Source organism: Eptesicus fuscus, chromosome 2 (genome assembly GCF_027574615.1).
Source record: "Eptesicus fuscus isolate TK198812 chromosome 2, DD_ASM_mEF_20220401, whole genome shotgun sequence".
Classification (NCBI taxonomy): Eukaryota; Metazoa; Chordata; class Mammalia; order Chiroptera; family Vespertilionidae; genus Eptesicus; species Eptesicus fuscus.
In genome coordinates, this window is record NC_072474.1 from 109935347 (window position 1) to 110002150 (window position 66804).

Below are 66804 nucleotides of genomic sequence, written 5' to 3' on the forward strand. Positions count from 1 at the left end.
AACATGAAAAACAAGCTAGAGACTACCATAACAATTTATATCCTAGGTAATGGTTTTCTAATCTTCCCTAATAATGACTGTTTATTGCCTTCTCACCCCACACCAGTCCCTGCACTGAACACAGTAAGTACACCAGGCCATTTAGTACGCCAACATCTCTAGGAAGTAGCTGTCATTACCAACCCCATTTTACACGTGTGTTCTCTGAGCACTAGACAGGAAATGACTTGCCTACAGTCCCTGAGAACTTCAGCAAATGCCAGAGCTGTGATTTGAACCTAGTTCTAGAGTCCACACCATTTTCTCCCCTCTACTTCCACACAGCTTTCTCTTTCTGCCTGGACACGTGAGCCTACATCCACCATGACCTCTACAGAGCATGACTCAGCACTTCTCTCTCTTTCTTCCCTTCAGCAGGGTGTTACACGATCTCCTTCTATAAGTAAGTCTTCAACTTTTAGAACTTCAAATCCAGGTGAACATGACCTTTGGAAGCTTGCATTGACCCATAGGACTTTAGTTTTAGTGCCTACACTGTGCTCTGGCATGGAAGTGTTATAGTTGTCAGGGTGGCAGGTATGTGGGTAGGTACTGTCTTCTCTTTATAGGCGAGGACTCTGAAACTCACATAACTTCTGGGTGGGAAATTTCCTTTGCCTGAGCATCAGAAGACGCATGCCTCCTTAAATTTTATGTCCTCCTCAAAGACTCTTAAAGCACACAAGTTCCTAAGCTGCTGAATATAAAATACATGGACAAACACATTTTACCTGGTTCTGAAGTTTCATATTCAAGTTCAAGTTTCTGATTCAAAATATACAGATGTGTACACAATATAATGACATCTCATGAACTTAATGTCTTACTTGAGTTAAATTAAGAGGAGAATGTCATGTTAACCTACATTTCAAACACTTCATAATCATCTATGCAATTCTCCACCTAATTCTGCCAACTCATTTTCTTTCCATACATAATTTATTCAGATATAATATATTTCCATCACATGTTGTTAAAACTACACATTGACCTTTCTCTTCAATTCAAAGACCAGACTCTATCCAGGAAAAGGATCAACTAATATTGGTGATTGAATGAACAATCAGTAAGTCATTTTATAGTGAGGCTGAAGTAGCCAACAAAGCCAAGTCCGGAGGAGGGAGCTGAGATGCAGAGGCATGAATGAAACAGGGTGTCATGGAAACAGGTGCCTGGGGTGAAGGATAAAGCAATGAAGAAAACAGGTCAAGTCTACCAGCATGGAACTGAGATTCTGGGTGACCGTGACTCAGGATGGGGAAGGGACAAAAAAAGTCTTCTCTATGACCAGTCATATTTGCCATCCACAAGCCCTGGCTTCATCTCCAGGTCTCAGGCTGCTACTGGAGTTGCATTATTGTTCAGCAAAGAGAAGGGAAAGGGGAAAATCGGGGCAGTGTCTCTGTTTTTAAAAATAACCAGGCAATTGTATGAATCATGCATACTCACATCCCATTGGCCAGACCCTACTATAGAGCTGAGAAGGTATTCTATGGGCCTAAAACCAGGTTTCTCGTTTACAATGGGGAGTTGATTATTACTGTTTATTTAACAAGAAGAACAAGAAATAATAAATACTAAGCTAGAGCCAGTCATTTCCACCACTCCTGTTTGTGGGGTCTTAAGCTTTGTGATGTGAAAGAGAGACATCAAGTGAGGAAAATCTTGACTCTTAAGCAACTGCTAACCACTCAGCACCCACCCTCTAGGACTTCCAAGAGAGAGATTCCGCTTCTTCACTTGCCAAGAGAAGAAGTTGAGTTACTGCTCTGTAGCAATAACGTTCTATAATTCTTTCATGATTCGGTAATAAATTATTACAGAAATGTCTATTTTGTTAATTTAGCAGGAAAGTATTTGGCATGTTAATGGTCATGAATGACACTTAAAAAACAACACATTTTAAAAACAATCCAGTCTGACAGCTCTGACCCAATGACTCCTCCAATGATCTAGAAGCTGAAAGCAGGAAGGACACCCATGGCCACTTCCTCCTACCTCACCAGTCCAAGCAATCTGTGCCTGGAGAAGCTCTGAGTTCTATGGGCCAAAGTCATTAATGCTGAGCAACCAAGAGTGATCTGAGACTTAGTGACTCCCAAAGGGGCCTCTCTTCCTCCAGCAGTCAACTTGGATCTGATTATTCTGCCACTTCAGGGAAATTCTCTGGAATGCAACTCTGTGGAAACTGAACTGAGTGATTATTAAGTAGTATTCTCAAAGGGAGATTTGTTCTTGTATCGAAGGCTTGGGTTAGCTACCCCGTTCCTTCTCAGTCTCACCCTTCCCCAATGTTCTTTCAGTGCACTGATTACACTGGGAGTGAAGTGGTACTTCCAACACATTGTGTCTTCTGATTTCATTCTACTAAGGAGATATACACCCCTTTACTGTCACCAGAGTGGTGGGCCCTGCTCACCAAGCAGGGCTTGAATCGGCAATGCCAGGGAAAGTTGTTGAACTCATGGTGGGCTACAGAATGACAATTACAAATATTAAATCCTTAGATTTGGTGGCAAGGGAGGGTATGGGGGGCATTATCTGTTAATACCATTGTCAATGTTGATCTTGGGATGGGAGCCAGATCTTAGTTAAAGATTTCAGGAGGATACCCGGTGCAGTCCCCTCAGGTGGATAAGTTCTAACCATCCAAGCCATTCAAGCCTTGTGTGAGAGTGTGTCTGACCCTGCTGATTGTCAAGAGGGCCAAACCTTACCTTCTCCATTACTCCCAGGGCCTCAGCTTCTAAACAAGTAGGCCAGTCAAGGAGTTTCCTCAGGAATAAAAACAGGTTCCAACATTTTTTAAATTAAAAAACTAACTTTAATAGAGCTCTTCCTAAGTATCAATTCTGAGATTTATACTCCTAGCATCTTGCTCAAATGCTCAAAACAATCCAGAAGTCACCACTGTCATCACCCCCATTTCACAGGTAGAAAAACTGAGCTCTGGGAGAAACCAAGATGGCGGCATAGGTAAACACCTAAACTGCTGCCTCGCACAACAATTTAAAAGTTACAACTAAAAGACAAAACAGACATCATCCAGAACCACAGGAAGGCTGGCTGAGTGGAAATTCTACAACTAGAAGGAAAGAGAAAAGCACACTGAGACTCAGAGGAGCTGCAGGAGGCAGAGGTACTGAGTCGCGCACGCGCAGAGAGGACTGGCAACTGAATGTGCAGCTGGCTTTCTCAAGTGGGAGGGAGACAAAAGCTCCCAACTGCACTGAACTCCAGTTCTGGGCAAGACTCTGGGGACCCAGACTCATTCGGGGAGAAACTGGACTGTCTGGCAGCAGGCAGAACTCGAGGGCAGCTTTCTCTCAGAGGTTCTTGTAGCAATTACCACGGGATACTGAGACACAGGGGCCTATTAGGGCAGGGCTGATGGGAAGCCAATGCTGTCTGCTCTGCCCTGAGACTCTGCCCCATCCAAGCTGAGCACAGAGGCTTTTGCAAGTCTTGTCTCATAAGGGTGTCTCCAGCACAGAAGTTCTCCCAGTATAGACACAGCTGATCCTCACAGCCAATTGGCCTGGAGGTCAATTCCTCCCAGTGATACCAACAACAATCAAGGCTTAACTACAACAAGACTGTGCACACAGCCCACAAAGGGGTGCACCAAGAGTGTCCATCTCAGGTAACTGGGGAGGCTGAGCCACTGGGCCCTATAGGACACCTAGCACACAAAGCCACTCTATCAATTCAGGGAAGCAGCCATAATGCGGAGACAAAGAAACAGATCACAAATGAAAGAAATGGAGGAAAGCAAACGACTGGATATAGAATTCAAAACCACAGTTATAAGGTGTTTCAAGAATTTCCTAGAAAAGGCCGATAAATTTAGCGAGATCCTTGAGGATATGAAAAAGGACCAACTAGAAATTAAGCATACACTGACTGAAATTAAAAATATTATACAGAGATCTAACAGCAAACTAGAGGATCACAAGAATCAAGTCAAAGATTTAAAATACAAAGAAGCCAAAAAACAACAACACTCAACTAGAAAAGCAAAAAGAAAAAAGAATCCAAAAATATGAAGATAGTGTAAGGAGTTTCTGGGACAACTTCAAGCATACAAATATCAGAATTTGGGGGTGCCAGAAGAAGAGAGAGAGCAAGATACTGAAAACCTATTTGAAGAAATAATGACTGAAAACTTCCCCCACCTGGTGAAAGAAATAGACTTATAAGTCCAGGAAGCGCAGAGAACTCCAAACAAAGGAAATCCAAAGAGGACCACACCAAGACACATCATAATTAAAATGCCAAGAGCAAAAGACAAAGAGAGAATATTAAAAGCAGCAAGAGAAAAACAGTTAGTTACCTACAAGGGAGCACCCATACGACTGTCAGCTGATTTCTCAACAGAAACTATGCAGGCCAGATGGGTGTGGCAAGAAATATTCAAAGTGATGAATAGCAAGAACCTACAACCAAGATTACTCTACCCAGCAAAGCTATCATTCAGAATTAAAGGGCAGATAAAGAGCTTCACAGATAGGAAAAAGCTAAAGGAGTTCATCACCACCAAACCAGTATTATATGAAATGCTGAAAGGTATTCTTTAAGAAGAAGAAGAAAAAAGGTAAAGATAAAAATTATGAACAACAAATACATATCTATCAACAAGTGAATCTAAAAATCAAGTGAATAAAAATAATCTGATGAACAGAACAAACTGGTGAATATAATAGAATCAGGGGCAAGAAAGGGAGTGGACTGACAATCCTCCGGGGGAAAGGGATGTGAGGGATGCGGGAAGAGACTGGACAAAAATTGTACACCCATGGATGAGGACAGTGGGAGGGGGGCAGTAAGGGCAGAGGGTGGGGTGGGAACTGGGTGGAGGGGAGCTATGGGGGAAAAACGAGGAACAATTGTAATAATCTGAACAATAAAGATTTATTAAATTAAAAAACAAACAAAAAAACTGAGCTCTGAACTCTGTTCTAAGCACTTTCCATATTTCAGGTCCTGTGAGGCAGGTGGATCTGTGCAGCCATGAACCTGAGGCTGGTGAGCCTGAGGTAGGTACCATACTTCATGTCCCATCACCATGAACCATCTACTCTGGTTACTTCTTTTCCCAGAAGCTGCAGTGGTCACATCTCGCAATGGCAAAGTGACAGCCAAGTGTCCTCAGGACAAGAACGACTTCTGTGCCTAACCAGTCTGTGGGGTAAATTTGGGTGTTCTTCTTGACCAAGAGGCTTCCAAACTTTTATTGTCCTCCTGGAGAACCTGGAAGCTTCTGATAGTCTCTGGAAAATGTATTTCCAGAGAGAGTCATATTCTGTTCAACATATAAACAACATAAAAACATCATATGAAAATTAAAGCAACATAAAATTTTCATTCTAATTTTATATAATAATTAATCTTTTCTTGAATGTTAAGAGATCAAAATAAAAACTATGCCAATAACAAGCTATTTTAAGACTTTTGGAGGAAAAGCTTTCATCTTTTGGGTTGGCTTGATGACAGAAGATCCCCCAAATCCTCAGCTTTCCATCAGCATGTCTCCTGAGTCACACACAACCGTGTACACCACAAGGGCTCAAAGATCAGAAAGCACCGTCCTGATGGCCCATATTACTGCAAGATGAATGGTCAGGACTTTTCACACACTGAAGAAACTTGATAGGCCTGTGACAAGAAAGCAGAAAAGGAGATCTAGAGGCAGAGCAATACATCTACCATTCAATTCAAGAAAAGAAGCCCCTTTGTTAGCAACAAAGGTATGTGTTGATCACTTAGCATCCACACAAGTTCCTCTCCTGCAGTGACAACATGGAGAAAGCTCACGTTCAGGAGTGAGTGACTTCAAGTGGGGCCCAGTTTAGTTTCATTTCAGTTGTTAAGCTATAACAATAAATACTGAGAAGGGATGTTTGATGATGATATATGGAGATGAAAACGAATATTTGGCTCTGGCACGGCACAGACATGGGCTATGAATGTCAGCTGATGATCAAGAAACAGTAAAAGCAGCAACCCATTTTCTTCAGAAGGTCACTAGCTGGGGACACCTAAGGACTAGGCTGGGGATGGGGAGGGGAAGGTAGAGAGATCACCATCAGTCACCATCCCAGATCACCATCAAGGCCCAAGGGAAGATGCCTATAGATGGCAAGATGGCCATTTCTACTTCAAGAACAAATCAATTACCTGTAGTCATCCTGGCAGGTAAATGAAATATTCCTCTTGCTTAAAATAAATTTCAAATCATCTATGATGGGACTCGAGCATGAGTGGTGCCTGGGAAAGAAAGAAGAAAGTGTTAAAATGACATGATCTTGCAAATGTCTCCTGAGTCATTTTCTTCTAGGTAGCAGGCCTTGCACAAAGCCCTGGGATAAAGAGGTGAAGCAGAGGTCAATTCTGAGAGTTCACAGGTCAGCAGGGGAGCCTAAGGTGCAAAGTAGGTAGATACCTATTATGGAGATAAAATTGAGAGGTTGTTGGGATGGGCTGAATGTAGAATAAGGCCCCATTCATTTCCTGAGCCAGTCTTTCCTCAATACATTCTTGAGACTGTGGATTCTTTTGCTGATCAATTCCTAAAGTAAACCTGAGACTCTATGGGTACAAAGTAGTAACATATACCTGTGAACTCCTCCAATGTCATGCATCACCCAGGCTTTTAGCATAGAAACTTTCCCTGGATGCAAATTATGGATTTCCACACGTCCAAAAGTGCTAAGACAGAAGAGAAAAAAGAACACTGTTAACCCCAAACTGAATACTTCAGGAACCCTTAGCCCCTGTGAAAAGCCAGCAGGTAGGGTGCCATTGGTTAAAACCCACCCTCTGGGACTGATGCCACCTTTACTCTTTCAGCATGACCCCCAGTGAATAAGATTGTCAAAATGAGATTTCTTATCTGGACATTGATGTTGATTCTTTAAGTACTAGCTTTCCCAAGACTGGGCCATAAACCAACACCATGACATCACCTGGGAGCTAGTTAAAAATGGCAGAATCTCAGTCCACCACCCCCTGCTGGACCAGAATCTGCAATTGGGCAATCCCCAGGCAATCCACATGCTCAGGTAAGTTGTAGCACAGCTTTGAAAGACCCTGGCACCCTATATGATTTGGCTCAGTGGATAGAGAGTTGGCCTGTAGACTGAAGGGTCCTGGATTTGATTCCAGTCAAGGGCACATGCCCCGGTTGCATGCAAAAGACAGCTGATCAATGATTCTGTCTCATCACTGATGTTTCTATCTCTCTCTCCCTCTCCCTTCCTCTCCGAAATCAATAAAAATACATTTTTTTTAAAAAAGAAATAAAGACCCTGGTGTCCTGCTCTAACCCCACTCCTAAACCTTGCCCCATTAGTCTCTGACACCTGCCACTACCATTGCAAGTACTTAGGTTCCTCATACCAGATTGTAAAATTCTGGAATGTTAGCACTTTCATCCAAAAGCCCACAAGGTTAAGGTCAAAAGCAGAAGACAAAGGACAAATGCTTCTTCATAGAACTAAATATTAAAACAGGAGAGAAGGGAACTTAATTTGGAGCCCCTAGAGTGGTCCCTCCTCTCAATCCAGCCTTATCCCAGGACAGATTGGAGAACGAAGACTGAAAAGGTAATCCAAGTGGTGAAAACTGTAAGTATAGAAGGCAGTAGAGGAGGAAGGCATTGAAGTGTCAATGGTGTGGATTAAATGAGAGAATAATGGCTGATACTCATTGTGTATCTTCTCTCTGTCAGCACAGAGCTCATCATTTTTCACACACTGTCTCCGTTCATCTTCATAGCACCACCACCTCTGCAGGTACACACTACAGGGGCTCAAAGATTGAAGTGCCCTGCATAAAGTCCCATATGTAGTACGTGATGGCCTCTGGAGTCCTGCTTTTAACTGAAGCGTTGACGACCAGGAGATAGTGAAGAGCAAGAGCACATAATTCTCTTGGGATGTTCCCAATAATTGTGGTGCTGGACTGGGACTCACATGTTCATGGAGGAAACAGGGTTAAGGACAGATCTTCGTGGCTGGTGAGGATTCAGATAGGCAGAAGGACTAAGGGGGCAGGTCAGATGGGGGAACAGCGTGAACAAAGGCAGGAAATGGGCAGCATGGAGTGTAATGGAGGAGAGAGCTGACAACAATCCATCAGACTTCAAACAGCCAAGAGGGGATGATGGACACAGCACAAGGACAAAAAACTTTTACTTAGGAAGGAAAATCTCTCCATAAAATACAAAATTTTTACCTTTTTGGGCCCAAAACTTTAGGAGTAACCTTAAACATGAAAAGTATATTTGTCTATAGATAAACTATCTAATAGGAGGCTGTGCTAACCTTTGCATCACCATTTATCTCCCCTATACCCTCCCCCAGCTCCCATCACCCTCCTCCCCCAGTACCTGTTTTGATCAAAGGTGTTAGTGATGGACCCATTGAGCACCACCTGCACCACACCACAGGCATTTTCTGCAAACTGAAAGAGAAAAAGAAAGCCCACAATTCCTCAGCATCCTATCTAATAAAAGAGTAATATGCAAATTAACCATCACTCTGCTACACCCACAAACCACGCCCACCACCCACGCCCACCAGCCAATCAGAGTGAATATGCAAATTAACCCCAACCAAGATGGCTGTGGCCACAGAGAGCAGGAGGGAGGCTTGGGATTCCTTGGCAATGGAGGAAGCCAAGCTTTCCACACACCCTGGCGGGCCCAGGCCTCCACTCAAGGGTACAAAGTTTCAATTATAGAAGGTAAATAAATTCCAACAGAAATGGCGGCAGCCACAGAGCTGGAAGAGCAGGAGGCTAGGGTTGCCCCGGGCGATGGAGGAAGCCAAGCTTCTGCAGCCTTGGCCAGCTCAGGCCTTCACTCCAGGCTACAAAGTTTCAATTATAGAAGATACATAAATTCCAACAGAAATGGCTGCTGCCATGGAGAGAGCAGGAGGCTTGGCTCCGCTCCAGGCTATGAAGTTTCAATTGTAGAAGATAAATAAATTCCAGATATCAGGGCCTCCGCTTGGGTTGCTGGGGGGCGTGGCTGGCCTGCAAATCACCACAGGCCCCTCACCCAGGTTGCCCCACACCCCAAGGGAACACCCACCCTGATCCAGGACACCCTTCAGGACAAACCAGCTGGCCCCCACCCATGCACCAGGCCTCTATCCTATCTAATAAAAGAGTAATATGCAGATTGACCATCACTCCAACACACAAGATGGCTGCCCCCATGTGGTCAAAGATCCTGCCCCCATGTGGACACAAGATGGCCACCACAAGATGGCCAGCAGGGGAGGGCAGTTGGGAGGCACCAGGTCTGCAAGGGAAGGCAGTTGAGAGGGACCAGGCTGGCAAGGGAGGGCAGTTGGGGGGCGATCAACCCTGCAGGGGAGGGCAGTTAGGGGTGACCAGGCCTGCAGAGGAGGGAAGTTGGGGGCAAACAGGCTGGCAGGGGAGCAGTTAGACATCAATCAGCCTGGAATGGGAGTGGTTAGGGGGTGATCAGGCTGTCAGGCAGAAGCAGTTAGGGACAATCAGGAAAGCAGGCAGGCAAGCAGTTGGGAGCCAGCAGTCCTGGATTGTGAGAGGGATGTCCGACTACCTGTTTAGGCCCGATCCCACCGGGATTGGGTCTAAACTGGCAGTCGGACATCCCTCGAGGGGTCCCAGATTGGAGAGGGTGCAGGCTGGGCTGAGGGACACCCCCCCACCCCCATGCACGAATTTCGTGCACCGGGCCTCTAGTGTAAACATAATCAGCAAGCCCCAGCAGTTGCACCCAAAACAGCTCTCAGTGCTAGTGGTTAAGGTGGGGTAACCTGGATGGCTCCAGCTCAGCATTCCCAGGTCTATGTACTTTCAGCCCAACCACTGGAGGCTTATGCTTCACAGGAGAGTTCTGGAAGCAGTTGCTCTCATCTGTGTTTGCACAATGAAGTTCAGCACCATTGTTACTAAATACGTGGCTCCGAGGTTCAGCTGAGTAAGAGGAACATAGCTGGAGGAGGAAGAGAAAAGTGCTTTCTTGGTGCCATAAACTGTAGACACTGCACTTCACTTAGGGAGCAGGGTAGCCGATCCAGGGGTAAGGGGGATGGGGACACCAAGAAAGGCGACACTGAGGCCCACACAGGCACAAAGAGAAATGCGGAATGTATGAATGAATGAATAAATGAATCAATGAATGAATATTATTAAGCAAAAAGTGTTGTTTCCTCATGAAACATTCAGCCGGACTCCTTGCTAGGAACTGGAAGAAACAAAATGAATAAAATAAAGCAATCTATGCATTCCCTCCGGGAAGCCCACCCCCAGGGACTGGCTCATGGTGAGGATGAGCTTCCTTATGGGCTTGGCCACAGCTACTGAGAGCTCTTGGAGAGCTGTGAGCCTGGCTGTCTGCTTGCCGCTCAGCCCAGGAGCCTTGGAGATCCATGGAAACCTGTAGGGAGGAAAAGAGGAAGGGAGAAGTCCAAACCTACAGGAGTGGGGTGGAGGGAGTCAATGGGGGAGGGAGGAGGGAGGAGACATCTGTAATACTTTCAACAATAAAGAAAAAATTTTTAAAAAGTCCAAACACTCTGTGATGGAGATTAGGAAAGAAATAGAAAAAAACAAAAAACATAACAGAGGGCAACAAAAGCTGAAGGAATAATAGGGTTTCCCCTGGCAAAGGCTGAGGCAGCTGCGAACAGAAAGGCCGGGGGACTTGGGAGAAGAGTGGTGTTTTGGGGGCAACGTCAGTGGATTTTGAAGTTGGTAGATAAGTTCATTTATGGAAGGCTTTGCCAAGAAACCTGGCCTTTAATCTACAGGTAATAAAACACCACTGAGCTATTTGAAATGGAACTGTGAAAACCCACTGTGGCTTTCTGTTGGGGGTGATGAGCAGAGGACAGAGGCCCAATTAATGTCACTCACAGGTGCTAACTCAACTGAGTGCTCACAGGGTTGATGCCAAACACTGACCTGCAATGCCATGCAATCCTCAGAGCCCTGGGGAGGCAGGGTTGAGTCCATTTACCCTAAGGTTACTTGGAAGCGAGAAAGTGGGATGGGGATCCAAGCCCAAGAGGCACTGCCTCTATTGTCAGAAAAAGAAAGGACCGACTCTGATAAAAGAAGGCTATGTACCTGCATCTATGAGCAAGCATTTGGCCAAGATAAAGGCGCAGTCCCACAGTAGCTCACAAAGGTAGGGTGCACCTTCCATCCCCTTCACCGCTGTGCTCCTAGCTCCAAGGACACTATGGGGAACACATGCAGGTGCTTGCCACATACAACATGTGATTGACTTTAAAAGTTTTTGGCAGCAGCACTGCCCCCAAACATGTCATAGAATGATAAAATAGACACTTTTCTCAGAAAAAGAAAGAAACCACCTCCCCCCCCCCAAGTAAAACAACAAAACCTATACAGTGCCTCTGATTTTTCACAGCACACAGTAGGTACTCAGCAAATATGCATTAAAGGAATGCATTCTTAGTGAAAAGGATAGAAGTAACCCTATGGGGTTATATCAGTTTTATCTCCATTTCACAAATGAGGAATCTGAAGGTCAAACAGATGGTTAAAGGATCTGTGTACATTGAAATGGCCTCCTGACTTCAAATCCCAGGTTATTTCCTTGTCTCTACCAGGGTTTACCTCTTACTAGCCCATTGACCTTGGATGAGATCCTTAACATCTGAGTCTCCGTTTCCTCACCTGTAACTTTCCCTCAGCACCTACTGTGAGGACTAAATGGGATGACATTGGTAAGGCACCTGGCTCAGGACTTGTCATAAATATGCAATTAACAAGTGTGAGTTTCCACTGCCCCAGCTCCTCGGTGTCTGAATTTAATTTTGGAGAATTATAGGTAACGTAGTTGTACTTTCTCCCTCTTTTTCTTTCCCTCACTTCTTTCTTCTTTTCTTTCCCATTTGTTCCTAGTTCACTTTCATGCAAAGGAGTGACTTATAAGAAAAAGAAATAGCCACAAAGGTAGCTTAGGGTAAAGTCAGAAATAGGGAGAAAGTGGCAGGGAAGATGGTGAATATTTCCCAGCCAGATTCTGGGACTGGAGTCAGACAATTTGGGATTCACTCACAGACCTGCCACTCGCTGTGGACATTCGGCAGATTGCTTTCTTGCCCGCAGCACTATTTGCTCATCTGTAAGATGGTGTGATACTCATGGTACCTACTTCAGAGGGTGCTTGTGAGGATGAAAGGTTGTAATCCATGTGAAACCTAGGACTGTGCCTGGCACACAGGAAGTTCTGAAAGTGCCAATTGCTAAGACTGGCCCAGGAATCTAGGATTGGCCAAGACCTGGGCCAGAGGATTAAACCACGCAGGAGATTCCTGGCAGCCAAAGCCAAAGCCAAAAAAAAAAAAAAATGTGTAAGAGCAGGGATTCTCCCACTGCAGCCCATGTGCCCCCCATGCATATCCTAAAATTGTATGTGAAAATCTTCTAGAATGTAAGTCAGGAACATTTTCATCAGGAAAGAATCCCAAACTTCTGTTCCTAAAAGGATGTGTGATCCAAAGAGAATCCAAACCAACCATTGGCTAGATGGCCTCTTCACTCCGTGGTCTCCCAATGGTCTCCCAAATTCTCCAAGTTCACGCCTGGTACTCACCCTTTTGGATACCGTGTCCCAGAACACAGACATGGGGTTGTTTATGCAGTCTTTTCTCCAGTTTGGGCAGGACTGATAGTTCACTTCTAAAAGACATGGTTTGTAGACAATAATTAAAGTGGAAAGTCACAGGTGTAATTAAGCCCCGTTCTTCCCTGGCTGTTCAGTCAAAGCAGAACCATTATCCAATGGCATTGCTGCCAAGAAGGAGGATGGAGAATGGACACATCTCGACCCAATTTAACTAAGTGCCCCTGACTCCCATCCAAGTCCTTACCTTACCCTCCAAACCCCAGACAGGAACACGGTGACCAGCTTTGAGTCATCGTTCTGGGAAATTGAGAAAGCTCATCTGACAGAGATAAGCCCCCAACATTGTCCCAGAGTGCAGGAGGAATCGGACATAAAGCTGGGTCTCAGCCGTTCCCCCCAACCACTCCTCTGCTTCCTGCCAACACTCTCCTGTCCACAGCTTTCCTCTCCTCCTCCCTAGACCCACACCCTTAGGCTCAGATGGCCTCGGAGTCTTTCTACACTCTCACCATCAAGACAGGCTCAGGTTACCCAGACAGTGTGGCTCATTGGTTGAGTGTCGACCCATGAACCAAAAGGTCACTGGTTCAATTCCTTGTCAGGGCACATGCCTGGGTTGTGGGCTCAATACCCAGTAGGGGGTGTGCTGAAGGCAGCCAATTGATGATTCTCTCTCAACAATGTTTCTATCTCTTTCTCTAAAAATCAATAAAAACATATTTTTTTAAAAAAACAAAGACAGGCTCAAGCCTCCATGAGATACAATAGACTCAGAGCATGGACACAGTTTCTATGTCACTTCTCCCGAGAATATCTGCCTTCATTCACTAACATTTTCTAGTTATTTTTGTATAATTGACAAGTGTGATAGTAAGATTTTAAAGTGTACAATGCAACCATTTGATATGCATATGTACATTGTGAAAAGATTTCCCCACCTGGAGTCAATTAACACATCCATCAGGTCACACATTTATCTGTGCAAGTGTCTCTGTGAGAGAACAGGTAGGTTCTACTCTCAGAAAATTTCAGTTAATGCTTCTACATTATTATCCATGATCATCACCATGCTGTACACTAGATCTCAAATCTTCCTCATCTCATAAGTGGAAGATTTTACCCCTTTACCAGCCTGTTCATATTCCCCACCCCTTGCTCCTGGCAACCACTTTTCTATTCTATTTTTAGGAATTCAATTTTTTTTAATTCCACATATAAATGACACCATGCAGTATTTTATTTTCTCTGACTGGCTTATTTCACATAGCAGAATGCCCTCCAGACTCACCCATGATGTTGAAAATGATTTTATTCTAAGATTGAATAAAGTTTTGCTTTATATATATATATATATACACACACACACACACACACACACACACACACACACATACTAGAGGCCTGGTGCACAAAATTCGTGCACTGGGGGGGGGGTGTCCCTCAGCCCAGCCTGCACCCTCTCTAATCTGGGACCCCTTGGGTGCAAAGGCCCGGGGGTGTGAAACCACCTTGTGGGTTAGGCTAGCACCACCAGAGCAGGAGGGATGGGGACGGGAACCTGGAAGATGAGACATCTGAAAGACAGACGCAGGCCATGCTGAGGAATTTGGGCCTTACCCCGGAGGCGAAAAATTGCTATTTAGGCTTTAGAATAGAGACAAAAACAATCCTTGGTAGCCATGTAGGCTGAATGAAAGGGGCGAGGAGTGGGCAGTGAGGCTGTTAGAACAGTCCCAGCAAAAACTATGTTAGTGCATTGGACTCAAGGAGTGTGATGGGGGTAGAAAAGAAAGAATGACCACATGAGTTGGTCTAAAGAACACTATCTCAGCCGAGCCTTAGTGACACAGTGGTTGAGCATCATCGATCTAAGAACCAGGAGGTCACAGTTCAATTCCCAGTCACGGCACATTTCCAGGTTGCAGGCTTGGTCCCCAGTTGCGAGTGTGCAGGAGGCAGGCAATCAGTGATTCTATCTCATTATTGATGTTTCTCTCTCTCTCTCTCTCTCTCTCTCTCTCTCTCTCTCTCTTCCCCTTCCTCTCTGAAATCAATTAAAAGTTTTTTTTAAAAGACACTATTTTGCATCAGGCTAGGTTGTCGTTGGGAGCATAGATGGCGTCAGGGTGGGTACCAGGGACCTATCCTCCACACTGACCTTTCAGGGCCCCCAGCAGAGCTCAGGGCTCCTTCACCCTGCCGTCCCTGGACGATCCCAATGGCCCCCATCCTCACCAGAGGAGCCTGCATCTCCGCACCAGTAGAGACCGTCGGCAATGTAGCCCATCAGTGTGTCCTCCAGCGTGAACATATCCTGCCGCACCCTGGTGTACAGGTGAGCTAGCTGATTTGATTTGCTCCAAAAGACACTCTAAGAAAGAGAAAACACACACTATTTTTAAAATATGTTTTTTGTTGATTTTTTTAAGAGAGAGAGAGAGAGGGAGAGAGATAGATAGAAACATCAATGGGAGAGAACCATCCATCAGTGCCTCCTGCCTGCCCCTACTGGGGTTAGAGCCCACAAACCAGGGTGTCAAACTGGGGACCTCTTGGTTCAGGGGGTTGATACTCAACCACTGAGCAACACCAGCCAGGCATCACAAACTACTCCTGAGATCAATTTAGTAAGCAAAACGAAAACCTGCTTTCCAGGTGCGTGCGTGCGTGTGTGTGTGTTTGTGTGTGTGTGTGTGTGTGTGTGTGTTCTAGGCCACAGTGTAAAATGAGCTTATATTTCTGGGTTGCAGTAAAAAAAAAAAAAGTCTTAAAGCCATTGATCAAAATCTTATATTGAACATAGGCTCGGACCACATCTGGAGGAGAGGAGACATTAGGAAGTTACAAAATTCCTAAATTTATCTGCAAAACAATTTTGTCTATGCATTGTTTTGGGAGAGAAGCGTTGGTTGTTTCTCAAAGAGCTCAGTATTCCCCTATATCCTTTCCCAATTCTCTCTTATCCCCACAGAAGAAGAAGAAGAAGAAGAAGAAGAAGAAGAAGAAGAAGAAGAAGAAGGAGGAGGAGGAGGAGGAGGAGGAGGAGGAGGAGGAGGAGGAGGAGGAGGAGGAGGAGGAGGAGGAGGAGGAGAGGAGGAGGAGGAGGGAGGAGGAGGGGAGAAGAAGGGAGCAAACATAGGTAGTGCTTTTTCAGGATCTCTTATAAGGTACAAACAATCAAATTTCAGAATGCTCTTAGGCTCCATGAATCTATTCACTCAGACTCGGAGGCTGTGGAGGGTGTGGTTTGAAGCCCAGCGTCACTGCTGATGCACTGTCTGACCTGGGACACCGAAAGCCTTACTTTCCCCATCTGTACAATGGTAACAAGAATAGTTGTAAGAAGCTCTTGGATGCTGAAGACAATGCAAATAAAGTGCTCAATCCCATGCCTGGGGCACAGCCTCTCATTCAACAGTGTCACACAGGTGCTATTCACCTGGCAGCTCTTTTGGGTGAGGTCTCCTGCTCCCGGAACTCCAGCTCTACCCCTGGGGCCAGGAGAGGCTGTCATCCAGCTGACGGGCTTCACAAAGATGACTGGGGGCAGGCTGAATTTCACCGCCAGTGCTGACTTCAGAAAAGATCTACTCAAAGTACTAAAACCTAGGCTCCAAATCTCGTGCCATTTCAACTGGTCACCTCCCCCCTAGGATTCACTTTCTCACTGGTGAAGTGGAGGGGGCGGGGAGGGGTAGCACCAGATCTGCTTGTTTCACAGGATGGCAAGTGCAAATCGGCATGGCTGTTGTTGTTTTGTTGTTGCTGTTTTGTTTTTGTTGTTGTCGTTATCACCAGAGGTCAGGGAGCGTTTTGTAATTGGCTAAAGTTGGGTTCTTTTTGTTTGGTTTGGATTGGGTTTCCTGTTGGGTTTTTATTCTATGTTATTTATTTATTGCCTGGTTTTTAACCAAGTGTCCTTTCCTCTTTGGGTGATCCCATTTCTCTCTCCAATGTCCTAAATCCTAATCACATCCTATTCTCCCATGAGCCCCACTAACTCCATATACGCCAACCACACCTACATTCTTATGTCCAGATTTTCCTCCTCCCTCATCCGGGTCAAACTTTGGTCCTGTGACCTCTTCCCTCTGGCTTTCAGCCTCAGTTCTAAAACCAAGAACTTGATCCAGTTACCGTGTGGCAGGGTATGGTTTGATTGGTCAGCTTCAGCAGCAGCTGGTAGTCTTGCTCTGAACTGTGACAAGGATCCTTGGAAAGAAATGCATTCATGAATGCCTTCCCTATCTGTCCGCAGTCTGTATGTCTGTGAGATAAAACATGGAAAATAGAGTGAAGCATGAATAATTAGATTCCGAACATACTTTTGGAGCATAATTACCCTACCCCCCAAAATCTCATGTAGGAGGCATCTACTGGATGCCACGTAGTTCCTATACAGGGTCTCGTCTAATCTGTACAACATTTTTATGGGTGAGCATGACCGTTCCTGCCCCACAAAGCCCCTGCCTTTATGAAGCTCACTCTCTGGTTAGAGAGGCAGACAGCACACAAACAAGTAAGCTAACAAAATAAGTACAGATGATGATTAATATGCAGAAGATCAGTGGGGATGGACGACAGCAGAATACAGAAGCGATGACCTCTCTAGGGAGGCTGGTCAGGAACAGTCTTCCTAAGAGATCATATAAGCTGAGACTACACGATGAGAAAAAGTGCATTCCAGCCCAAGGGTCTTGCATGAGCAAAGGTCCTGAGGCAGAAAAACCTTGCTGATTTTGAAGAACTGAGAGATCAACAGCATCACTGCAGAGTAAAGAAACAAGGGAAGGTGTGGTATGGTGAGAAATCAAGTCAAACAGATGATTGAGAGGCAGATGACTTAGGCTTTTGGGACCAATGAAAAGATTTCAAATTGTACTTTAATTACAGTGGGAAGCCCTTGGATGGTTTTACGCATGGGAGTGGCCTCATTTGATTTTTGTTTTGAAAAACTACTCTGGAAAACTGAGTGGGCCCCACAGAAGGAGAAAATGGTCTGAAATAGAAATGTTCACTCCAGGTCCCCTTCAAACAGCCCGTAGTGATGGGAAAGCATCGCCTTACAAGACAGGCTATTCAACTGCTCCAGCCTCAGTTTCTTCATCTATAAAAGGGGATAATAACACGTTTACTTTCTGCCTCATGAATTTGACTATTGTAGGTACCTTAGATAAGCAGAACCATACGGTATTTTTCTTTTTGTGTCTGTCTTATTTCACTGGGCATACTGTCCTCACGGTTCTTCCATATTGTGGATGTGCTAGGATTTCCTGCCTTTTTAAGGTCGAATAACATTCCATTGTAGGTGCATACTGCATTGGTTTGCCCGTTCCTCTGTCATGACACTTGGGTTGCTTTCTCCACTCGCTCTTTTATTCCACAAATACTCACCAAGGGCCCACTATGAGCCTCACAATGGGCACAGGGCTGTAAAGATCAGTAAGTACTACTTCTACCCTTTAACCACTCATATCAAGGTGCAGGAGAAAGAACAGAATTCATTACAGTTACAGCACTGGTGACTTGCCTGAGGCACTAAAATCTGAGAACACAATACACAGCAGAAAGCTGTTCTAATTTTCTACCACAGAGGACAGACACACGGGGTGCAACAAAAGGCCTTGGCTGAGTGACTCAGTATCTTCACTTTGCAAAGGATTTGCCTCTGTTTGCTCCTCCAGTGCTGTGACATAAAAAAATCCATCTGTATTTGTAACCACTGTGCGTTTCTATGTGACCACTCTCTGGCTTTGCTTCCTTCGACGGGGTCCAGAATAATTAGAGATGTGCAGCCAAGGAGGACGGGAGTTTTCCTAGGGTGCCTCTGCCCAGTGGACCATAAAGCAGCCTTTGAACGGTGTGCTTCTACACAGCTTGGGGAGCGGTTATTTCCCACTGAGTGAGGAAAGTAGACTTCAACTTACAGAAAACAGAAGACAGGCTGAGTAGCACCCTGGTAACTGGCGGTGTCTCTGGGAAGAGGACTAAAGGGGAACTTACACATTTGCCTGATATTTTTCTTTATTGTTGGTTTAAAACAAAAATGGATGCATGAATTATCCAAAAAAAAAAAGGGTTAAATTTTTTTTTAATGAAAATATGGTATGATCACCACCAATTTTTAAAAACTGAAGGGAAAAAAACCATAGTAATTAAACCATGTTATAAAAATAGCTATATTTAGTTACAAGGTATATAAGAATTGCTTCCTAACCTCACGTTTCATACTTTCTATAATAAGCATATATTACAATTGTGGGTCAAAACAACACTTTCATGTTCTTATTAAGTTGCTTGAGCAATTAAACTAAACATTTGAGAACCATGGAATGTCTTAGAGCAGTGGTTCTCAACCTTTTTAATACCGTGACCCTTTAATACAGTTCCTCATGTTGTGGTGACTCCCAACCATAAAATTATTTTCGTTGCTACTTCATAACTCTAATTTTGCTACAATGGTCTTAGGCTTTAGAGCAGCTGTTCTCAACCTGTGGGTCGCGACCCACAGATTGAGAACCGCTAGCAGGATTACCTAAGACCATCAGAAAACACAGATATTTACATTACGATTCATAACAGTAGCAAAATTACAGTTATGAAGTAGCAACAAAAATAATTTTATGGTTGGGGGTCACCACAACATGCGGAAATGTATTAAAGGGTCGCGGCATTAAAAAGGTTGAGAACCACTGTCTTAGAGCATAGGAACATCAGGCCCAAACCCCCTTGGTCGCCCTCCCCAAGTCTCTTGTCTATGTGGTGTCTTTTCTCATCCCTCAACCAGTTAAAGACAATAACCAAGCAAGACTTAGCATTGGTGCCCAATCCACTTCTTAAAGCCTTTAAAAACTTCCTTTAGCAAGACTCATTGTCAAATCGCACTCTCACGAATCACAGATCATACCCAGACTCAAACTTTAAAATGTCAAGGAGACAAGTAACTAAGAAGCTCAGACAGAGAAAGAAAAAGGAACCACATTCTACATCCCTCCTGGATCCTGCCTGCCTTTCTGCATGGGATATACCTGCCTGGCCCAGAAAAATAGACAAGTCACCCAGTGAGGTGGTGTTGGGCTCCTCACATGACCAAAGGGACTGAAGTGATGGAACTTCTCCGTTGTATTCCCCAGAGAGCTCTGCAGCAAACATGGCTTCCCAGGAGCTCATGTCTACAGATTCTGGATTTGTTTTCAATGAGTAATCCTTAACCAAGAACCTCTTGCGAAGGGTACTCAAGACACAGAGACAGGTCTCTTTGTTCTAGCAAATGTCATTAGTGGATCTCCCTGGAAGTCCAGTTGACAAGGAGACTAGACCAGCTCACTTGCCTTCCTTCTTTTCCCAGGACTCTCCCCCTTCCCAAATTAAGTAACGACATCACTAGCCAGCTGCCTCTCCTTCCTCCCTGGGACCTAGAGTGTGCAAGGGAGTATGTGGAGATGCTGGAGATGAAGAAGAGAAACACAGCCCCTGGCACTCGCCAGGTGGCCTTGATATTCTTCTACTGAACATAATTTAAGGACGATAACATCAGATATGGTCACTGTGTGGCCACAATAGACGGCAATGTCAACAGGTAAAAACAATGTCCAAACCACACAAAAAATGACCAAACATCCGTTTACTGTAGCAAATATAGTGCCTGCTGCTTCTTTGCCAATGACAGCTTCAGCTCTGTTCCGTTTCTCCAGCCTGGCTGATTTGATTAGTTCCAACACCGATTACAGAATTCTCCCCATCCCTTCTGCTTCCTGGCAGCATCCATGCAAAGCCAACCTCCTTGAAACTTCCTCAAACATTTCATAAAACAAGCCCAAATCCTGTAAGTCCTTTCTAACATTTTTGAGCTGAACCATCCCTGATCCCATGGATCCCCACAGTGAATGCTCGTTCTTCCTGCAAAGAAACAGAGAGCCCACTCTCATTCATTTGCAGTGTGTCCCTGGTGGTCTTGGGTCAGGACACTGATGATAATTGGCAGTCTTGGATGGGATGTAAAGAATCAAAGGTCCGGAGAAATCAACATGCCTTAGTCAGGGCCTATGTTTGGCAGAAACTCCAGGAACAGCTTCTGAAAGTCTCCATTTGTTAATAAGTTTTCTTGCTGAGCTGGAGTCTTAGACTGATAGCAGTGTTCTGCTTGCGGTGTGGGCTGAGCACAAATGTCAGGATTCAAGGTCAATGGTCCATCCTCCCCTTCCTACTACTCTGCTCCTTCCAAAAGACCCCAGACGATTCCTTGCTTACCCTATCCCCCAGGAGTCATGCTCTCTCTCTTTTTTTCTATTTTGTTCATCAGTTTTTGTTCCTTAGATTCCACATATAAGTGGGATCATGTGATATTCGCCTTTCTCTGACTGGCTTATTTCACTTAGCATGATACTCTCTGGGTCCATCCATGCTGTCTCAGAGGGTAAGAGATCCTTCTTTTTTTACAGCTGCATAATATTCCATAGTGTAAATGTGCTACAGCTTTTTTATCCACTCATCTACTGATGGGCACTTGGGCTGTTTCCAGATCTTAGCTATTATAAATAATGCTTCTATGAACACAGGGGTGCATATTGGTGTTTTGGGCTTCTTAGGATATATTCCAGAAGTGGGATCACTGGGTGAAATGGTAGCTTCATTTTTAATTTTTTGACGAACCTCCATACTATTTTCCATAGTGGTTGCACCAGTCTGCATTCCCAGTGTACTAGGGTTCCCCCTTCTCCTTATCCTCGCCAGCACTTGTCGTTTGTTGATTTGTGCATGGTAGCCATTCTGGCAGGAGTGAGGCAATACCTCATTGTGGTTTTAATTTGCATCTCTCTGATGATTAGCAGTCAAGCCCTCTTGTTCATGTCTCACCCCTCCTCCCTACCTCTGGCCTGCCCAGTTAGGTTGTCTCCAGGTGCCAAAGGCAGGAGGTAGTAGCAGAAGGAAGAAGGGAGCATGCTCACTAGGTGCCAGAAACTAGGTTTAACTTATACTCATCCTGTTTACATCTCACACTAGTCCTCTGGGGAGGATGCTATCATGAACCCTGATGTAGAGCTACTGAAGCTCAGAGAGTTTTGCAACTGGTCCAAAGCCAAAGAGTGGGCACAGAGCTGCCTTACATTCTAAGCTTTGCTCTTTCTTCCAAACAATGCTGCCTCCCACAGGAAATTTAAACTCAATGCCCTAGTCTCATAACGAGGTTATTCCTAACAGAAGTGAGGCCCTCAGACCCCAGAGGGGTTGTCATTTCCCAACATGATAAGTTGAAGACCAGAATGGGGCACAGTTATTCCCAGGTGATGGATACAGTGAATGGGGCAAGAGGGATGGGGCAAAAGGGTTAAAGTCTTATGCTACGACATCCATGCTAAGGTGGAAAAGCAGATATATTTGGTGGTTAAATCCAGGTGGTATGTTGTCAGCTACTTCAGGGTTCATGACACTATGCTGTCCTCTCTCTCTAAACCTACACCCTTTCCACTAGCAATTATATTTCAAGTCCCTGTCAGTAAAGCAACATCACATTCAGAATGTGTTGTTCTCCAGGCAAAGTGCACACACCCTAAATCCTAAAAGCACTTAGATCTCGAGGGGCAATTGCACACATTCAATGAATTTTCCTGCTGACAAGTCCTGCAGGGCAGGCTATATTGGCCCAAAGAAAACAGTAAGGTTACCTCAAGTAGTTCTCAAATTTGAGGCTACTGGAGTCGGTATTGAAGGCAAAGACTGCCACCTTGTGGTAGAGGTGAGCGATTCATGAGATTCACTGAGGCACGATTTTCTCAGCAGAATTAAAATCAGAAGACTCTTCAGGCAAAAGGAAAGCTTAGAAGTCATTAATTCATTAATCTGGACAATATTTATTGAGAATCTAGTATGTGCTAGGCACATTTATGGGCAAGTAGGATACCAGTCCTTGTGGGAGATTACATTCTATCAGAGTGAGACTCTAAACAATAAACAAGTTATAGAGTACCCTAGACATGTTTGAGATCCATGGAAAAAACTAAAAGCAGAGTAGGATAAGGGGGTCAGGAGTGATACAGAAGGAGGTGGCAGCATTCATCATTAAACAGGGTGGACAGTAGATGACATTTGAGCAAAGAATTGAAGGAAGTGAGGGACTTAATCATACAGATATCCGAGGGAACAGCATTCTGTGCAGAAGAAACAGCCAGATCAAAGGCCCTGATGCCTGATATGTTCAAGAAATGCCAAAGAAGCCAGTGTGGCTGCAACAGAGTGAGCAAGGTGGGAAGTATATGGAAATGAAGTCAGAAGGATAACGATATCGGGCTGGGCAGCGTTTCATAAGTCATTGCAAGGCATTTGGCTTCTACTCATGGTGAACTGGAAAGCCATAGAGAATTCTGAGCACAGGAGATACATGATATTACTCACGTTTCAAAGGATTTCTCAGGTTGCTTTGTCGAGTATAGTCTGAAAGAAGGAAAGGGCAGAGGTAGGTAGACCAGTAATCTGGGCAGGTGCTAATGGTGATTAGATCAGTGTGGTAGCAGTGACAATGGTAAGAAGTAGTAGATTCTGGATTCATTGTAATTTCCTAATGAGCTGGATGTAGGGTGTTAGAGAAATGAAGAGTCAATGATAATTCCAAGGTTTGGGACCTGAGACAATGGAAGAATAGAGTTGCTGATAACTGGGATGAAGGAGGCTTTGGATGGAGGTGGCTTTGATCAGGAGTTCAATTTGGGTCACACCAAGTTTTTAATGTCTATTAAACATGCAAGTGAAGCTGTGGAATAAGCAGAGAGGTATATGAGCCTGAAGTTCAGGGGAAATAAAGCTGTGAGACTATCCAAAGCAGCTGAAAGACAAAGAAAAGAAGATGGCCAAGAACTGAGTGTTGGGACACTCCGACATAAGAGATTGGAAGGAGAAACCACTGGAAAAGTACAACCAGGGTTATAGGACAAAAAGCAGAAGATTGGGTTGCACTGGAAGCTGAGTGAAGAAAATATATTAAGCAGGAAGAAGTTATTAACTGTGTCATATGCTCTTGCCCAGGCCAGGAATATGAAGACAGAGAACTAAGCATCTGAATCATCATCAAGGAAGTCATGTCAAGAGCTGTTTTGATCTCCAAATGCAATGCCAATCTTTCTGTTATTGATTCCTAGATTATTGTCAGATAATGTACTTTGTGAATTTATTTCAGGAAAGATCTTGGGAAAAACATATTTTGAGTGTGTCATTAAAAAAACAATATCCTAAAATACCTTTTATCCCCATTCCAAGCCTGAGCATGTTTCTCCTACAATGTTAAGCCAGTTCTTTGATATTTATCTGTTGGAATGAAAATTATCCTAAAACTATAATGCAAAACAAATTATTTATTTATTTATTTTTATTTTTTATTGAATTTATTGGGGTGATATTGGATAATAAAATTACACAGGTTTCAGGTATTCAATTCTATAAAACATCATCTGGGTCTGATCATTCTGTGACAATTGCTTGTAACCCTTTACTTCAATTTCTTATGCTCATTAAAATATATTTATCATCATTATACTATCCAATTGTTATAAACATGAACTTATAAAGTTTATTTATATTAATAAAATACAACTTTATCCATTTTAGATTTCCATTCTCTTGTTCAATAAATGCAGCATGCTTCCTGAGAGCCAGGCAGAGTATTAGGTATTTAGCTGGCAAAAGCAAAGTTCATTCTACAGGGCAAAAACCCCAAATAAAGACAAATTAAAATAAAACTGCAGTAACATCTTCCTTTATAACATTAATAAAAATCAGAAAATAATAAAAAAGTTCAAAACAACCTGTGTAGTGAACTCATGGGGAAATAGAAACTCTCATTGCCTCAAGAAGAGAATTACCTCATAAGGAGAAAGCTGGCTATGTTTTCAAACTTAAAATGGCATTTTATTCTTTTTGTTCATTATTCCACTTCCAGAATTCTATATTATACACATGAGGATTTTGATGCAGCATTTTTGTAACATACTGCAAAGGTTTAAAACACCCCAAGTATCCATCAATACAAGTCAGGATGTGGTAACAAGAATAATCCATCAAATGGAATACTATGTAACTTAGAATGAGACTACACTGATCATCAAGATACTTTGGTAAGTGTGTGTGTAGGGGGTGAGACAGAAGAGAGAATATGTGGGGGGAAATGAATATAAACTTATATATTCAGAGAACATTTCTGGAAAGTCAAAGGAAAAACAAGTAGCACTATTTGCCTCTGAGGAAGAAGAAAAGGAAATTGGGGTGGGGGAGCAGGGGGAGGTAGAGGTACTTGACTGGTTTATCTAAGAAATCATTATCTAGCAGAATGAATATCTTTTTTAAAAATTTTTTGTGGGTTTATTTGAGCCAAACTGTTGACATATGCCAGGAAGCAGAACCTCAACCAATTGAGAGGGTATATTGCCATAGATGCAAAAAGACTGATAGGCTCAGTTAAGGTAAAGGTTGACCTTGTCAGTGAAGATACCAGCCTAGAATGTAACTGCCCACCATAACTGCTTTTAGTTAAAGTTTCATTTCAGACCATCTTTTGTGGTGACTTTAGGTCTCTGAGTTTGCGAGACCACCATGCAGGCCTCCCCTGAGCTTGTCAGGAAAGCATGTGGCCCCTCTTGTCCACACATCCCCCTTTTAGTCATAAATAAATCCAAAGGATGCATTGGTGACCAACCTTTTGGTTGGATAATGGAGTCCCACGGTGCTAGGAAGGCTCATTCCTAGGATGTCTCAGTGTCAGCGTGTCTTGCTGAACAGGTGGATCACTGGGGATTGGGCAAGACCATAACCTTAGATGGCATTTAAGATTGAATTATTATTATTCAAAAAGGGCAGGTAAATGGGAGGCAGTCAGAGCCTATATGTCCTTGTTAAAAAGTATTCTGGATCATTTCTAATTTTTGAGCCACAATGATCCAAGTCTTTTTGCTGTTTGTCAAGTTTTGTTTTTCTGCATCTAGTATAACATTTATATATCAGAAACAAAAGTAACAATACTAAACCAATAACATTGATTAGGAACAGAAAATGTCTAATACTGGACAAGGAAAAGTCTAAGGGGAACAAGCATCCCAGCCAACTGAAAAACCCTTAATACGTATTATCATAATTTTTTATTAAGTTAATTATATGTTTTCCTTCTTCATCCACTGTCATTTGTACCTTATTATATGTTTGGCCAGATGAATTAAGACTCTCTACTATTTCATTATCTAGAAGCTCTAATTTCTCTTCTAGTCAGTTAGTTTCCATAGAAATGACTTCATGGGGAGGATTGAGTTCAATTTCCCAATACATTGGTTTTTCAGTATCAATATTATCATAGGTCTTATGAACCTCAGGCAAAGTTATTCTGCCTACAATTTCAGTATTACACCATATTCCAGTATTATTTAATGTAAACTTGGTGTTATTACAGTAAAAATTGCTTAGTATAACAGACGAGTTTTTAACCCTTCCCAGCAAAAATGCCCCTTTCCCATATACCAGATATTGTTATTTGTTGGGGTAGATACCATAGGCCAAGACTGGGTGAGTTCAGTATTCCATATGGACTGGGGGCATAACCATCACCTTCCCAACTTCTACAATCAGACAGTGAGATGGGTTCCTATTGTTTATTATGTTTAAATATGGCCCATCTACTTCCCATTGGAAGTATTCTAGTATTACTGAGGCTAGTCCCTATGCCAGCCAGTTGAACTACTGGGAATTTAAGCTTAGGATTTAACTGAGGCACCTTGGGCTTTTAAAACACAACGTCATAGATCACATTTCCCATCCAATATTTTCCAAATTCCTGGGGAACCATATGAGTCTCATAAGTATCTGGCCTGGGCTTCTGCAGCCATTTTTAGTTGGCCATTGTTTCATAGCCACTTCAGATTCCATTTGCATTAGCATAGACCAGTGGTCAGCAAACTCATTAGTCAACAGAGCCAAATATCAACAGTACAACGATTGAAATTTCTTTCGAGAGCCAAATTTTTTAAACTTAAACTTCTTCTAATGCCACTTCTTCAAAATAGACTTGCCCAGGCCGTGGTATTTTGTGGAAGAAAAATACCACTCAAGGGGCCAAAGAGCTGCATGTGGCTCGCGAGCCGTGGTTTGCCAACCACGGGCATAGACAATAGGCTGAGTTAGGGTACAGGCATGTTCCCATTGTTGGGTTTGTGCATGAGTTTTTATAGTCTATCCAGTCTGTTCTATCCATGAAACTAAGGCTTTGTTGTCTTTCCATGCTGCTTCTCACCATTTTCCTTCTTCCTGAAACAGCATTCTTTCTATATGACCTGTTTGAGATAAAGAATCTTTTTCTAATGAATGATGTTCTTCATTAGCTGCAAGTTCAGCTTGTCCCAGGATACCAAGACCAGCCCCTACTCCTCCAAGTATTCCCCTTTTGCTTCTTTTAGGGGACCAATGTTGTTGGATCCCAGAATGAGTATCTTTGCTACTTACTATCAAACTTCCCGAAGTTTAATGGCAACTTAAAGATCTTGTCTGTTAGAGATGTGGATAATTTCTGTCCTAAAGAAAGATATCCCCAAAGCCTATAGCATTTTATTACGTTGTAGAACATTAACCAGCTTAATATCTAACCTATAAATCCTAATATATAAAAACCCTGGGTCGTAACAATCAGTAACAACCAAGGCTCGACTAACCAGAAGTCAGTCCTGCAGTCAGCCCTGTGTTGCCATGGCAACCCCAGCACTGACTGCTTCCACTGCAGGTGCAATGCCCCAGCACTGACTGCTGAGGGGGCTGCGAATCAGGGCTGGAGAGATGCCTGAAGAGAGAAACAGGGACTGATCCATTGCCTCTGAGGCAGCTTTTGATCAGGACTTGCCTCTCTCTTTCTCCCCAAGTCTGGCCAGCAGCCACACCTCCATTTCTCTCCAGGCCTCCACCTGTGCTGCTGATCAGCCACACCTTTCTGATCAGGCCCTGTTGATAGGCCCAGAGATGTTGACTAGCATAGGAACCGACAAATCAGAACCAAATCTGGGTGCTGTGGGGAGCCAATGGCTGCCTAGGAGGCGGAGCTTTTGACACTGACTGGCATAGAACCCAACCAATCAGAACTAAATCTGGGTCTGTGGGGAGCAAATGACTGCCTAGGAGGCAGAGCTTTTGATTCTGACTGGCATAGAAACCGACCAATCAGAACCAAATTGGCCAGCAGAGGAGGGCAGTTGGGGGCGAGATCAGGCCTGCAGGGGAGGGCAGTTGGGGGCAACCAGGCCAGCAGGGGAGGGCAGTTAGGGGTGATCAGGCTGGCAGGCAGAGGCAGTTAGGGGCAATCGGGCAGGCAGGCAGGTGAGCAGTTAGGAGCCAGCGGTTCCAGATTGCGAAAGGGATGTCCCCCAAGGGGTCCCCAATTGGAGAGGGTGCAGTCTGGGCTGAGGGAACCCCCCTCCATGCACAAATTTTGTGCGCTGGGCCTCTAGTATAATTATAATACTCCCTTTTAAATACTTATAAATACTCAGTGCCTCCACATGTTCTTTGAACTGACTTTATCATTTTCTGACTCATAAATCTTTGACATGTGTTGATTCTCCAAGTTATGAAGTCATGCTCTTAACCTTTTGAACCTTCTGTTTCAACAAATGAATTTGAATTGTGATGAGCTGTGCAAATGTGGCTGCTATTCTCAACTCTTTGCTATTTAGGGCTCTGATTCTGCCTTATACAGTTACACAGTACACATCTGACCCCCTTGCAACAAGACTGTTCTTGAACCTGCACACCCTGAATATCTCCCGTCAGATTTCTCCAAGCCAAGCAGCCCCAAGCCCTTGAACTTCTTTATACAGCTTCTCATCCTGCCACCCCTCACTCCTGTTAAGCACCAGGATTCTGAGGCAGCATTGGAAGTAGGTGTCATCGCTTGAAACAACTCCAACCAATTAGTAGCATCTATGTGTTATGCCATGTTGAGGATTGTGAGACTAGACCCCGGCTCACCCACGGTGCTGTGATTAATTAGAGCCTCTCAGGGACACAGGATTAAGGGTACAGAGTACTAGTAAGCACTATGTCCTTCCTGACTCAGCTCTAAGAGGTGATGGTTCAAGAGACAAAATTAAACCACAAAGAACATGACCAGGGCAGGACATGGCATTCTGCTGCCTTACCTGCAGAGACCAATTAAGTATGATATTGGTTGTGTGTTTGTCATATATGGCCTTTATTATGCTGAGGTATATTACCTCTATTCCTACTTTGCTGAGAGGTTGTTTTTTGGTTTTGGTTTTTTATCATAAATGGGTGCTGGATTTTATCAAGGTCTTTTTCTGCATCTAATGACATGATCATATTATTTTTATTCTTGATTTTGTTTATGTGATGTATCACGTATCTTGATTTGTGGATATTGTACCCACTTTGTATTCCAGGAATAAATCCCACTTGATGATGGTGTATGATCTTTTTAATGTATTGCTGACTCCAGTTTACTAATATTTTGTTGAAGATGTTAACATCTATGTTCTTCAGGGATATTAGCCTATAATTTTTTTCCTTGTAGTGTCCTTATCTGATTTTGGAATTAGGATATGCTGGCCTTGTAAAATGAGCTTGGTAGTCTTTCCTCCTCTTTAATTTTTTGGAATAGTTTGAAAAGGATAAATGCTAGTTTTTCTTTGACTGCTTGGTAAAATTCACCTGTGAAGCCATCCAGTCCAGGGCTTTTAGTTGTTGGGAGTTTTTTGCTTATTGCTTTAATTTTGTTAGTTGTAATAGGTCTATTCAGATTTTCTGATTTTTCTTGATTCAGTTTTGGAAGATTGTATGTTTCTAGGAATCTATCCATTTCATCCAGATTGTCCAATTGTTGGCATATAGTTGTTCATAATTTTTCTTACAATCATTGTATTTCTGTCGAGTCAGTTGTTACTTCCCCACTTTTGTTTTTAATTTTATTTATTTGGGTCCTCTCTCTTTTTTCTTACTGACTCTGGTTAAAGGTTTGTCAATCCTATTTATTAAAAAAAAAAAAAAAACAGCTCTTGGTTTCATTACTATTTTGTATTGGTTTTTGAGACTCTCTTATTTATTTCTGCTCTGATCTTTACTATTTCCTTTATTTTACTCTGGGTTTTGTTTGTTGTTCTTTCTCTAGTTCCTTGTTTATTTGACATTTTCTTGTTTCTTCAGGTAGGCCTGTAATGCTATGAATTTCCCTCTTAGGACTGGTTTTGCTCTGTCCCATAGATTTTGGGTCATTGTGTTCTCATTTTCATTTGTTTCAAGGTATCTTTTGATTTTTCCCTTGATCTCATTGTTGATCCAGTCTTTGTTTAGTAACATGTTATTTAGCTCCATGTCTTTGTGAATTTTTTCAGTTTTTTCTTGTGATTGATTTCTGGTTTCATATCATTATGGACAGAGATGATTGATATGATTTCAATCTTCTTAAATTTATTCAGACTTGTTTAGTGACCTAACATGTGCTGTCCTAGAAAATGTTCCATGTGCACTTGAAAAGAATGCATGTTCTGCTTTGTGTGAAATTCTTAATGATTTTACCTGACTTTTGTGTTTTGTGATAGAAGTCCAATTGGACACTGGAGTGTGCACCAGGGGTTGGAAACTTGGGCTCACATATGATCCCAGCTGGAGCTGTTTCTCCACCTTCCTAGGAAAGGTTCTCAACTACCTATTGACCACTGCCACACTCTGCCACCAGGTGGAGCCTGTGAGCAGGAGGGTGGGGGTGAGACACAACTTCCTCATGTACTAAGTTGTGAAGTGCAACCCCAGACACCTATGAGGGTCTGCTCTGTCCCTGAAACACCCCTGTGCCCAAGGGAAATCAACAGTAAATAGCAAGTAAACACCACCTGGCAGGTAAAGCCAAAGACCTCGAAAGGAAGGAAACGCTTTCTCCTGCTTTTTCAACAACGTGTCCCACATTTTCATTCACACAGGGCTCCACATGTCACCTTGCCATCCCTAACTCATTGTCAGATATGGCCACCTTTGCTAACTTCTCTCAGGCTCCATTTCCTCATCCATATGATGTGTGTCATTAGACTTTCCTGACAGGATTATGATCAAATTTTAAAAGAACCAATGTTATAAAGACATTGTAGACAACCCATAAACATCGATTCCCAGCCTCTCTCCCTTCAAAATTTTGCAAAAAGTGTGGCAGCTGTTTTTCAAGGGTCTTCCCTACAAAGAGGAAAGGAGGAAGCAGAGAAGCCACAAGTGCTCATTGTGATAAAGAACAAAAGCCTTTACTGGGGAAAACCACCACTTCCTTTAGCTGTTAATAATGATACCTGAGCAAGGCGTGAGGGCCGGACTTCACCAAGGAGCACCAGGACCTTTCTAGGAACACCAGCTGAGCCAAAACACAGACTGAATAGCACAGAAATAGCATCTCTCCTTCTTCCTCTCCCCCCATCTCTGCCGTCTCTCGCTCAGCCATTTCATGTGCTTACTCCCGGGGCTTCCAGCTAACCCCTCCTTCTAGAAGATTCTATCCCCAGAGCTACATTTGTCCAGATGTCCTAGGAGCACCGCAAGCCCCATGGGCGCCAAACTTAGCTGATCTGCATATGCGCTCCACTCCACCCTTCCTTCCACAGATAACTCAGCTCTGGGGCTGACTTCCCTCTTATGACCACAGCAGCACCCAGGCCCCACAGCTTGGAGCCCTGTTTCGCTTTCCCTATTTTACCTTCCATATTCAGCTAGGAGCATCTAAGACTCTCGGACCACTGGTCTCTGGCTTCAAATCCCAGAATGCAAGGTTGGATTGAAGGAAGCGTGGTGATCACAGAACTGAGCATTGAGGATGCACAGGTGAATGTGAGGGCGTGCGATGCTCTGATGAAGTTTGGGGTGTAACTAGGAATAGAGGTTGAGCAGGTGGCCATTCCATCACTCCCAAGGGAAAACATGCTGGAATTCTGTCCTGTGCAAGTACAGTCACCCTCAGAGTCCCTTGTGTGCCGAGAAAGTCCAGGTTGTGAACGAGCCAACATGAGGTCCAGCCCTTCCCACCAGTGGAATCTTCCCAAGGTCTCACAACCTTCAAAGAGTGTTGGTCCATCAAGTGGCCCGATCTTCCCCTCAGAAGTAGCATCTTATCTGTGTCCCTGGCTTCATTCAACAGAGTAGCACACACTATCCCGAACACACCTTCCCTGAAATTCTATCGTAGAAGGAAGACCTCAGATGCTACTTCTTTCATGAAGCCCTTCCTGACTCTGCCCCACCGGCTGACGATGCTCATTTCTGAATCAATGTGGCATTTTCTGGCACATGGCTCACAGCAATTCTCATATTTTCTTGTTTGACAGGTACCTGATTGTATCTGACACACCCCTACAGGATCTAGCAGAGAGCTAACAGCACAGAAGCACCCCACCCCAACCGCTGGGGCTCCCCTCAATCACATAGAAGGCTATTTGCTGTTACAGATCACGCTGTCTTGCAGCATTAAGTTCCAGGCCAGTCCTCCCCAGCACCCCTGCAGGACCTTGGAGAGCAGGACCTGTGTTTTCTTTCTCCCCAAAGCCCCCAGTTCTACCCCGAGCACCAGGCACCCAGTAAGTCTTTACTAAATGTTTACTAAGTGTTTGCTTTTTTGTACATTTTGCACTAATACATTTTACTGAGTAGAAGCTAATAAAATGCTAACATCATTAAAATGAGAGGCACAGGGAAGTAAAAAATGAAGAATTGGTCCCAAGACATCTTGCTAGAAACTTTGAAGAGGAAAGGGAAACTAAAATAAATTGTGAAATGAAGATAAAGGAGTCAGAAAGAAAGTCCTATGGGCACAAAAATGATCATTAGGGGACACAGTAAAATGGATGAAGAATTTTCTCTGTTAAGTGTCTCACTCTATGTTTGCTTCAACCAGCATGATGTGGACCTGAGTTTAATGGAGCAAGCACCTATTAAGAGCAATGTGCCAGGCAGCAAAGGACACAGAGGTGAACAAAACTATCCCTGCCCTCTAGGACCCTAGCATCACTTGGGGCAGCGAGAAGGAGAGCTGTCATAGAAGGGCCCACTCCCATCCCTAGACAGAAGACAGCCATCGGGATGGATGCCTGCAATTCATGGGGAGGGATGGTTTTCCCCAAGGTGAGAAGATTCATGGAAATGAAGCCACACCATCTAGTTGCCTCCCTGGAGGTCCATCTTACTCTGGGTGCTGGCTCCCCATTTCTTCCTGCAGGCTCTGCCCCACTCTCCCACATTCCCTGGGGCTTGACTACTGCCTGGACACGCCCCAGAGTGTCAGTGCTAACAATTTGCTCACACTTTGGTGAGGCTTGGGTCATGTGGGTCCCATATGCTCAGGGCCATCTTGGTTAGAAGGTAGCTCCTGTGTGTGAACCTTCAGATAGGATGGCCAGGACTGATCCGTTGAGGAGTTTTCTGCATATAATGCTGGTAGGAAATGGGTTCTGAGGGAGTAAGAGATATTGGGAAAGGAAAACCAAGGAAAAGGAACAGATAAAGAGGATCAAGTCCTAATGCTAAGAAGCTATTAACACAAAACAAAAATAATAATCCAAGTGCCCAATATAGAAATTGATGGATTTTGGAAGTAATGGTATTGAAAAGTATATTGAGGAGATATATTAATTATGGCTTTCTTTATGTCTATTATTCTTAACATACTAGCTTGTATATCATTCATTTAATTCAACTCAATATTTCTGCTTATTATATTCCAGGCACTATTTTAGGTCTTCTTGATATATCAGTCAACAAAAGTCCCTAGACTCAAGGAGCTTATATTCCAGGAGGAATATAGTAGATTTTTGTCATTTTAAAATATAGTTAATAAAAGGTAATAAAGTGGAAAGAGCAATATATGTAACAGAAAAACAAAAAGACTAGAAGGAAATGAAATTAAGAAAACAAACATAAAGATATATGAAGGGTTAAAGTTGTCCACAAAATCTGCGTTACTCCCCCATCCAGGGGTGGCACTTGTTTCTATGTCTTTGGAATCTGGGCTCAGCCTGTGACTGTTTGTGCCAGTTATGGGTCTAAAGCTTTAAGAAGACCTGCTGGGCCCACTTTTAGGAGTTTAGGAACTCTGAAGGAATCCAGCTACACCATGGAGAGATCACACAGAGAGATCATAGGAGAGGAGGGGCCCTGAGATGATTCAAAGAGAAACAGAGGTCCAGCTGTCCCAGCTGAGCCCAGGCGCCATGGCTCCATCTTGTGTGACAGTTTGAATGTTTCAGCCAAGTCAGCCCCCCAGATGATCACAGCGCCAGCTGACATCATATGAAGCATGAAGCAGACCATCCAGCTGATCCCAATCAACCCACAGATCATGGTAGATAATAAATGCTTATTGTTTTAAGTCACTACACTTTAAGGTAGTGAATGATGCAACAACAGAAAACCGGTACAGGAAGTGGTACCTAGAAGTGAGATGCTACATGACAAAAACCTAAAACATGCGCATGATGGTTCATTTTATGTATCAACTTGCTTAGGCCATGGTACCCAGGTATTTGGTCACACATCTGGATGTCTCTGTGAAGGTATTTTTTAGATGACATTAACCATTAAGTCCATAGATTTTTTTTATTTGATTTTTTTTAGTGGATTACTCTCCATAATACAGATGGGCCTGATGCAATCAGCTGAAGGTGTTAAGAAAAAGACTGACATTTCCTCTAAAAGGGGAATTCTGCCAGCTAATGGCCTTCAGACTTGAGCTGCAATATTAACTCTTCTCTGGCTCTCCAACCTGCTTGCCTACCCTGCAGATTTTGGACTTGTCAGCCTCCACAATCACCTGAGCCCATTCCTTAAAGGCCATCAATATCTCTCTATCATTATCTCTGTCACTCTGGACAACCCTGACTACTACATGTGGCATTAGTTTGGGGACTAGGCAGCATAAGTAAGGCCTCAAGGATACTGTTCATGAAGGCTGGACAGACACGGAGGAAATTGTTACTGGATGCTAGGAAAAAGATGACCCAGTTATGTAGTGGTGGAAAGTTTAGTTACACTGTCACCTGCACTAATGGAGCTAATAGAAATATACCAAAGACCCGGCCGGCGTGGCTCAGGGCTGAGCGTCAACCTATGAACCAGGAGGTCACAGTTTGATTCCTGGTCAGGGCACATGCCCGGCTTGCGGGCTTGATCCCCAGTGTGGGGCAGGAAGCAGCTGATCAATGATTCTCTGTCATTATTGATGTTTCTATCTCTCCCTTTCCCTTCCTCTCTGAAATAATTTTTTTAAAAAGAAATATACCAGAGAGTTTATAAATGTGGCTAAGGAGATTTCCAAGCACAATGTTGAAAGTGTCAACTCATTTCTTTTAGCTGTGTATGATAAGGAATAGAGAAAAAATGAACTAAAAATGAACTGTTCATTTTTATGCAGAATCAAGAGAAAAATATTTCCAAGTCAGTTATTGCTGCATTTGAAAATAAAACTGCTTGTCATTCCCTATTTTTTTGAGGTAAAAGAATGTCAAAATAAGAAATAGTCTCAAGGAAATGACCACATCAGAACACTGACAGTAAAACATGTTCATGGCATCAAGATTTCAAGGGTGTGACTGTAAGGCTCTAAAATGTCACAGAGAGAGAGCTACCCAGTCTGTCCAGCATCCCAGGTGACACCAGACTTTCAGCGGAGCCCTCCAAGGTGTCATTCATGTGAGTGATATCTGATCTATTTTGGATATTCAGGCTTAGTTGAGTGCTCCGATGACTTCAGCCTCAGTCAACATCACAAGAAGCAGAAGAACCGCCTAGCTAAGCCCAATCAATCCATAGAACCAGGTAAAATAATAACATGGTTTATGTTTTAAGCCACTAACTTTTGAGATGATTTATTATGCAGTAAAAGGTAAGCAAAATCCTGATTATAGATCATTTGAAGAATAATAAGGAAGGGAACCTACTATTTTTTTCTTTACATTTAGTTTTACTCTATGTAGTTACAATTATGATATGTGTAATTTTTATGCTGGTTTTGTTTTGTTTGGTAATACATAATATATCACATTTTATATGTTATTACATAGTTTTAATAAAGACCTGCAGAGGTTAAAAGAACAGGGCCAAAGTAGAAATACCAGGTTAAATAATTGTCATAAATTGCTGCTTTGACCCAACATAAAAAACCAAGACAGGAGAAAGTAATCTGGCCAGGTATAGATTTTATAATCTATCAGGGAAAAGATTATTGATGGTTAGGAGGGTATGGTTACAAGGGAAATAGTCAGGGAGCCAAACTTTTAACAACATAGAAAGGAGGAAATCATTAGTCAGTCATGAACTTGAAGTTAAAGGATCTGGGAGACAACAGAAATTAAATTTAATACAAAGAATACAGGCAGAGAGAAAGAAATCTCCATATATACAGTGCACAATATATAAATGACTCCCATTTAAAGAAATAAACAGCCCTAGCTAGCTTGGCTCAGTGGATAGAGCATCAGCCTGCGGACTGAAGGGTCCCAGGTTCGATTCCGGCCAAGGGCACATGCCTGGGTTGCGGGCTTGATCCACAGTGGGGGGGGGGGTGCAGGAGGCAGCCGATCAATGATTCTCTCTCATCATTGATGTTTCTATCTCTCTCTCCTTCTCCCTTCCTCTCTGAAATCAATAAAGAAATATATATATTTTTAAAAAGAAATAAACAGCTCAGTAGAAATCAGCAAGGATTTTGAACAAGAAATTTACCAAAAAAATATATATATATATAAATGCCCAATAAACTCACAAGCGAAGACTCACTGACAAACAGGGAATAATTAGAAGTTACTTTTCTCATACTGAGAAAGAGTTGATACTATTCAGCAATGAGGAGATTTTGGGAATCCTGTCCTCTGGTAGATGGTGGTGGGAGTACAAAGTGGTCCAGTTATTTTGGAGGGAATTTAGAAATACTTATCAAAATTTTAAATAAGCATAATTCTTCCTTTGATCTACCAATTCCACCACTAGAAATCTATCCTACAGAAACATAACCACATAAAAGTATCTATAAAATGACATTCATTGAGACAAGTCTCTCCCAACTAGGCTGGCAGCTTCTTGAGAGTGCGAACTTTGTCATTCACTCCTGTATTGTCAGTAGCTACATCACTGCCTGGAACATAGTAGATGCTCAGCAAATATTTGTTGAGTGAATAAATGGGACTGAACATTGGAAATTAATTTTCTGTCACAAGGAAATGTTTACATCTACCCTATGGAATACTATGAACTGTTTAAGAAAATGAGGTAAATCTGTATTTACCAACATTGGAAAGTCTCCAAGATCAACTGTTAAGTTAAAAAAAGAGAGAGAATAATAGTAAAAAGCTAAAAATAACCTAAGTTCCATCATCAGAGAACTGATTTACTGAATTATCTAATCAGTCAATGAGGGTCAGAAGTGACTCTCTCCCTCCCTCCCCTACATTCTCTTAACAACAGCCAGTGGAAACAAAAACTTTATTCTGATTATAATTCTGTGCACATCTGTGTCACACTGAATCCAAACACATTTAATGTGTTCTTCTGAGAGCTTTTAACCATGTGCTTGCTATTCCCAAATGGTAAAATCTTACAAGAACCGTCTTAGAGTTATGTCACAGTTCTATATCAAAATTCTACATGTGCAGCTGGTACAAGCCAAACTAACCCCCACTGCTTCTGCACAGCATGGAAACACACACACTTACACTAGCTTCTCAACATGCCTTTACTTCAAATTGACATTTCAGGGAACAGTTTGGGTAATTTCCACAGCAAGGCAATCCCTAATAGTTACATAACAATAAGATTTTCAAAGGACCCAACAGCATAACAACGAATAAATATGCTTTGGAGAACCTAGTGCAAGCCACACCTTTTTGAGGGTGGGGAAGAGAAACACAACTAATTCCTAAAATGCTAAGTGATTTAATACATACACATTTCTTATTTTCGGGACATATCTTAAATAGTCTCTACCAAGACAACACAAAAACATACTAGGTAAGGCTGTAAGTAATGAATAACTGTATTGGTATTAGCATAGTTCAGATGCCACAGCCTGCTTCACTGGTTGCTAATGTGGACATTCGGAACCCTCTCCAGGTCTTAAAATAGCAGCTCCCACTTCTCAGCGATACTCGTGCCCCGCTGGCCAGTACTGTGTTGCAGTTTGCCCTCTTCCTTGGTGACAAAGGTCTCCAGTGAAGTTCAAAGCTGAACTCTGTGTTTCAAAAACCTGTTAAGTTTCCAGCAACTGCAAAGTCTTCCATGAAGATTCATTTTCATGAGTTCCACTCTCCTGCACTGAGGAATTTCTGAAAGACTCAGTAAATGGAGGAATAGGAACCAGGAGTGGAATCAGCACTGCTTGGACTGTGGAGTGGGTCTTGGGTAATCCTCACTGTGATGCTGGTCAGTCACTCACATCTACTCAGAACTCTGGGCAAATACCAGTTTTATTGTCTCGTGGAAGAAGGAATCAAGAAAGCTGTTTTCCTACTTTTCGAAAGAGGACATAAGGAAGGCCAAGACACATATGAAAACATGCTCAAAGTCACTAGTCATCCGAGAGATGCAAATCAAAATGATAATGAGGTACCATATCACACCTGTCAGAATGGATATTATCAACAAATCAACAAATGACAAGTGCTGACGAGAATGCGGAAAAAAAGAAACCCTCGTGCACTGCTGGTGGGAATGCAGACTGGTGCGGCCACTGTGCAGAACAGTATGGAGTTTCCTCAAAAAACTGAAAATGGAACTCCCATTTGACCCAGTAATCCCACTCCTGGGAATATATCCGAAGAAACTAGAAACACCAATCAGAAAGGATATATGCACCACTATGTTCATAGCAGCACAATTTACAATAGCTAAGATTTGGAAACAGCCTAGGTGCCCATCAGCAGATGACTGGATCGGAAAACTGTGGTACATCTACACAATGGAATACTATGCTGCCATAAAAAAGAAGGAATTCTCATCATTTGCAGCAACCTGGATGGAATTGGAGAACATTATGCTAAGTGAAATAAGCCAGTCAATGAAAGAACAATACCACATGATCTCACTCATTTAGGGATAGTAAAGAACATTATAAAGTGGTGAACAAAAAGATAGATACAGAGACAGTAAAGCATCAAACAGACTTTCAAATTACAGGGGGAAAGTTTGGGAAAGGTGGGGGAGTTATGAAATCAAACGAAGGACTTGTATGCATGCATATAAGCATAAACAATGGACGCAAAACTCTGGGGGGGGGAGGGCATGTGTGGGTGTGGGGTGGGGGGGTAATAGTAAGATATGTACACATATAATACCTCAATAAAAATATTAAAAAAAAGACAAATATGCAAATTGACCGCACCTTCGCTATACCTAAGCCACGCCCACCAACCAATCAGGACGAGTATGCAAATTACCACAACAAAGATGGTGGCTAATTTGCATATCAAGACAGTGTCGAAAGAAGCCAAGAGCTGCAGAAGGGAGTAAAGCTTCAAAGAAGCAAGCAAGCCGGGGGGGGGGGGGGGGGGGGGGGGGGGGGGAGGGGGGCGGGGAGGAGAAGGGAGGAGCGAAGTCAGGGCCGGGGGCGAAGGGAAAAGCAGGCGGGCTGGAGGAGAAGGTGGGGCGGGCGACAAGGGCGGAGCGGAGGCGGGGCCCGGGGCAAAGGGAAAAGCAGGCGGGCTGGAGAAGAAGGCGGGGCGGGCGACAAGGGCGGGGCGGAGGCCGGGTAGAGTGCAGCAGGAAATCCTATTGCAGGATTTTTCCTGCAACGGAAACGCTAGTGATTTAAATAAATCTAATATGAGGCACCTATTTTTACGTTGGCCTTGATCTACATTTTTTACTGTTGAAAGACATCTGTGATATTGCATTTCAAAAAAAATTAGCATTTCAGCACTTAGTATATATCAGGATTATTCCTTTTAGTCCTCACAATCTCTCCGTGTGTAGGTACCATCATTCCATGTTATAGTTGGACCCTTGCAGCACAGAGAAAGGAAAGTCATTGCCCAAACTTACGTTGCCACAGAGCCAAGATTTTAACACAAGCAAGTGGCTCCAGAGTTCCTTCGCTAAACCACACAAGGATAAATTGACCATACGTTCAGGTTTAAGTCTACTGACTAAGAATAATTACCAATAGCATCCTCTTTATTTTCAAAACGTCTCCAGAGAAGGACAATAAATGTTATGGTCACTGTACTATAGCAATGACTGAGGTCAGTCTAGGGAGCCAATGTTTGGCAATGTGCTCAAGCTCCCCGCTTCAGTCCGCTCCTATGGGAAATGGGACAGCAGGAGTCTCTGCCTCGTACAGTTGCTAAGGATAAACGCTTTGATAGTCTAAGTGCCTGGCACATAGTACCACATTCACTACTAACCCATGTATAGTGTGCGAACATGTATTGTGAGGTATCTGCATGTTCAAAAACGACTAGCAGAAGAGAGCTCCTGTAGCCCTAGCCAGTTTGGCTCGGTGCATAGCGTGTTGGCCTATGGACTGAAGGGTCCCAGGTTGATTCCGGGTTCTATTCTGGTCAAGGGCATATGCCTGGGTAGCAGGCTCAATCCCCAATTGGCTCTCTCTCTCTCCTTCTCCCTTCCTCTCTGAAATAAATAAAAAGTATATTTTTAAAAAGGAAGATAGGCCCTGTTACTATTGTAAAGATATGTACATGAGCACACATGTACATGTTGAACATATAAATGTATACATATGTGTGCATGCGTGTGTGTTTAACAGCGAGCAAGCAGCCTGACAAACATGAAAAGCCATGTGGTGTCTGTGGTGCATCCCGCTTGCCATGTGGATGTGCTAGCCGAAGATGAACAACAACCAACATTTAAAAATGTCAAATTAAGGTGAAAATTTTTTTTAAAAATCGCTTTTATCATTAGCAATTCAGATTGGGTATCGTTTGATTTAATTAGTACTAAATGTCACCACCGGTAGGAAAGCCTCAACTGCTAGTTTCTCCCTCAATTGAAGTATGGTAGCAACCCTACTTAGGTAAAAACTGAGGAATTAGATTCATTCCCAAAAGACCAGTAGGGAATGAAAGAAGGCTTTAAGGACATTCATACATTCATCTCAGGTAAAAACTGCTGTTTAAATGTTAACCCTGCTCTTTTGGCGTCTGCACGCACTTACTTGCTTAAACAATAGGGTAGTTACCTCAGCCCCCAGACTGAGACCTGGAAACTCACATTAATCCATCCCCCATCACAAAGGTCATTTTCCTGAGCCAGTGGACCAGAACCACAGGAGATTGGTTCCCACCGACTCAGTGGCTCCAGGAGTTGACTACCTTTGGAGATTATTAACCCTGCTCAGGTCTGCTTTTTGTACAATCTGCTTTCGCAAGATAAGTCTGCATTCCAATGTCTAGAATGTAGAATTTAGCATTTAGGACAAAGGAAAATTCTTGGGGTTTGGACCTTTAAAAGGACTGCCTACACCTAGGATGGCGCGGTCATGAGGGTGGCCACCTGCGTGTGGTGCCCTCGCCACAGTCCTGGCCAGTTTCAATAAATCCTTGCCTGCTTTTTTTTTAATCAATTAGCAGCCGCCGGTGGTCTTATTTTTGACTCCAGGGTTCGACCCCACAACACAATTAACTAGTTAATTACTTTGTAAGCACAACTTAAGGGACCCTGGCACTCTTTGGACTTGAACAATTTGCGATGAAGACCTGGGGTGTTGCATTAGAACCGAACCCTTGAGCGCCCCGGGGCGGCAGGGAAACAGAGGGGTGGGGAGTGGGGAGCTCTCACCGCTCCCGGCCCAGGCTGCAGGCGTTTGGGAGGCAGAAGTGTGCAATCTCAAACTCGCTTTCGGCAGCCCGAAAAGTAGCTTCCCAGCGTGTTCTATTCTAGTAGAACTTCAAAAATGGGTTCTCGGGCGGAAGCCAAGCCCTGGGAATGGCAGTCAAGAAACTGGCTCTCTTTGGAGAGAGATTAGTAGCTAGCGGGGAGGGGGCACGAGGAACCTTCGGGAATGGGTCCCTGGGCCTGATGTGGGTGGTGCTTCCAGGGTTTGGACCGATTCATCCATCGATTCATTGAGCTGATCGCCTTGCCCTTTAAGTTATAGCTCAATTGTTCAAGTTGTTATCGTTTTGCTTTGTATGTTAAATGAGTTCTCTAGTCACATTCATTTCACTGGCGTGCCAGAATAGCTGTTTTCTATTAAAGAATGAAGCTCATTTCAGAGGTCTGGCCCTTCTGGCGCCATCCCGTCACCCCAAGCTCTGCAGCTCTGCCAGCCACTTCAGCAGGTGTCACCTGTAACCTCCCCTCCCGGGCATGTTCAGGTCAGAGACCGGGAACGGAAACCCCAGGCGAAGTAGAAAATGCCAACAAAACCCCACCCCGCCCCCGCGTGCACGTCTGCGGCGGCTTTCTGTCCCTGCAGCGGGGCCGCGGGCGCCGAGGGGGGCTGAGGGTCAGGACGGCCCGGGCTCTGGGCACCTTGCCCGGAGGGCGGTCATCGCTGCCAAGTGTTCGCAGCTGAGCCGGCCTCCGCGTACACGCTCCCGCGCCCCAGCTCCCGCTCCTGCAAGGGGCGCGCGAAATGGCAAGCCAGAGGGCTCTCAGCGGGCCCGAAACAGAAGACGCTTTGTGGGGGCCATCAGACAGCTCCCCCGCGCCCCCGGCCGTGCCCCGCCGCGCCCCCCAGCCGCGCGCATCCACCGCAGCGCCGCGCCCAGCAGTGCGCCCCGACGCCCGCCCGCTCACCGCAGCTCCGGCCGCAGGACCTGCGTGTAGGAGTAGCACCGGCCCAGGACGATCTCCGAGAAATGGGGAGTGGTGCCCGCCCCGTGCCACTCCTGGTGCTGGGGCGCCGGGGGCCACTTCAGGACTCCGACCACCACCGCGACGATCGTCACCGCCACCAGGACACACAGGAGGATGCCGAGACAGACCTTGGCTTTCTTGGAGAGGTGGCAGCCGGGTTCCTCCGTGGGCACGGAGCTGAATCTGTGGTCCGACATGGGGGCCCCCGACAGGGTCAGCCGGTCGAGTGGGAGGAGAGGCCCCGCCAGGCTGGTCAGGAAGGGTGGAGAGAGCTGCCCCCTCGGAAGCTGCACCTTCCCCCTTTATTTCTCACTTGCGTTTTCTCGGCTTCCTTTCCCACCCTAGCCCCTCCCTCAGAGTTCCCTGGCCGGCCAGACCAATGAGGGTTTGGAGGACTTTAAAAGACTTGAGCCAGGGGAGAGTCCCCTAAGCTGGGAAAATTCCTTGACGAGGGGAATGGAGAAACGGCCACAGCTAGCTGAGCAATTTACAGCCAGTTACAGGTCGCCTCCCTAGAGATGATGACCTCTAGGCCTCAGTGGTATTTCAGCTCCAGGCTCAGAAAAGCAGCAAAACCAGGTGAGTGGCGCCAGGGCCAGCTGCGATGACCAGTGACCCCAGGCCCTGACTGGGACCCATCAGTAGAAACCAGGAGTGCGAAAGAGCACACCTGGGAAGCAGGACTCTTCTGCTGAAACCCTCCCCGGAGACCTGCCTGAGGAGAGAGAGAAAGCCCTCAAGACAGAGGACCCTCCCTGGAGCACCCCTGCACCATTCCCAGACATCCCCTGCCACTCCTCCCTCCCCCCCATCTCTAAGCACTAAGGGACCCCCACAAGGCTTGCAATCAGGGGAGCCATGGGCAGCGGCAGCTCCTCCAGGGTTAATTCCCAGAACCTGCCACTGAGGCCTCCTTTTCTCTGGCTTCCCAGGGAGCTGGCAGCAGCCCCGCCTCCACTGGTTTCTTTCCTGTAAGGTTTCTAGAGAGCCAAAGCAGCCCGGTGTAGGCTCTCCTGTCGCTTCTTCTATGCTAAGCTCTTCCCTGTCTCCCTGTCCTCAACAATAAACGTACCCTCATAATAAAAAAATAAAAGGGAGGGGGAGGCAGCCACCTTCAGCTTACCCTGCAGATGCCTTCATAGCACACTGTATACCCTGGCCCCTTCGGGCCAGCTCCCTTTGCCAGCCTTGAACTTTACACTTTAGCCACACTGCTTCCTGGATGCCTGCCCGGGCACCTTTGTACAAGCAATGCGGTTCACCGGCAAAGCCATGCCCTCCGTTTACTTAGCGTTGACAAAGGCCTGCTCAGCCCCCCTGATAAAGGCTCCACCTAAGCCTTACGCCTGCTCCCAAGTGGCATCCTGGTAGAGGTCTGGGTTCAAACTTAGCTCCATCACCCAATGGCTGGGCGAGGTGGGGTAAGTTACTTGGCCTCTCTGTGCTTCGGATGTAAAGTGGGGCCAATACCAGGACCCACTGCACGGTGTTGTTAGGAGGAGCGAGTTCATATTGACAGCATGGTCGGCGTAATGCCTACATGGTAAGCATGCCGTCGGTGTTCGCTCTTCCTACTTGCTTTGTGAGCATGTGCAAGGGGGTGTGCTTTCTATCCTCCGTGGGCTGTGCTTAGCAAATGTCTGGCATGCAGCTAAGTGGTGGTTCCATGACTAACCAAGTGGCTTTTCCCAGACACCCCCTGCCTCTCCTCTCTCAGGGTCCTTGGCACAGGGAGGTGTGGGTGGGAGTTCTGCCGCCCCTCAGAGGGCAGGTAGAGAGCGTGGCGTTAGGGGTTGGAAGGTCAGTGGATTTGCTGGCTGTGACCTCGGACATTCTCTTTTGGTTGCTCCTCAGTGAAATGAGAAGTCCCTGCTGAGAGTGGGCGGGGTGCTGGGGAAGCTGCAGGAGCCTGGGAGAGCAGATGGAACAGGAAATGAGAGAGGTTCTTATGGTGTCATGAAGTGGTCAGGGAGTTAAGTAAACACCAGAAGGTACAGGCACATTTTAGGCAAAAGTAGGCAGACAGTTGGTTTTCATGGGGGCCGGGAGAGGGGGCGCAGGGAGAGGGTGTGTGTGACCTGTGTATTAGTTCACTGGGGCTGTCATAACAAAGCCACAGAGTCTGTTGTGGCTTAAGCAACAGAAACTTATTGTCCCACAACGCTGGAGGCTAGAAATCAGAGTTCAAGGTGTCAGCAGGGTTGATTTCCCCTGGGGCCTCTCCCCTTGGCTTAGAGATGGCTGCCTTCTTGCTGTGTATTCATATGGTCTTCCTCCTGTGCGTTCACACTTCTGTGTTCCAATTTCCTCTTCTTGTAGGGACACCAGTTACATTGGTTAGGCCCCACCCGATGGACTTCATTTGAACTCAGTTACCTCTTTAAAGGTCCTGTCTCCAAATCCTGTCACATTCTGAGGCCCTGGGGGTTAGAACTCAAACATATGAATTTGGGGTGGGGACACCATTCAGCCCACCACACCAGGTAAGAATGATGAAGTAAGAGAAAGGCAAGCAGGCTGAAAGTTTCAGCAAAGATGGAACTTTAATAATGGGACATAGCACCTAAGTCCCACAGAAACCGAAGTGAGGACAGAAGGACGGTGAGAGACAGTGAAGATGAGGAACTCCATGGCAGGGAGGGCCTGATGGGGCCAAAGAATTGATAGAGGAGGGAACACATCCCCTTGCAAATCACTCCGTCCAAAACTCAACTATTGATCTTCCTCCTTCAAACCAGATCTTTCCTGGTCTTTCAAATTTCAGTAAAAGGACCCCCCCATCCAGCTCAGGCTGGAAACTTCCAAGTCTTTGAACCCTTTCTTCTTCCTCCTCCCACACATCTATCCAGAAGTTGTTTCCTTCTGCCTTATATTAACGATATTTGACATTTAATATTACGTATAATTAATGAATATTAAATAGCTACTTTACTCACCTCCACTGCCACCAGCTAGTCCAAGAGTTAGCCTCTTTCTCACCTAGGCAGGGCTCACCTGGCCCTGAACTTTCTTCCATATTGAATAATGTGCAAGGTCCCAAACCAGTTCCTGTGTAACAACGCTTGTCACAGCAATAGTGTTCTGGCTTGTAGAATGAAACATTTAAGACATGCCACAAAAACAACTCCTTTAAAAAGGATATTTGGCCCTAACGGGTTTGGCTCAGTGGATAGAGCATCGGCCTGCGGACTGGAAGGTCCCAGGTTCGATTCTGGTCAAGGGCATGTACCTTGGTTTCGGGCACATCCCCAATAGGGAGTGTGCAGGAGGCAGCTGATCGATGTTTCTCTCTCATCAAACATCGATGTTTCTAACTCTATCCCTCTCCCTTTCTCTCTGTAAAAAAAAAAAAATCAATAAAATATGTTTAAATAAATAAAAAGGATATTTGTTCTTGATAATAAAAGAGTAAATGTCAAATAGAGCAAAGTGAATATGTAGAGCATCATTCTTTCTCCTGCCCCTAACTCCACTCTTACCATATTAATGAACAGGCAGCCTTCATATATGTACAGAGAGCTAAGCCTTCATTGTTTCATAAAAACCATGGCATATTGCACACCCCTCTGTGCACCTGTCTTTATTCACATAGTGATATATTTAGAAGACATGACCTGCCAGCATATATTGCTCTACCTAATTCCTCTAATGACCCCTGGTACTCCATTGTGTATATACCATGGTTTATTGAACTAGGCCATATAAATCGGCACCTAGGTTTTCCACTCCTTTGTTTCTACATTAAATATTGGAATAAATACTCTTGTGTACACATATTTTTCTACATGTCCAAGAACATACACTCCTCAAAGTTGACTTCCTGGGTCAAAGGGAAGGAACATTTAAGATTTTGCAAGGTAAGGACAACTGAAGAGGTTGCACCGCACGGCACTCAAACTCCCATGGTTACAGTTTGGTATTTGTTTTGCCTTCATTTCTGGTTATGAAACAGCACTTCAGCTTTTAGTCTCTCCTTTTGTTCAGTGTAACCGACACTTGAGAAAATAAAATCTCAAAGGACCCTGTAATCCTTTGTGTGCCCAAGTCACTTGGTCAGTGAACCCTCTCACTGTGTTCTATCCTCCTGCAAGTAAGGCGCTCAGCTATCACGCCAAGCCCTTGGCAAAGAAGATTGCAGATGAGCAAAGAAATACCCACCTCCCTGCACTCCCTCTGGTTGTGGCATGATTTGGGGAAAGTTACATTTTTAAATATTTTCTCATCTATCTAATGGCTACAGGTGATTGATTGGGATACTATACATAGTTGGGAAGGTTAGACACTGGACACATGGTAATTTTGTCAATGTGAACTTAATTGCACATAGTTACAATACACTGAGGCTCTTAAATATGGCAAATTCTGGTATACATTCACTCAACACAAATTAAAGACCCACCATGTGCCAGGCACCATGGTAGCTTGCTGAGGACACACAAGTAAACTGGCCTTGAGGGAGCCTGTATAGAGCAGTTAAGGACACGAGCTTTCTGGTCAGGTGGACCTGAGTGGGCTCTGTCACTCGGGCAAGGAACAAACCTTCTCTGAAGGTCAAGTGTCTCTTCTGTACAGTGGGCTTAAACATTTTTGTGGGTGTCACTGAATTACTTTGAGGATTGAGTTAGGTAATATAGAGAGAATTTAGCTGAGTGTCTGACCACTGGCAAGAATCCCAACAACTACATACCAGTATTGGGACAGCTGTATTCGGGCAGGAGCAAAGGAATACATCAGAGTGGGTTTCAGGAAGTCTGGAAAGACCGAGACATTAGGTCAGGCTGACGGGCAAGCAAGAATTGCAAAAAGTGGGAAAGGCACTGAACAGTAGAGAGAATTTCAGGGTGGATGTTGGGACATCTGGGGCATCAGAGAAGTGACTTCCTCCCAGTCACACAGCTGGTGAGTGGAAGCTCTGGTTCCAGAATGACCTTTCTTTGGTCAACTTCATTAGTCATTTCAAGTCATTCAAGTAATATGATCACATTTTAAAAGCTGGAAATAGAGAAAAGAAAAATGTCCCCTCTGTTCTAAAACCCAAACTCAACTGCCATTAATATTCTGATATCTATGCCTACAGTTTTTTGCTAATCTTTGACAGCTTTAAAATCAGTTATAACATATACTATTTGGTAACATGTACACATTTCACATGTATATGTATATGTAAATATACAAATTATGCTGTTTCCACTTCACTGTGCATACATGATCCCTGCCAGGCCATGTCTCTCTCTCAGACCCTGAGCCCAGGCCCAGATCTCAACCCAGCTCTTTTGAGCCTGAGCATCTTATCTTGTGATCTCCCAAGGTCTCGAGTTTGCTGTGAGCACCTGTGAGTGGATGTATGAAACAAAGAGCCACCAACTTCACTGACAAAGCCCTAGAGGTGGGGGTTCCTCCTGTCTTCACATCTCCCACTAGAAAGTGAGCTCATGAGAATAAGACTGCTGCCCGTCTTTGTCCACCATTGAGGCCCTGGTATGCAGTTAGTGTTCAAGCAATGCCCAGAGAGTGAACAACTCCCTCTCCCACAGTTCAACCCCAGCGACTATAGACTGGTCATCTACCAGGGATGGAGAAACTAATAGGTCCAGGATCTTCATCAGATTCAGCAGCCATCAGCAAGCATCTGCTGATCATCTGCTGAGTAGTGAATCACAGTGTTGAAGGGAGAAGAGGAGAGAGGGTACAATTAATTACATAATTCTTCTTTTTCCTCCTTCCGCAATAGTTGCTAGCATCATTGAGTGTCAAATACTTTGTGTACAATATCCTACAACATTGTCATCATGTAAACATTTTCTTACTCCCATATTACAAATAAGGAATCAGAGGCTTAGGTTGGCTAAAGTTAGTTCGTCAAGAGGGTTTTGAACCCAGACAATCTTATTTCAAACTTGCCCAACTAACCCTACCTCTATCCATTAGGCAACAGATAGTTAATGGGCACTTAATATGTGCTGGCCCAGAAGTTGCCAGAAGCCAATTCCAGCATGTCAGCAAGGGCTGAATCATCTGGGATGGCTAAAGGCATTTCCCCAAACCTGGAAGGGATGCATAAAATGATTGCTTGCTGCCAGACAGCTCAGGGCATCTTAATCTACATCTTAATCTATTGCCTCCTCCTGGCCAAACACCTGAACAGCCAGAGGTAATTCTCCAATCTGACAATGGATTCTGTATGAAACCCTACCCTTTGATGTGTATATCTCCACCTTGCCTTAGGACAAATCTATAATAATAAAAGCATAATATGCTAATTAGCCAGGCCCCGGGTGCCGGAGGGAAGCCAATGCTGGCAGCTGGGGGAAGGAAGGCCTACTCTTGTACGAATTTCGTGCATCAGGCCTCTAGTTGTGTTAATAAAAAGCAAGGGGTCCTGAGACAAGGAGAACTTGGTTTCTTCAGTCAAGCTCCTCTGCCACCCCCCACCCCCTGCCCCAATGCCTTTCAAAATTATGTTTCGTCTCTGGACTCTTAATTTACGCACAGCCCCTTCTCCAGATTGCTGAACCCTTCTAGATACCGGATCAAGACTCACCAAAGTGAGCAACTTAACCTGTTCTTGCAGAGGATTTATAGTTCAAAGTGGAAATGTATTCTTTGGCATGAGCCCATTGCAGCCTTGAGGCTCCAAGCATCACTGGGAAGCTGGGGGTGGGCCTTTTTTCCTAGGAATGAGTCTGTCTCCTCAACATGCTTAGTACCTGCTCACATCAAAGAACCATCACCAGAAGAAGGGTGAATAGATGTCCAATATAAAAACCACAGAACAGTGTACTCACTGATGTCAAACATACAGCCTATGATCTGGTTTTCTCCTAGCAGTCTTATGAAAATGAAAGTGGCATGATTTCTCCTCCCACATCCTGAAACTGTGCAAGGCTGTGCCGAAAACCGATCATTGTCCCACTGATAGAGAGATGTGGACAGGGAATCCGGAAGGCTGGTCAACCTTAATTGCTCTGAAAGGTCGGAGCTAATCACTCATTGTTTAATTGCGACATTGGTAGCTGAAGCAGCCTCCACCTGTTAGTCTTATATAAATTCTTTTTTTGTTTGTTTGTTTGCTTGGATTTTTTTAAAAATATATTTTATTGATTTTTTTACAGAGAGGAAGAGAGAGGGATAGAGAGTTAGAAACATCGATGAGAGAGAAACATCCATCAGCTGCCTCCTGCACACCCCCTACCGGGGATGTGCCCGCAACCAAGATACATGCCCTTGACCGGAATCGAACCCGGGACCCTTCAGTCCGCAGGCCGATGCTCTATCCACTGAGCCAAACCGTTTCGGCGTCTTATGTAAATTCTTGCTGATTGGCTATTATTGGAATTTCCTGCCTAAAGGATATGGGTGTATCCCATAACCTTTATAAAAGGGATAGCAAAGCCAGAGCCAGGTATAGTCCTCCCCCTAGAGGTGGGCTCCTGTCTGGCCCCCAATATTCCTAAATTAATACTTTTCTAGTCTCTTTCATTTGTGTGTGGCCTTCTCCAGAACCCGAACCCTGAACCACGTGGGACGTGAAATGGGTTCCCACAAGGCTGTACCTTGTGTTCATTCACTCTTTATTTTCAATGAAACAAGGATTGATGGGACTTGGCAGGATGCCTTGAAGTGTTTTAACTCACTTGGGCTGCCTGCTCTTCCTTGGAGTGCACTGCTTGCTTGTTCATTCAGTCTGAGGGGAGACCTGAGTATGTGAGAACTCAACTCCTCAACCACATCCTCAGTGATGGCTAACCTAAACTGAACACATCTGTGACTTCTTAGGTCTTCCTACCCTTCACCCCCTTCACCTAGTTACTTTCTCTTCCTCAACTTTCAGGTGAAATCTGAGACACCCTAAGTCTGGGACCTCTTTTACAAGCTTTCATGTCTCAGTTGCAAGCACCTATATGGGATCCCATGTGTACCTTCTACTTTTTGATTTGGGCAGTTTCTTCATTTCCCTGTGCCCCACACTAGACTGTAAGTGGACACTGGAAACTCTTTGTTGATGAATATCATACTTTAATGCAAATCTTTTCCTTTCATTTGTTTATCCATTCATTCATGCATTAAATATTTACTGAGCACCTACTCTGTTCCATGCACTGTTTTAGGTACTGGATACACAGTCGTTAAAAAAATTCCGTAGTTATGGAGCTTATATTCTAATGGGGGTAGACATACACTAGACAAGACAAGTAAATCATAGCATGTTTGAGGTGATGGTGACATCTAAGAAACAAAATAAATCATAGCATGTTTGAGGTGATGGTGACATCTAAGAAACAAAATAAGCAGAAAATGGGATAAAGGCTGGGGAGAGGGTTGCAATGTTGGAATGAGATCAAGGAAGGCCTCACTGAGAAGGTGGCATTTAAGTAAGAATCTGAGGAAGGTGAGGTAGCCACATGACATCTGGGGCGACAGGTTTCAGGATAGGGAAGAAAAGAGCACGTGTTGAACATTTGGTGTGTTGAAAGAGGAGCAGAGGCCAAATCAGAGGTGCCTGAGGCAAAAGGAGCAAGGAGGAAAGAAATTGAAGAAGAGACTAACTCACAAATGTGTTCAGCTGAGTCTAGCCATCACTGAAGTCCTACTGCAGAAGAATGAACTTTTCTGGCTTTGTTTCATCAGGCTTATGCTGGCTGCTTGTTGAGAATCAACTGATGTGAGTTGAGGAATCAACTGAAGGGGCAAGGAAACCATTTAGAAGGCTATCGGGCCATATTCCAGGCAAGAGAGGATGGTGATTTGAACCAGGTTGACATCAGCAGATGTTGGTTGAATTCTGGATATATTTTGAAGGTAGAACTGACAGAATTTTGTGTATAGGGTAAAGAGGCAAAGAGAAAGGCCCAAGACAAGCCTAAGGATTTTGGTTTGAGCAACTGGAAGGATGGAGATGTCATTGATTGAGCTGACAAAGACTATGAAAGGAGACTTCATTTGAGGTACAGTAAATTTGAGATGCTAATTACATACCATAATGAAAACGCCAAGGAGACAAACACCATACCAGTCTTCTCAAATATGAATTCCTTCAATCCCCACAACAACTCCAGGAGGTAGGCAGTATTCTTGCCCCATTTTACAGGGGAGATGGAAATCCAGGGAGGATGACTGACTTGTCCAAGGTCCATTTAACTAGCACATGGTGGAACTGGGGAACTGAGATTGAAACCCAAGCAATGGACTCCAGAATACATGATTTTCTAAACCATGCTGCCCCCTCACTGAGCAAAGACACACACACACACACACACACACACACACACACACACACACACCACTGAATTATAGTCACTTAAGAAAATCTTTCCCATTAGCTCTGAGCTAATCACTGTGGCCTGGGGTTGGCTTGCTCTTATTAGATTAGGTCTCAGTTTCCTGCTGCCTGAAGTGGGCGGTGGAGACCCACGTGGGCTTAGAGTGACACAAAGAAAGTTTTCTGGAGAAAAATCAGGATATTGTGACCCAAAGAAGGGTAAATAGATACTGACTTTCAAAAACAACAGAAAAGCTCAGTCATTTATGTCAAACTTAGCCCAGTCATAGCAACTTGGGCAAAGTTTATATATTAGTCATTTTGTGTATACATTTCAAACCAATGAGAACACCCCGAAATTCATGCCAAGATGTTCTCAACAGCTTTTCCTATGAGGTGTTTATTTGATTCCTTGGGACCCTTGTGCTTTCCATTCTTATATTCCAGCATGAAGAGGCTGAAGGTCAAATATTTCAGCTGCGGGGAGGAACACATACTTGAGTATCTAGGAGGCAGCTGTTCAATGTGTTCCCAACTTAGCATTCTTCAGAGCAGCTAACAACAAAACAAACTCAAAAGAAAACCGCAAAGAATCCATTAAAAGTAAGACACTGAATATCATTCACTGATTTTATTTTGATTTTTTGTTTTACATAAACTTAAGTTTTCAGAGCAGTTTGAGGCTCACAGCAAAACTGAGTACCAAGTAGAGAGTTTCCTTGCCCCCAGCCCCCCGCCCCACAAGCACTGCCTCCCTCACTTTGCCATCCCGACCACAGCAGTACATTTAATGCAATCAATGAACCTATATTGACACATCATAGTCAACCAAAGTCCAGAGTTTCCATTAAAACTCACCCTTGGTGTTGTACATTGTATAGGCTATGACAAAATGTACTAGTATGATGACATGAACCCACCATCGTAGTATTATACAGAATGGTTTCACTGCTCTAAATGCCCTCTGTGCTTTACCGATTTCATCACTACTTTCCCCCGAATACCTGGCAACCACTGATCTATTTACTACCTACCTGGTTTTGCTTTTCCAGAATGTCATATATAGGATCATATAGTATGTAGCCTTTTCAGAATGGCTTCTTTCACTTAGCCATATGCATTTGTTTCCTCCATATCTTTTCATGGCTTGATAGCTCATTTTAGCACTGAAAATATTCCAGTGTCTGAATGTACCACCTTTTATTTATCCACTCACTTACTGAAGGACATTTTGATTATTTTGTTTCTGAGACTAAATTTCTTTCAACCTAATAAATGCCAAAATTCTACTTATTTTGCTAATTAATTAGTACTCAAAGCAAAGTTCAAACTTATATTGTTTTTTCTAATCAAAAGCATAATATGTGCCTTTTGCAAAACAACTTGAAAATATACACAATTTATAAATTTGTATTTATATTTATCCTTTTGATCACATGTATATATACACACATAGCTATATACATACAATATACAGATACACACATATATTAATACACAGTTTAGATTTAAGTTCTTAAAAAAATGATCCACATAAAAGAAAATGGCCTACAAGCACCAAAATAATGTCACAAAAGTTCACTCATTCATTCATATACACATTTCAAAACTGTGCATTGAGCTTGTGCTATGTGACCGGATATGGGCTAGATTCTGGGAACATAAAAGACCTTCAAGACAAGGTGTCTGCCCTATCCAGGCCTAGAGTCTATTCTAGAGAAGGAATTCTTATTAACTAAGGATAGTTGATTGTTATGCATGTCACGATATAGCTCAAAATGTTTCTCTATTTTTCTTAACCTATTCAACACATTCTCACCATGTCTCCACTCAGCTCAAGAAAATGGTTGAGTGTCACTTCCTGGGTATAGTTTATACTAAAAATATAAAATAAATACCTTTTGTTGAATGTATCCCAACCCCAGCCCTGCTTTGTGATGCAAACTGTGGGCCACAGACCAAAATGGCTAAAACCAAAATATTGGATATTATAAAGAAAAGCCCTCAGCAAATTGTTTCTGAGGGTGAGGCCATTCTTATGAGGGTCTTTAATACCGTGGTCGGCAAACTGCGGCTCGCGAGCCACATGCGGCTCTTTAGCCCCTTGAGTGTGGCTCTTCCACAAAATACCACTGCCTGGGCGAGTCTATTTTGAAAAAGTGGCGTTATAAGAAGTTTAAGTTTTAAAAATTTGGCTCTCAAAAGAAATTTCAATCGTAGTACTGTTGATATTTGGCTCTGTTGACTAATGAGTTTGCCGACCACTGCTTTAATAGCTAAGTTTCACTGCACAGCCTGCTTTCACAGCCCTTTACAAGGCCGCGTCCTCTAGTGCTGTCGTCAGTGCTGTTTATGAACAACCCACCCTGCTATGTATTAGCAAAAACACTGGGAAGTGTTTTTTTCCTGTTTGTTTGACTGTTGTTGTTGTTATTAGTGTGTTTGGTTTGGTGGGTTTGGTTTTTCCCAAGTCCATGGTTATTTTTAAAAACAAAGATATATTTTATTGTATAATTTTGAAGCTTATGCTTCTTTTGCAAGGAATGAGAGGACTTTTTAGACACTGCCTTTGGAACCCTGGAGTCATCTATCATTTGGCACAGTACTTGCCCTGGTGGAAGAATTCAAAGCTGGAATCCTTGAAATAATTAAGAAACTTGTTTATTGGGAAGTGGGGTGGGGTATATATCGGCAGGTAACCAGATGGCTAGATCTTTTCCAAATTGCTTCTCAGAGTGCAGCTCAAGGCATACACAAATACTCAGAAATTCATCATTAGTGTGAACTGGCACTCTAAGTTGACTGAAGGTTCTATCTGGACTCAGCATTTATTTTCCTTTTTGGAGCTTTTTACTTGGAATTAATATATACTGTTCAATTCATAACTGGACTATAGAAATCCAGCAAAGAATCAATGTATCAATCTTACAAATGCATTGGCTCTTTGACCCATTGGCTCCATTGTTAGGAATTTATCCTATAAATCCCTGCCCATATAAAAATTATGGATACATCAGATTACTCGTTGCAACATTATTTATAATAAAAAAAATGATTGCAAACCAACCAAATAATGTTCCCAACAGGGGTTGGGTTAAATAAATTGTGAAACATCTATCCTGTGGAACATTATGAAGTTGTAAAAAAGAAAAAGTAAAGAATCTCTCTAGGATATATTAGTAAGAAGGAAAAGGCAAGATATACAGTAATGTGTATTATGTTCCTATTTGTGTAAGAAAAGGTAGGGAGTAATAATATTTATTCATGAGTGCTTGTATTGCCACAAAGAAAAGAGTGAAGGAGAGGGGACAGGAAGGTTGACAGGGATGGAGTGACTTTTCATATTGTTTTTATTTTTGACCCATGTGTATGTATTTCCTTTTCAGAAATAACATAAAAAAGATCACCAAATGCCGAAACCGGTTTGGCTCAGTGGATAGAGCGTCGGCCTGCGGACTGAAGGGTCCCGGGTTCGATTCCGGTCAAGGGCATGTACCTTGGTTGCGGGCACATCCCCAGTGAGGGGTGTGCAGGAGGCAGCTGATCGATGTTTCTCTCTCATCGATGTTTCTAACTCTCTATCCCTCTCTCTTCCTCTCTGTGAAAAATCAATAAAATTTATTTAAAAAAAAAAAAAAGATCACCAAATATAGTCTAAACCAAAAATAAGTACTCATTATATTTGTTGGGGACAACACATGTTTTGCATTGCATCAGGCACACTTATCAAATCACCCTTCAGTTGAGAAATAACAAAATTAAGTGCATGTTCATCTGCATCCACATGGTTTAAAACCACCCAGAATGATGACCACATCCTTCCTCTGGGTATTGGCCTTTCTGCTGCTACTCCAGGGGTCCTGAGAACAGAGTCAGCAGGCAGGAAGTGCAAATATTTATCGTATGACCCCTTAGTAGGAGCACCCGTAGACATGTGCATGCCTGAGAGAGGATATTTGGAAACTCAGAAATATTTACAAGGTGAACATACTTGAATCCCTGGGTCCTTTTAGGCCAGAGTTCACAATGGGGCCATAGTAACCCCAGCAACCTCGATTTAGTGGCTTTTGAAGCCTTCCCATTTTGCAGTGGGTTCTCACAGGGAGTATTTCATCTCAGGCCACAAAGCCCTGTGGCTTCTATCGGGATTTTTCTTTCTTGCTCACTCCCCGTGAGTGACGTAACTGAAGAGGCTACAGGCTGCACATCTCCCAGATGAGTCTCCGGATTTTCCACTCTTTGACATTTACTTCTCTGCCCTGATCCTGTCCCAGCAGGCTCTCCCAGAGGGAGGGAGGAGAGTTCAGTCTGGTTATTTATTTCCTGTCTTAACCATTGGGGCTGCTATTACAAAATAGCACAGACTGGGGAGCTTACAAACAACAGAAATTAATTTCTCACAGTTCTGGAGGCTGGAAGTCCCTGATCGGGGCACCAGCATGGTCATGTTTTGTTGAGGGCCCTTTTCCCAGTGTATAGCCGGCACCTTCTTGCTGTGTGTTCACATGGTTCAGACGTGAGGGAGCTCTGTGAGACCTCTTTTATAAGGGCACTAATCCCATCCATGAGGGCTCCATCCTCATGACCTAGTCATCATCAAAGGCTCCAACTCCAAATACCATTATCTTTGGAGGTTAGGATTTCAATTTATGAACTAAGGGAGGTGCACAAGCGTTCAGACAACAGCTTTTCCCCAGCTGTCCCCCTCCTTGCAGGGTTGCCTCATGCTTGTTGATTCATTGACAGATGGTCACTGCTTCTCTCAAGGTGGCCTTCCTATTAGACTCTTTCCTTTTAGATTCCTGTAACCACTCATCTGTTTGACTCTTCAGGTCTTGGTACATTCCAGCACATTATCACTTTGTTAAATCCTCCTCAACTGATCCTAATTTGAGTGTGTCAACTGGGCCTGCCTACAAGGCTCTTTGATTTTGTTCTCTGAACATTAATAAAGGTGAATCTCATTTAAATGGAGTCAGGATGCCCTGAAGGGGGAGCTCTCACACACCATCTCTCCTCACAACTTACTTTACAAAGGCTGGCCAGAAGATTACTTTACATTCCCTAGCAGGAGGAAGATTTTCTCCTTGCCCAGCAACAAACCAGCCAATGAGAAACTGCTACCTCTCAGCCAGTGAGAAGTCACCACAACTCTGAACTCTACTTGTTTCTAATGGACTTTCATTTAAGTCAGCTTCTCCCAAAATAATATTGAATGTCAACTGGAATTGGAAAAATAAACAAAACAAACCACAACCTCCCCAACTTCCTCCTTTCCTCTATAAAAGAATGCTCCATTTCTTTGTTCTCCAGACTTCTTATGGTTCACTATTTGCATGACCTGGTTTGCAATTCCTCTGCTGTTCTGGAATAAATTCATTTTGCTGGCAAAATAACTGGCTATTTCATTTTTAAGATTGATGTCTCATCCTTGCCTTTAGTGATCACCTCTGCTGAGACTCTTCGGCTATGCTGTGGCTGGGTCACTCTGTGATTGCTGGCTCTGTTTCTCACGTGCTCCTTCTCCCTAACGCTTCCCCTAGCAGAGAAAGATGCTGCTAATAATTACACTGGGACAAAGGACACCAACTGGCACTGTCCCGTGCCAACCAAGATGTTAGATCTTTACACATGAACATGTGTGTGTGCACGACCAGTCTCCACAACATAAATGACAATAACCATCCAATTCATCTCCACTTTCTGCAACCCTTTTTGCTATCTATCAATTTCTCCTACAAATGGAGTTCTGCAAGCCCCAGACTTATCTGAACCCTAGAGACAGACACAGCTCTGATGAAAACTGGACATATGTAACCTGACATTTTAGAAGAGTACGGTGTGAATTATTTGGGATATGACATCATATTAAAGACATAGAGGTGGAAGGTAACACATTGCTGGAAGGAAACTCTAGCAGGTTAGCACTTTACCTTCTTAATGATTTATATTTGGTTTACATCCTCAACCAGAGTTTGGGGGCATCTATATGTTGTGGCCAGAAAGCTCTTTCCAATGGGCCTCTAATGGATTTTCATCTCATTCAGAGAAAAGTCTGTAAAATGGCCCGCAAGACCCGACCTGACCTGGCATCTTCCCTCCCCTTACAGTAAAGCCTTTCCGGGAGTCCCTATTTAAACCATAGCCCCCAGCCCAGCACTCTATATCCCTTCCCTGCTATATTTTTCTTATAACTTGTATCGCTTGGCTCAGTGGTTGACAAAGGAAGTTAAGATTGTGCTTCTTGCATCAGTTCTTTCTCAAGTGCCTTTAAGGCTCTGAACTCATTGACATTTCAGCCATAGGACCCAAAAGAAACCATGGTTCTAGCAAAAAGGCCACCTGTCTAATTTGTACAAATGCAAAATGTACAAATAGCAGGGGGAAAAGTGCACCTAAAGTTACTAAGTTAGCCTTTTTCCTTTAAAAATATTCTATTACTAAGAATTGTGACAATAAGTAACAATACAAAACTTACAAATTGCAAGAATATAATATTTTGATATATTTCTATATAATATTTTCTGTAATACTATATATAATACTTTTTTTTTAAATCCTCACCCAAGGACATTTTTTCCATTGATTTTTAGAGAGAGTGAAGGGAGAGGGAGAGACAGAGAGAAACACCAATGTGAAAGAGACACATTGATTTGTTGCTTCCCACATGCTCCTGACCAGGGACAAGAGCCTGCAACCAATGTACATGCTCTTGACTGGAATCAAACCTGGGACCCTTCAGTCCACAGGCTGACGCTCTATTCACTGAGCCAACCAGCTAGGGCTATAATACATAATTTATATGTTACAATAAATAATAGTTTATCACTGTGCTATCTAGACTGATCATAAGATTTCTCTGTTCACTTTCCTAAAAATTCATTTGCTAGGTCATCAAAATACATACTTGTGGCAACTTCATTTTCAATCAACATAGTGGAAGTTTGCTAATCACTCTTGGCAAATTCAAGATTGCAAATAATGTTTGATAATTTATGTTTTGAGAAGGATTTTCTACTGATGTAACTGTTATTAGAGCTATGAGATACATTTTGTAGACATTGACAGTAATGAAATAAATATGATAAATGATTTCCTAATATAAATCAGTAGAGGCCTGGTGCATGAAATTCGTGCACTGGGGGGGGGGGGGTCCCCCAGCCCTCAGCCCAGCCTGCCCCCTCTCACAGTCCGGGAGCCCTCAGGGGATGTCTTACTGAGGCCTGCTCCCCTCTGGCCTCCTTCTGCGGGAGTTGACCAGGCTTATCAGGGGAAGGCTCCACCCCCATCAACCTGCTGCTGCTGCCACTGCCAGCCACTGCAGCCGCTAAGGTGTTTTCATCAACACGAACTCCAGTCCCTTCACTGCAAAAAAATGACAACTTTCTTTAGGCATTTTCAAAATGTCTCTTTCATAGGATATGATATTTCTTTCTTTCTTTCTCTTTCTTTCTTTCTTTCTTTCTTTCTTTCTTTCTTTCTTTCTTTCTTTCTTTCTTTCTTTCTGTCTTATCCTCACCTGAGGATATTTTTCTGTTGATTTTTAGAAAGCATGGAAGAGAGAGGGAAAGACAGAGAGAAACATCAATGTGAGAGGGACACTTCGATTGGTTGCCTCCTGTATGAGCCCTGACTTGGGCCCCCACCAGGGAGAAGCCTGAAACCTAGGTATATGCCCTTGACCAGATTCAAACCTGGACCCTGTGGTCCACAGGCCAAGGCTCTATCCACTGAGCCAAACAGGCTAGGGCAGGATATGACATTTCTTAGCCCCTCCAGCAGTGGACCTTCATTTTTTCCTCCAGAAATGAGGTGGAAAAACCCTACATCACCTTCTTGGATTCTTATTACTAAAGTTACCAAGAACACTGTGAATGGCGTACCGGGAGCTTAGCCAATGAGCCTTCAGAAAAGGTGTTTCCTCTTTAGCTCATGCGCAAAGTCGGGACTGCCAGTGCACCACAGTAGGCACGCCCTTTTCTCTCTGGGCCTGCCCACAGTTGCAGTGGCTGCAGGCAGGCCCTCTTCTCTTCTCTCCAGGCCCACCCTCTTCTCTCTGGGCCGCGGCCTGCGCCATCCATGGCTTGCCTCACCATGCACGCAGTCCCCTCCTGCCCACCTGCACACGCAGCCTTTTCCTGAGCGGTCGTGATGTTATGGCATCCCGGACAATTTGCATATTACTTCTTTATATATATAGCTAATATACACTGTATCTAGAACTGATGACTAGCAGAACAATTTTTCTAAAAATACTTAACTATTCATGCAAGTCAAGTCTGAATTTGGTTTTAAATGGAAAGTTGTACATGGAATTTTGATGTTGCCTCTGACATTATCTGTAACTTGTGTATGTCATGCAACAAACCAGAAGTGGCTTCATGATTTCTATATAATTCAAAATGTTTCTTTAAATATTTTTTCATGGTGCCATCTATTACAAGGAAAGTTAATGTTAAAGTTGTCTTCCTTGTTAATAATTGGATCATCCAAAACTTCATATGAAAATATTTCTTTTCTGTCCATTGTACAAATCTTTAAATTTAGCTTTAGTTCTAAGCCTGGGGATATTTTCCTTGCAATGTGGCAGCAGTTTTCAAAACCAGAGTCTCTGGCTGCCTATATGGTTTCATGGTTGAGCTTCGACCCATGAACCAAGAAGTCACTGGTTCAATTTCCAGTCATGGCACATGCCCGGGTTGCACCCTGATTCACAGTAGGGAGCATGCAGGAGACAGCCGATTGATGATGTTCCTCATCAATGTTTCTCTCTCTCCCTCTCCCTCTTCCTTCCTCTTTCTCTAAAAATCAATAAAAACATATTTTAAACACACACAGAGAGATTCTAAACTCTGAAAATTTTCAGTAACCCCCCTGACATACTTTGTTGCAATGTCTATGTGTATGTTTTGGTTTTGTAATAATTTACTGACAAAATTGACTGCCTGAGTGCTGGCAATTTCTGGTACAGATCTCAGGCCAGAGTTCATATTTATGCAGATGTCACTGGCACAGGCTTGGGGACAAAAGGATAAGGGATGTCGCATTGCTGCCATCCTCATCCCATCTCTACTGCTACTGTCAGTAGCCACTACAGTGTAGACCAGATGTCCTCAGGGGAGCAGTCCTCAACCCATGACTAATGGGTAGATAAATACATCAACCTCCTGCCATCTCATTTGCAACAACTCTGAAGGATGTTCTCTACTGTCTGCAGGATTAAGCAGCACTTGTCTTCACTTAATACCCCCAGGTTGGCTTGCTGCTCTATGGGTCTCACCTCCCACTTCTTCATCAGTGTTTCCTGTGATCTCCTAAATCCACTGCCTAGTTTTATTCTCTATGTTGGGGCACAGTCAGAACAACTTCTAACTTGTTAAGTCAATCAGCAATGTAATATGGCCATTATGTACAACTGTTTGTTGTACAAAAGAAATGCAGTTCCTTGATTCTCAACTTCTCAAGGGAAAAGAGCTCAATAAAAATCTGAGGGAAACACTGCCTCCTCCTTCTCCCTGAGAAACTGCTTCTCACAGGCTTTTCAGGGCTCAGACTGCAGAGCTGAGGCTGTTGGGAGAAAATGTGATATGATTTCCTTGTACTGTGCCTCAGTGAAGCAAGTGGCACCATGAGGCACCCAGCAGATTGTCCATTATTCTCCCAGTGTAGCCACTGACTGTGGACTTTGAGTCAGAGCTCAGTAGACACTTTCTGTACAAGGCCCGGTCATAAACACTTCCAGCTTTGCCCGCCATACAGTCTCTGTCACAGCTGTTCACCTGTGCCCTTGTAGCTCAAAAGCAGCCTCGGATAAATGAATGAGCGTGACTAAGTTTCCATAAAGCTCTAATTATAGACACTGAACTTTGAATTCCCAATCTCTCTGCCTAGATGTTCCTCTTTCCATCTCCCAGTGCCCCATCATCCCCTGTCTGGACGGCAGGGCTCCTGATACAGTTGCTACAAGAGCAAGGAACTGTTGGGCCACCTGTACTTACACATCTGGGTGTGATGGCCTCGGGGACCCATCCACCTCGACTTGGACAGGATAGGCCTTGAGTGGGAAGCCTGACAACCTAAAAGCTAAGTAAGATGGCGATTTCCAATCTGTGCCGTGCTTATCTAGAGCAGCTTGCTCGGCAACTCCCTTGGAGAAGGGCACAGCCAAAGGGCCAAGTTCAGTCTTGCATCCTTAGGTGAAACACATTGAACAGTCACGATCTCTCCTAGAACTCCTGAGCAAGATAATCAATGACTATATAAATGTGTTAAATAAGCAAAGTGCAAGCATTTAAGACAACCTCGGTAGCTGAGAACATAAACTTTGTACATACTAGTCTCCCTGCCTGGAAATACTTTCAACCCACCCCCTCCTGTTCCTGCCTCTCCTCTGGCTAAATAGCCCTTATCTGTTTGGTCTCCACTTTTTGGTTCCTTGAGGCTAGACTGCATTAGACTCCCCGCTCTGTAATCCCAAAGCACCCTGTATCTCCATCACACACAAACGAACAGTGGACCATTACTGGTTTAAGTTCCAGTCAATGAGGTTCAGAAGTGACTCTCTCCCTCCCTCCCCTACATTCTCTTAACAACAGCCAGTGGAAACAAAAACTTTATTCTGATTATAATTCTGTGCACATCTCTGTGTCACACTGAATCCAAACACGTTTAATGTGTTCTTCTGAGAGCTTTTAACCATGTGCTTGCTATTCCCAAATGGTAAAATCTTACAAGAACCGTCTTAGAGTTATGTCACAGTTCTATATCAAAATTCTACATGTGCAGCTGGTACAAGCCAAACTAACCCCCACTGCTTCTGCACAGCATGGAAACACACACACTTACACTGGCTTGTCAACATGCCTTTTCTTCAAATTGACATTTCAGGGAACAGTTTGGGTAATTTCCACAGCAAGGCAATCCCTAATAGTTACATAACAATAAGATTTTTCAAAGGACCCAACAGCATAACAACGAATAAATATGCTTTGGAGAACCTAGTGCAAGCCACACCTTTTTGAGGGTGGGGAAGAGAAACACAACTAATTCCTAAAATGCTAAGTGATTTAATACATACACATTTCTTATTTTCGGGACATATCTTAAATAGTCTCTACCAAGACAACACAAAAACATACTAGGTAAGGCTGTAAGTAATGAATAACTGTATTGGTATTAGCATAGTTCAGATGCCAGAGCCTGCTTCACTGGTTGCTAATGTGGACATTCGGAACCCTCTCCAGGTCTTAAAATAGCAGCTCCCACTTCTCAGCGATACTCGTGCCCCGCTGGCCAGTACTGTGTTGCAGTTTGCCCTCTTCCTTGGTGACAAAGGTCTCCAGTGAAGTTCAAAGCTGAACTCTGTGTCTCAAAAGCCTGTTAAGTTCCAGCAACTGCAAAGTCTTCCATGAAGATTCATTTTCATGAGTTCCACTCTCCTGCACTGAGGAATTTCTGAAAGACTCAGTAAATGGAGGAATAGGAACCAGGAGTGGAATCAGCACTGCTTGGACTGTGGAGTGGGTCTTGGGTAATCCTCATTGTGATGCTGGTCAGTCACTCACATCTACTCAGAACTCTGGGCAAATACCAGTTTTATTGTCTCGTGGAAGAAGGAATCAAGAAAGCTGTTTTCTTACTTTTCGAAAGAGGACATAAGGAAGGCCAAGACACATATGAAAACATGCTCAAAGTCACTAGTCATCCGAGAGATGCAAATGTAATATTTATTGGCTTGCCCTAACAAGATGTAAACTTTGGGGAGAAGGGACATGATTCAGTCCATAACAACTGTTTTTGAGGTGTGTTTCAGATGTGATCTACCAGGCAACCAGGATGTGGTCCCCACCTCCTGTTCTTACACCAACAGAAAATGATAATGAGGTACCATATCACACCTGTCAGAATGGATATTATCAACAAATCAACAAATGACAAGTGCTGACGAGGATACAGAGAAAAAGAAACCCTCGTGCACTGCTGGTGGGAATGCAGACTGGTACAGCCACTATGGAGAACAGTATGGAGTTTCCTCAAAAAACTGAAAATGGAACTCCCATTTGACTCAGTGTTCCCACTTCTAGGAATATATCCCAAGAAACTATAAACACCAATCAGAAAGGACATATGCACCCCTATGTTCATAGCAGCACAATTTACAATAGCTAAGATTTGGAAACAGCCTAAGTGCCCATCAGCAGATGAGTGGATTAAAAAACTGTGGTACATCTACACAATGGAATACTATGCTGCTGTAAAAAGGAAGGAACTCCTACCATTTGTAACAGCATGGATGGAGCTGGAGAGCATTATGCTAAGTGAGATAAGTCAGTTAGAGAAAGATAAATATCACATGATCTCACTCATTTGTGGAATATAATGAACAACCTAAACTGATGAACAAAAACAGATCCATAGACAGAGAAGCATCGATCAGACCATCAAACCTCTGAGGGAAGGTAGGGGAGGGTGGGGTAAGAGGGAGAGATCAACCAAAGGACTTGTATCTATGTATATAAGCCTAGTCAATGGACACAGACAACAGGGGGGTGAAGACATGAGCAGGGCGCTGGGAGGGAGTAAGGGGGGAATAAGTACACATATGTAATACCTTAATCAATAAAGAAAATAAAAATATAAAATAAAATAAAAAAGAAAGCTGTTTTCTACTTCCACATGTCTGCTTCTGTACCTTACCTTTGAAATATTTATTGGCTTGCTAGATGTAATATTTATTGGCTTGCCCTAACAAGATGTAAACTTTGGGGAGAAGGGACATGATTCAGTCCATAACAACTGTTTTTGAGGTGTGTTTCAGATGTGATCTACCAGGCAACCAGGATGTGGTCCCCACCTCCTGTTCTTACACCAACAGAAGCAAGTCTCCATGTTGTTGTTTTTAGCAAAGTCCTGGGCCTTCCAATATATATTTTATTATTTTATTTTTAATTATATTTTTTATTGATTTCAGAGAGTAAGGAAGAGAAAGAGAGAGATAGAAACATCAATGGTGAGAGAGAATCATTGATCAACTGCCTCCTGCACGCTCCACTCTGGGGATTGTGCCTGCAAGCCAGGCCTGTGCCCCGACCAGGAATTGAAATGGTGAGTGACTTCCTGGTTCATAGGTTGACGCTCAACCACTGAACCACACAGGCTGGGCCCAATATATGTTTTCAATCAACCAATAATCAGGAATGTTTTCTGGATTTTTTTTTTCTCTCATTCTTTCTTTCTCCTTTTTTATTTACCAGTGTAGTCAGATGCCTCAGAATCCAGACCCTCACATGTCCTCATACTCTGATCTTTGTGTGTGTCTCACCTCCTTCACATACGCACCAGGCACATCAGATATCTCTGCAAGAAAGGGCTCACAGGCACTATTAGGCTTTTTCTCAAGGGTCTGAAATTCCTTCTCCAATGGGGCTTCTGTTTTATCCTATTCCACTGAAGCTTTGGATGACATTGACAGGGTTAAAGGGAGTCATGGGGAGGGGGGCCCTGACATCTTGCCAGAGCCACGGGGATTTCATCCTTCTCTCCGTGGTAGTCAGGGGCACTTATGTCTTCCAACTTGCTGAGCTGTCAGTATCTTTACCATCATAGTGTCCACTTCCTTTTTAGAGCTAAAAGTCCCCTGGCCCCAAGTCTGTGGTGGTAGAGGGAAAATGACCGACTCCTCAGGTGGCTGCTGCTAAGACCCAGAACAGAACAGGGAAGATGAGAACTCATGTGCCCATATGCCCACTCAGCTCTCTCTCTCGTGCTCTGGGACCCTCCCTGAGCATTTCTCTTGTGGTCACATGCCTGACATTGATTCGCTTGTTCAGCAGCGATGCAGCTATTTTGCACTTATGCTTTTGAGTTGGGTGGTAGGAAGGGTTGTTGCAATCAGGATCCTAGCTTAGGATGATTGCAGGGACAGTGTGGTAGATGTTAGGCTGAAGGAAAAATGGATCAGAAGCAGGAGACCAGTTAGGAAGCAACCCCCTGTGTGCCAGGCATGATGTTAGCACTGAACATGTCAACTAATGAAGAAACAGAGCTGGTGTGTCACTGCTTCTGCTAAGGCCCGCTGCCACCCTCGCTGCCCTGACTAGGAAACTCTCAGGGACACCAAAGTCGCATGATCTTGGCCAAGTAATGAAAACTCTACTCTGACGTTTTCCTCTGCAAAACAGGAGTTGGCCAAGTTTAAAAAGGGCCTGTGTGAAAGTACTAAGCACAGCCCTGGCCATTGTGGCTCAGTTGGTTGGGTGTCATCCCAGGCACCAAAAGGTTGCCAGTTGGTTCCATTCCCAGTCAGGGCACATGCCTGGGTTGTGGGCTTGATCTCCCATAGGAGGCATGTGGGAGGCAGCTGATCGGTGTTTCTCTCTCATACCGAGGTTTCTCTCTCTCCCTCCTCTTCCTCTCTCTAAAAATCAATAAAAATATTTTAAAAGAATGAAAAAAAGTACTAAACACAGTGCCTACTGACAGTAATATCTTGATCTGTATTAGAAGTACTGTACTGGTAGACAGTGCTTTGATAATTATCAAACAACTCCAGTAGCAATAACAAGACTATGAAGTAACACCTACACAGGGCTCCCTGACAAAGGGCTAGGCACTGTTCTGGGTTCTTTATGTGTTGGAAGCCGCCCATTGCCTTCACTAGCAGAGAGGTGTGGACAAGGAACCGGGAAGGCTGGTCAACCTTGAAGCTCTGAAAGGTCAGAGCCAAGCACCCACTGTCTAGTTGAGACAATGGTAGCTAAAGCAACTTCCACCTTTTAGTTTGATGTAAATCCTTGCTGACTGGCTATTATTGGAATTGCCTGCCTAAGGGCTATGGGTGTATCCCACAGTCTGAATAAAAGGGATAGCAAGGCCAGAGCGGGGTGAAGTCTTTCCCCTTGAGTTGGGCTCCCGCCTGGCCCCCAATATTTCCAAATTAATATGTTCTAGTCTCTTTCATTTGTGTGCGGCCTCCTCCAGAGCCCGAACCCTGAACCACGCGGGACGTGGGGGGGACACTCACATTTATGCCCATGAACTCACTTCC

At 43.9% G+C, this 66804-nt stretch overlaps 1 protein-coding gene across 1 annotated transcript; it reads right to left on the reverse strand.

Moving 5' to 3' along the window:
- Window positions 1-4984: 4984 nt before the first annotated feature.
- On the reverse strand, window positions 4985-42771 carry CD38 (CD38 molecule). Its single transcript, XM_054724092.1, has 8 exons — window positions 42440-42771; window positions 16832-16961; window positions 14930-15065; window positions 12662-12747; window positions 8429-8502; window positions 6655-6747; window positions 6217-6306; window positions 4985-5694 (listed from the first exon to the last, which is right to left on the reverse strand). The coding sequence occupies exons 1-8, from the start codon at window positions 42694-42696 to the stop codon at window positions 5613-5615; spliced, it is 948 nt and encodes a 315-aa protein (XP_054580067.1). The 5' UTR covers window positions 42697-42771; the 3' UTR covers window positions 4985-5612.
- Window positions 42772-66804: the final 24033 nt, after the last annotated feature.

Excerpts from the sequence above, each read along its gene's own strand:
- CD38 (XM_054724092.1), bottom strand. The coding sequence starts at position 42,696 with ATGTCGGACCACAGATTCAGCTCCGTGCCCACGGAGGAACCCGGCTGC. Across the intron at positions 16,962-42,439 it reads GTCCTGCGGCCGGAGCTGCG|ACATACAGACTGCGGACAGA; the intron begins GTGAGCGGGCGG and ends TTTATCTCACAG. Across the intron at positions 5,695-6,216 it reads ACCTGCCAGGATGACTACAG|GCCTATCAAGTTTCTTCAGT; the intron begins GTAATTGATTTG and ends TTCTTGTCACAG.